The 72,089-nt window shown below is 40.2% G+C and overlaps 1 protein-coding gene across 1 annotated transcript; it reads left to right on the top strand.

The window, feature by feature from the left end:
* Positions 1-38,213: 38,213 nt before the first annotated feature.
* BMP2 (bone morphogenetic protein 2) lies at positions 38,214-50,740 on the top strand. The gene is made up of 3 exons (XM_040247893.1): positions 38,214-39,388; positions 40,572-40,921; positions 48,778-50,740. The coding sequence occupies exons 2-3, from the start codon at positions 40,579-40,581 to the stop codon at positions 49,620-49,622; spliced, it is 1,188 nt and encodes a 395-aa protein (XP_040103827.1). The 5' UTR covers positions 38,214-39,388; positions 40,572-40,578; the 3' UTR covers positions 49,623-50,740.
* The last annotated feature ends 21,349 nt before the right edge of the window (positions 50,741-72,089 follow it).

The raw sequence follows: 72,089 nt of genomic DNA, 5'->3' as shown, positions 1-72,089 counted from the left end.
GTCTGTATGAAAAGATCTTAGACAAGTCTTGAATCTTTTAAGCTTTAATAAATGTGTTGTTGCACTGAAAAATATTTTTTAAACAGTAACTTTTTTCATATGTGATAAGAACCTCAATTTTTCTAGCCATAGGGGATGTAAGCTAAAGCAGGCCAAAGGATTATCTTACATTGGGATCATAAATAATAGCATGCTGTATTAAATGTTCATGTGTACACATGTATGCTAAATCACTTCAGTCAAGCTAAAAAATGTGCAGATATACACAATTGTGCTAACAAACTGTTTGCTTTTCAGCATTGTATTAGTCAGTTCTTGTCATCATAAAGCTGTGTAACAAAATATTCCAAATCTCCTGAGCTTATAACAGCATTTAAATTTCTCACTCTTGGGTCCATAGATCATTTGAGACTGTTCTGCTTTAGGCTGGGGTTTAGCTTGGTTTGGCTTGGGCTTTGGGTTGGGTTCAAATCTATTGTATGTGTGACTTTTGAGGAACTCAGTTATATGAGGTTGTTGCTACCTGGATAATGTTTTTCTCATTGTGGTCACAGGACCAGAAGGGAATAAATGAAACCACCTTTTCTGTAGACAGCATGCAGTCATTTCCACCCAGATTTCACTGATTAAAGTTCATCAAATGGCCAGTTCTACTATCAAAGGATAAAGAAATCAATTCCACTCCCAATAAATAAAATGCAAAGTTACATGTCAAAGGATGTGAATATAAAATTCTAAAATAGGAAAGGTACGGGAACTGAGACAATGAACCAGTTTACAAAAATACAAAAAATTTAATCTAAAGTATCAAGTAGAAAATTATTATAGTGAGGCTAAAAAAAAATCAGCCTTTAAGGATCAGGAAGATATGAGTTTGGACCTTAATTCCATTTGTTTCTGTGTAACTTCAACAGGCAAGAATGCTGGACTAGAAAAGTGTCCATCAGCAAGATGTTGTAGAAATCCTTGTGTTCTGCCATGAATAGGACTTCATTTCTTTTTGCTTGTCTGTTTTTTTTTTTTTTTCACTTAACTGACTGCTTTCCATATTTGGAGTTCAAATTCCTCAACTATGGCATCAGTTTGACTCAGCCAAAAGACACTGTGCCAGTTAAGGCATATATTTTTACAATGGATCACATCTGGTGCCAGTGGTCAGTCTGTGACTAGGGCAGGTGCATGCCCTTGGTTCAGTCAGCCATGGCTTGTGGGAAGTCACACATAACATAACTTTCTCAAGGAGAAATGACTAATTGTCCACTAAGCCATACTTTTAGAGCAAAGGTGCTGTTAGGCTAGGAAGTGTATTCTTAGAAAGGAGCCACAACTTCCAGTCTCTCTTGAGTATCTCTTGAGCTGGGCCATGTGACTAATATCCCCCAATGGAATATAAGCAGAAATCACATGTATCACTTCCAAACAAAAGGGTTAAAATTTTGGTGCCTTTTCTATGATCTAATTTCCTGTCCAAGATTCCAAAAGTGGCAGTCACAAGATGGAAAGAGCCTAGGTCACACTGACTGATAATGTGGAAAGATTTCTGTAAGAAACAAATATTTAAGGATGAACACTTTTGGCTTGTTTTTATGTCAGTTAACAAAGACCATCCATTCTGCAGGTTGGAAGAGATCAATTGTCCCTAAAAACAGGCTGATGGCATGGAAGTCATTGAGATTAAGTTGTGGAGTGGAGCAAAGCATAAAATGTTAACAACTGAGCAGAGACTTCAGCTGGAGAGGTCTGAATGTTCAGGGTAGGATGGTCTGGGGTGGCTTCACTGATACACACTCAGCCTAGAAGATTGAGTTCAATAAGGAATCAACTGTAACCATCCAAGAGCATGGCCTTTAGGAAGGATGAGCTCCAAATCCAAAATGTCATTCACACTTAAACTCTCACACATTAAGAGAGCTTTTTTTGAACACAGAGAAGTGAAGATTTACTTTGTTAGCCTGTTCCTCCCCTGGATATGGTTTCTGAAATATCTTTCTTAAGGACTAAGTATCTCTCTCTTTCTTGTAGTGGCTCTTCTTACCCAAATCCACCAGATTTAACAAACTTTGAAAATCCATCACCTCTTTGGTGAAGACACACTTTCCTCTTAGGCTACATTAGTAAACAGTATTGGTACCAACCATACTTACTTAAACTCACTGATGGTGAGGAGAGGAAACTCTTCCCTCATTTCTCACTGTACCTTGACCACAGCCTCAAGATTGGGACTGTTGCGGGAGATGATGATGGCTTGAGTCAGATGACTCTGCTAAAGGAGGTCCATCTTGGACTGTAGGGTATTCCAAGGCCGAACAGAAGTTAGGAAGAAGAAAGCTTAATTCTATGCGGTTCTTTGTCTCTCTTCTTCCTGACATAAAATCCAGTTATCCAGTTGCTGTCTGCCTCCAGCTGGCACACGACCCATGCCAACTGATTTTACCCCATGCTCCCACATTTTCTCTGTGACTTGCACTACAATTGCTTCTGCTTCTCTGGTTAAAGAAGATTCCTGTCTACCTCCCTGGATCTACACTTCTCACCTCTCGTTAATAGAGTCCAACCTCAGTCTATATGTTGCCTCCACCCCACATATCCAGTTCCTCTCCTTTCCTCTGACAGAGTCACCTTTATCCTGTGGGACTGACTTCCTTTGAACCCCAATAGGCTGCTAGCTTTGTGGCTTCTGGTTCTGAGAACAAAATCAGACTCCCTTTTAGATCTCCAACAAGAACTCTGCAATACCAGTAATAGACTGGGGACCATTCAGCTTCAAAACAAAGGCTTTATTCTGAATCTTCCTTTCTCAACTGATAACCAGTCTGTCACCACAAGAGGGAAGGGTGGGGGTGGCAAGGCATTGAAGAAAGAGGAGGAGGGTGTAGAGCAGCAAGCTTATTAACCTTTCCAAGAGGCTTGTGATTCAAGCTTGTGGAGCTTAACATTTTTTTTTTTTCCTCTCCCAATTATTTTAATGATGCTGCAGAAAGTCCTAAATTCTGTGCTGACACTGTGTTGCTACCACAGTCTGGGCTGATCACATGGTAACATTCCGACCCAGGCTGGGTCACCCCGTAAGAAAAATCAGCTTGGGAAAACCACTCCTCCTGCTGCTTGCATCTCACTCTCTCTCTTAAGGGAGGGGGGAAAGCCTCCTTTTTAAGAGCTTTGAAGCTTAAGTCTCAGATGTGAGCTTTTGCTTCAGAGTTTATTAGTTACTTTTTATCCCTATACACCACCCTCCTCCAAAAAGTTTATGTTCACTCAGGATGGCAATTATTTGACTCTAATTCAAACCATTTTTGTGTCATTTAGATCCAGGCACATTGCTTGATCTCAATAATAAGGGAGCATACCAAATATTTTTGTTGCTAGAGGAGCTATAGTCATATAAGCCAGTTCATCAATCATGTGTTTTTTCCTTTCACAGCCTTAATGTATTCCTCATTTCATTTTGACCAAGAAAATTAAGCCTATAACATAAACTTAAAAGCCAACTACTGTAGTCTGTGCTTTGAACCCAGATACAAAAGAAAACATTGCTTCCTTTTAGGTTTAGATCAAGATGTATGGATTTAGGAGGTTAACTAATACTTAGCAGGAGGCTGATTAGAGGCTGGAAATGTGGGAGGCAGAAGGCAGGAAGAAGAAGAAGAAGAAATGGTTTTTCTTCTTACATATGCACACATGTACTTATCTGCAGGCATTGCTAGATTTTTCAGTAATCTACCATGAACATCATCTTGACTGTGGGATTATGAAGATGGAGAGCAGATTTCTGCAAGGCCAGCCTCCCTCCTCACTTAACAAGAGCAACAAAACACATTCCAGTCTGGACTGTCGCCTACACATATATGAATTTTTCAGTTTTATTGACATATCATCCACACTGAAGAACTGTAAATATTAAAGGTACATTTTGATGAGTTTTCACAAACTGAACACACTGTGTAATGAGGCCACATTATGAATGAAACATCAATAGCACCTAGAAGCCACTCACAAACATTGCCATCTAGTTGCTATCTCACCAGGGTATCCACTATTCTAAATCTAATACCATAGTTTAATCTCTTTCTTTCAGGTTTCTATAAATGGAATAATATAGAATGTATTCTTTTATGTCTCGGTCCACTCAATATTATGTTTGAGAAATTTATCTTTGTTACTATGTGCAGTTTCAGACTGTCCACTCTTTTTTTGCATTGATATTCATTGTGTGAATACACCAGAAAGTTTTCATCTATTCTACTGCTGATGGGTTTTAAGGAAGTGTCCATTTGGCTATTGTGAATAGTGCTGTTATAAATGTTCTAATACAAGTCTTTTGGTAAACATACAGTATGAAAAGTATGAAACCCATGAACAGTATGAAAAAGCAAAAAGATAGGACACTGAAAGATGAACTCCCCAGGTCAGTAGGTGCCCAATATGCCACTGGAGATCAGTGGAGAAATAAATCTGGAAAGAATGAAGGGGTGGAGCCAAAACAAAAACAACACCCAGTTGTGGATGGGACTGGTTATAGAAGCAAGGTACGATGCTGTAAAGAGTAATATTTCATAGGAACTTGGAATGTTAGGTCCATGAATCAAGGCAAATTGGAAGTGGTCAAATAGGAGATGGCAAGAGTGAACATCAACATGCTAGGAATCAGCGAACTAAAATGGACTGGAATGGGTGAATTTAACTCATATGACCATTATATCTACTACTGTGGACAAGAATCCCTTAGAAGAAATGGAGTTGTCATCATAGTCAACAAAAGAGTCCAAAATGCAGTACTTGGATGCAATCTCAAAACAACAGAATGATCTTTGTTTGTTTCCAAGGCAAATCATTCAATATCATGGTAATCCAAGTCTATGCCCCAGCCAGTAATGCTGAAGAAGCTGAAGTTGAACGGTTCTATGAAGACCTACAAGACCTTCTAGAACTAACACCCCCCAAAAGATGTCCTTTTAATTATAGGGAACTGAAATGCAAAAGTAGGAAGGCAAGAAACACCTGGAGTAACAGGTGTATTTGGCATTGCAGTACAGAATGAAGCAGGGCAAAGGCTAATAGTGTTCTGCCAAGAGAACACACTGATCATAGCAAACACCCTCCTCCAATATCAAAAGAGAAGACTCCACACATGGACATGACCAGATGGTCAACACTGAAATCAGGTTGATTATATTCTTGCAGCCAAAGATGGAGAAGCTCTATATAGTCAGCAAAAACAAGACCGGGAGCTGACTGTGGCTCAGATCATGAACTCCTTACTGCCAAATTCAGACTTAAATTGAAGAAAGTAGGGAAAAGCACAGGACCATTCAGGTATGACCTAAATTAAATCCCTTGTGACTATACAGTGGAAGTGACAAATAGATTTAAGGAACTAGATCTGATAGACAGAACGCCTGATGAACTATGGACAGAGGTTCGTGACTTTGTACAGGAGACAAGAATCAAGACATCTCCAAGAAAAATAAATATAAGAAAGCAAAATGGATGTCTGAGAAGGCCTTACAGGAGGCCTCTTCTGTGAGAAGAAGAGAAGTGGAAAGCAAAGGAGAAAAGGAAAGATACACAGATTTGAATGTAGAGTTCCAAAGAATAGCAAGAAGAGATAAGAAAGCCTTCCTCAGCCATCAATGCAAAGAAATAGAGGAAAACAATAGAATGGGAAAGACTAGAGATCTCTTCAAGAAAATCAGAGATACCAAAGGAACATTTCATGAAAAGAACAGCTCAATAAAAGACAGAAATGGTATGGACCTAACAGAAGCAGCAGATATTAAGAAGAGGTGGCAAGAATACACAGAAGAACTGTACAAAAAATATCTTCACGACCCAGATAATCATGATGGTGTGATCACTCACATTCACCTAGAGCCCAGACATCCTGGAGTGTGAAGTCAAGTGGGCCTTAGGAAGCATCACTATGAACAAAGCTAGTGGAGATGATGGAATTCCAATTGAGCTGTTTCAAATCCTGAAAGATGATGCTGTCAAAGTGCTGCACTCAATAGGCCAGAAAATTTGGAAAACTCAGCAGTGGCCACAGGACTGGAAAAGGTCAGTTTTCATTCCAATCTCAAAGAAAAGCAATGCCAAAGAATGCTCAAACTACCACACAATTGCACTCATCTCACATGCTAGTAAAGTAATGCTCAAAATTCTCCAAGCCAGGCTTCAGCAATATGTGAACTATGAATTTCCAGATGTTCAAGCTGGTTTTACAAAAGACGGAGGAACCAGAGATCAAATTGCCAACATCTGCTGGATCATCAAAAAAGGAAGAGAATTCAAAAAAAAAAATCTATTTCTGCTTTATTGACTATGCCAAAGCCTTTGACAGTGTGGATCACAATAAACTGTGGGAAATTCTGAAAGAGATGGGAATACCAGACCGCCTGACCTGCCTCTTGAGAAACCTGTATGCATGTCAGGGAGCAACAGTTAGAACTGGCCATTTAACAACAGACTGGATCCAAATAGGAAAAGGAGTACGTCAAGGCTGCATGCTGTCACCCTGCTTATTTAACTTTTTTGCATAGTATCTCATGAGAAACACTGGACTGGAGGAAGCACAAGCTGGAATCAAGATTGCTGGGAGAAATATCAATAACCTCAGATATGCAGATGACACCACCCTTATGGCAGAAAGTTAAGAAGAACTAAAGAACCTCTTGATGAAAGTGAAAGAGGAGAGCAAAAAAGTTGGCTTAAACCTCAACATTCAGAAAATTAAGATCACGGCATCTGGTCCCATCACTTCATGGCAAATAGATGGGGAAACAGTGGAAACAGTGGCTGACTTTATTTTTTTGGTCTCCAAAATCACTACAGATGGTGATTGCAGCCATGAAATTAAAATACACTTACTCCTTGGAAGGAAAATTATGACCAACCTAGAGAGCATATTAAAAAGCAGAGACATTGCTTTGTCGACAAGGTCTGTCTAGTCAATGCTATGATTTTTCCAGTAGGCATGTATGGATGTGAGAGTTGGATCAGCAAGAAAGCTGAGCACCAAAGAATTGATGCTTTTGAACTGTGGTGTTAGAGAAGACTCTTGAGAGTCCCTTGACCTGCAAGGAGATCCAACCAGTCCATCCTAAAGGAGATCAGTCCTGAGTGTTCTTTGGAAGGTCTAATGTTGAAAATGAAACTCCAATACTTTGGCCACCTGATGAAAAGAGCTGAGTCATTTGAAAAGACCCTGATCCTGGGGAAGATTGAGGGCAGGAGGAGAACAGGGTGAGAGAGGATGAATTGGTTGGATGACATCACTGACTCAATGGACTTGGGTTTGGGTAGACTCCAGCAGTTGGTGATGGATAGGGAGGCCAAGGTTGCTACGGTTCATGGGGTCGCAAAGAGTCAGACACGACTGACCAACTGAACTGAACTGATGGGTTTTAGGGAAGTTTCCATTTGGCTATTGTTAATATTACTGTTATGAATGTTCTAATACATGTCTTTTGGTAAATATATGTCCTTACTTTGCTTGTGCTTCCCTGGTGGCTCAGGTGGTAAAGAACCTGCCTGCAGTGCAGGAAACTTGGGTTCTATCCTTGCGTTGGGAAGATCCCCTGGAGAAGGAAATAGCAACCCACTCCAGTATTCTTGCCTGGAGATTTCCATGGACAGAGGAGCCTGGCTGGATACAGTCCATAGATTTGCAAAGAGTCAGACACGACTGGGTGACTTTAACTTTCTGCACTTGTCTTTCTGGGCTTATTCCTAGGGAAGGAATTGCTATATGTGCAATGTACATGGGATTAATTTTACTGGAAACCACCAACTGATAACTCTTGCTAGCAATATTTCAGAGTTCCAATTGCTCCATATCATTGCTAGCACTTGATGTGTTCAGTGTTACTTTTAGTTCTTCTGGAGAGCATTTAGTGATATTTCACTGTAATTTTACTTTGCATGTTCTATATCCATTAATTTCCATTTTTATGCTTCAGTTAATTTCCAATCATCCCTTATCCTTAGCAAGAGCTGATCTGACAATCCAGTCTCCCCTCTGCCAGGATTATCTTTGCTATAATGTTATATCTGCATCACCTCCTCCACCCACTAACATGGACTTTTCCTCCCACAAAGCTCTTACTGAATTTGTACATGGAGTCACCTCATGTATGCTTCATTAACCACTGGGTAGTGTTAGGCTCTAAATGTTTCTCCTGTATTATTCTGTCCTTCCAACTGGTGGCAGAATCCTTTAAGGGCAGTGTCCAATCCAGCAGGCTATGTGTACCCATACAAATCCACCGGGCTAAGTTCAGATGAATATGGGCTATGCCTTGACTGGACTGAACTTTGTACTTTTTGCCCAGTCATTATGCCCAAGAGCTTTAGCTCAGATGCCTGATATTGATAAAACCACTCAAAACTCAAGTCATCAAACAGGGCAGGAAGTTGAATAATATGATTTTTTTTTAATAGTTCTTGGAGTTAGAACTGTATTTGAAACTCACATGGACCAACTTGGTTCTTTGTAATCTTAAGAAGTTATTTTATGATTCTGAACCTCAGTTTCCACATATACAGATAGAGACTAGAAAGGGAAGAATAGTGAGGATTTAACAATAGGTAAGTGTCTGGCATGTTGTAGATGCTGGAAAAGTCCATTCTATGCTCCCCATGCTATTCTTTGTAAAGGTTTCAATCTCTCAGTCTTTTAAGAGGATAAAATAAAAGAACTATGTGGACCTTTAGTTTGATCTAGGATTCACCAAGCCTTCTTTGTCAGCATCTCTGAAATCAAGCAGTATCCTGAATTAGGTGGTAAATTTTGAGATAAATTTAATAACGTTTTCCAAAAAATAATTTTTTGAACTAAAATTAGGGAGAATATCTTTTCTGAAATATACTATATCCCTTAACAGCAAAATAGTTTTTGAGGCAAGGCTAGTTAACAGCTTTATATGTAATCTCCGTCTTTCCATTTGCTCAGTCTACTAGATAAAAGTACCTTAAATACAGATGATGCAATTGCCATCCATCTCTGCTCTTAAGCATGTTATTAAAGTTCCAACTTGTCTACTTTCAGAAGGGCTGTTAGAAAACTGAATAAGGAAAGGATTTGTCTTAGCACTTTCTTACTCTTCCATAAAGGTTTTTGGTTGCTTTTCTCAATGGGCAGGCAATTTTTGGAGTCACATACTGACTTTGTTCCTTAAAAATGACTTAGGACTTGGTCACTTTTCTTATAGAGAATTTAATACCTAGACCGTGTGCAGAAGAGTAAAGATAGTTGGATAGTCAAGGGAACAAATAAGGGATTTTAACGTACCCAGGGGCTTCCCAGGTGGCGCTAGCAGCAAAAAACCCACCTGCCAATGCAGGAGACATAAGAGACATGGCTGGATCCCTGGGTTGGGAAGATCCCTTGGAGGAGAGCATGGTAACCCACTCCAGTATTCTTGCCAGGAGAATCCCATGGACAGAGGAGCCTGGAAGGCTACAGTCTGTAGGGTCACAAAGAACTGGACACAACTGAAGCTACAAGCACACACACATACACACAAGTTACCCAGAGTCCACCAATGGGAAGGAATTTTTACCATCCTAACTCTGAAGGTGAAAGGAAAACTGCACAGAAGCTGTTTCATAACTAGGACCATACCCACTCTCAGAAATGAGGTCCAGAAGGGAGTCCAAGAACAAATGCTGTAATTTCTCTATCTCTCTCTTGCCCTTCAACCACCTGTCAGTACCTCTCAGACACCAGAAGTCCAAGGACACAAGGATGGGATGATTCTATCCACAGATATCACTTCGTAGGATATAAAGCAGGCTTGAACAAAGAGGAACATGGATTGGAGGTGGGGTAGGGTAGGTGACTGTGGGAACAAACATAATAACCAACAAGCATTTGAATTTTCAATCTTATATTCAATCTATAGAATCTACCTCTTTTTCCTGTATAAGGTCCAGAAAGAAATTGTATAAAAACAAAATAGTCAAGAGTGGGGAAAGTGTGTTTGGTTCCTGGGCTTACATTGTACTTTAAATTTGATGTGGTGCACTGGGAAAAAAAAGTATCTAGACCTGGGATTGGCAGAATGCCCATTATTATAGTGATTTTAGAGTTGCTTCAAATCCCACCCCCACCAGAGAGAAGGGTCCCATTTTACCTTATTGATGTATATAATCTCATTTAGAGTTTGGTCTTTTCCAGTGTGTGCCTTTATTTCTTTCTCTTCAAAAATGTATCTGGTAAATGCCAATGCTGATGTCTGTACATGTGTATGTTTCACATTTTAGGGGCTTCAATTGTTCCATTCTAATAGTGTTCCCCTCCCCTTTGAACTACCTCTGTAGTCTATTACAAAAATCTGCAGGACTTGAAATGTATTAAAGTCCTCAGATTTTCCCAGTACAGTGTTTCCATCTGTTTTTAAAAAAGAAACATTTTATAGCTCTGGGAGAGTCATTTAAGAATCCCAGGTACTGAGGCAGCACATGCCTCTGTGTGCTGAGAAGCCTTGACTGACAAGAACAGCTTCTCTCTCACCTGGCCTCACTAAACCTGTCTGATACTAAGGAGTCAATGACTCTTTTCTCAACTCATTCTTTATACAAAATTCTGCAGTTATTCATGCAATTCACTGCAGGTAGTATCATTTACCCTTTAAAAGCTGTTTCCAGAAATCATTGTGTTTTTTTTTTTTTGAACAAAAATAAAATCAGGGGCTTGATGGTTCAAATAAATCCTAATGATCTGAGGAGATAAATTCTTGAGACCAGTCACCTCATATAATTTGGTGTCTAGATTCACATGCTGTCTGCAGACAAGATGGAAGTGATGACATGCTCCACGAGACATCATATAAATACCACAGATCAACCACTGTCAAATTGTCATTTGCACCTTCTAGTATAAATAAGTATAATTCAGGCTCTCAAACTCAAATGCCTATGGGAGCTATGAGTGTAGTAAAACAGGTATAAGGAGACATTCCTCAACTTGCATAAAGGCTCTTGGTCTGTCCCTATTTCTTATAGTTGATAGAAATGTTCATACAAAACATATACTTTTATCTTATTCTGTATTTTAAAAAATATTGTGAAAGTGTTGATAAATGGCAACAGAAATCAAGGGCCATAGGGAAGTAGTGGGTTCTGTGGAAAACTGGGGAGTACATATATTTGGAGAGACACCTCACTGTGAGACTATGTGGAAATGAAGACCTGGTATTTTCAAATCTCTCTCTTAAAAAGCTGGAATTGTGAGTTTTTAAGGAAATTTTTCTAAATATTAGATATTGGCAACACATTTCCAAAAGTTAAAATATACTTCATAGGCCAAATCTAATACTTTTTGCTGCTGCTGCTGCTAAGTCACTTCAGTCGTGTCCAACTCTGTGCAACCCCATAGATGGCAGCCCACTAGGCTCCTCTGTCCCTGGGATTCTCCAGGTAAGAATACTGGAGTGGGTTGCCATTTCCTTCTCCAATGCATGAAAGTGAAAAGTGAAAGGGAAGTCACTCAGTTATGTCCCACTCTTCATGACCCCATGGACTGCAGCCCACCAGGCTCCTCCGTCCATGGGATTTTCCAGGCAAGAGTACTGGAGTGGTTTGCCATTGCCTTCTCCAACTTTCTAAGCTAGGCATCACCTATTAGCCACCAGTTAGCAGCTATTAGACTCAATGAGTTCTTGAATGAAAAGTCACTGGGCAGAGTTTTATATGGTATAAGTAGAAGGCTGGCTGCTCCAATTTCCTTCTACAAGATAAAAGTAAAGAAATCGTAGAATGTTCTAGAAGTCACTAAGAAGGCTGGTGCTGTTGTTCAGTCATAAGTCATGTCTAACTCTTTGTGACCCAATGGACTGCAACACACTAGGCTCCTCTGTCTTTCACTATTTCCTGGATATCGTTCAGATTCATGTCCATTGAGCCGGTGATGCTATCTAACCATCTCATCCTCTCCTGCCCCCTTCTCCTTTTTCATTTTGGAGCTTCAGTTTTAGCAACAATCCTTCCAAAGGATATTCAGGGTTGATTTCCTTTAGGATTGACTAATTTGATATTCTTGTAGTTCAAGGGACTCTCAAGAGACTTCCAGTACCACAATTCAAAAGCATCAATTCTTTGGCACTAAACATTCTTTATGGTCCAACTCTCACATCCATCCATAACTACTGGAAAAACCATAGCTTTGACTATATGGACCGTTGTTGGCAAAGTGATGTCTGTGCCTCTTAATAGGCTGTCTGGCTTGTCATAGCTTTCCTTCCAAGGAGCAAGCATCTTTAAGAAAATAAAATATGTATTGCTTCCACTTTTCCCTCTTCTATTTGCCATGAAGAGATGGGACCGCATGCCATGATCTTAGTTTTCTTTTAATATTTCCCATTGACAGCAACATAATGTGTGCTAAACATGAGAGAATCTTAGGATTTCACAATCCATTGATCTGGTAAAGAAAAAAAAAATCCATCTAAATTATTGCTTATCATTGTGCAGATAAAGGCTTTTCAAATGAGTGCTCAGTATAGGGGACTGGGTATGCCAGAAGATATTCTTCAGTACTTTTTAAGGCATTCTAGAGCAAGCCTGTGGCTCCTGCTCCTAACAGGACATTTAACAACCCTACAGCACCTAAGTCTTGCAAGGAAGCAAGGTAACTCTGAAAGTAGCCCATGTGCCAGTCGGCTACCTCTATTTCTCCTCCTACTCTCTCTGCACTGTATGATTGGGGCTGTTATGGCTCCATCATTGGCCTTCTGGCTGGAACTCACATACTCTGGCTTTCTGAGATGGTCTGCATCCTGTTTGCTGCATTTGCTTCCCTCAGGTTCTGCTGTCAGTTTTTCCAACCAAAGTGCATTAACTTTGAACCCTTGACTTCTTTTCTAAGAGGATACTGTGCCTGACAACATGAGGCCAATTTCCCACCCCCTCCAAGAGTATCTACCTCATGGAAGGATACACAAAATTTTTCCCCAGACAACAACCCTTCTTGCCAGACACCATGCCTTGGAAACCCTGCCTGAACATTGCCCAAGGTTTGCATTGAGTTACGTTGGCTGACTGCTTCTGCACAAGGGCATACCAGAGTCACAACATTGGAAATATTATTTTATGTCTTTCCTTTTGGTTTGAAAAAAAATTTAAACCAGTTCCCTAATGAACAGAAAGCATGACGTTATTGACCTGAAAATAAAAAAGGCGAATGCTTATTAAGGCATGTTGGTTACTATGTGTTAGAGGACAGGAATTCCCAGTGATGCAATCTGCCTCATCCAGAAAGTGAGCACAGAAAACCTTTTCATATGTGCTAAGTCTGCAGCTGCAATAAAGCCTCCGTGCAAACAGTCAGCTCTGCGTGGAGATAGTAACTTCTCTACTGAGGTTCAGATCCCTGGGTATGCAGTGGCATTTCCTGATGGAATCCAGCACACACGTTCTATATCCAGGTCCCCAAAATGATACCTTGCAAGGGAAAAAAAAAAAAAAAAAACAGTCTATGAGGAGGTACTGCTACAAAGTCTTGGTGGTCCTGAGGTCAATAAAAATATTATTTGAGGGAAAAAAGTCACCAATGTTAAAGATTAATTGTCTGTTAAATCATGGTGGTGAGAGTAGCTTTTTCTAATGGGTGATGAGTTTTTATGCATCACACATGAGGTGTGAGTTTGAAATACTGCACACTAGACAAAACTGAGAATGTACAGTGAAGAGCCCATAGAAAGGTAAATTAAAGAGAATTTGATTGCAACTGAGTATGTAACTTGGGCTTTACAAGTGGTTCTAGTGGTAAAGAGCATGCCTGCCAATGCAGGAGATATAAGAGACATGGGTTTGATCACTGGGTCAGGAAGATCCCCTGGACGAGGAAATGGCAGCCTACTGCAGTATTCTTGCCTGGAGAACCCTATGGACAGAGGAACCTGGAGGGCTACAATCCATAGCATTACAGAGAGTCAGACATGACTCATGCAGCTTAACATGCATATAACTCACTTTCTTAGACAACTCAACTCTCATGTCCTCTAAAGGAGCAACTAGAATTACATCCATGTGTACCAAAAACAGCAAATTCAACTCAGAAGAATATAAAAATTAGTGTAACTGAAATAACATCCTTCATATAGGCAAACAGCAGTCTGTCTATAAAATGTTAGGTCAATAAAACAACCTTATTCCTGCATGTTTCATATCAGAAACAATTTTCAAAAATCTGCTTATAGGTATCTTGGAGAATTCAGTCAGGAAAACTGGAACCACTCTAGGTGTTTCAAACAGAAGAGATTTAATAAAGGAACTTGATGACAGAGATGAGGAGGAGGTAAGCCCTACTGAGGATAGTGAGGCAAACCAGAGATTAATAGCAAGAAGCAGATACCATCCCTAAGGTTAACAGAAGAAAAAGTAGTTCCAGGACCAGAACCTAGGTGGACCTCTTGGAAGCTAGAATTCATGGTGAGGTCTTCCCAGTGAAAGCTGAAATCACAGCAGAGATGATGAAGTCTGAAGCAAAGGGAGTAGAGGAGAGATATTCTGGCTTCTGCCATCTTCCATCCCCCAGTCTTCCATCAAAGTATCTTTTTGGCTGAACATTATCAGGAAGCCAGGGTGCAAAAGAGCCTGGGAAGTGTAGTTTCCAGAACAGAGTATAGGAAACATTGATGACTAGCAAATGACTAGCAAATTTGGCATCTCTGAAAACATGCATATTTGTATATTTGCTTTAGCTAATTGACCTATATCTTAAATGGACTTTGATGAGCAAATTCTAGCTCCCTATTCACTCATTTTCTTTCTAAAAAATGAATGAAGGAAAACCACAGATGATCACACTGTGATGTGCTTGCCAGTAATTTACCCTGTGAGATATCTGGTGAGGTCTCTCTGTACACATATATCTTCATTTCTCCTTAAATGTTCTTTGCTGTCTCCCCAGTTCCTTTTTTATTTTAGCTTTGGGATTATCCAGTAAACAGGAATGATGATTTCATTCATTTTTATAACCTAAGCCCTCACAGGGTGAGGCAAGTTGCGGAGAGGGGGAGTACATGCTGGTAACTATTTTAGACTTGTAAATTTTATAAGTTCAAATATCTTACTCAGTGTTAGAACATGAGTAGGGAAATGCCTGGTTCAATGATGTAAACACAGCAAATATCAGCCTAGAATTTAGGAAGGGAAATACAAGCCAAAGAGTTTTTTCAGAAGCATCCTTGCTTTTCAGACATTAGCATTTTCTTTGGGCTGAATTACTCAAGTTCATTAGAGCTTTAAATAGCCCTTTTACTTGCCACCATGGGGATCTGTTCTCTGAAATTCAAAATGCAGAATTACTTGTTTTTGAAGTGTATTAAGTGCAATCTGCATCAAAAAGATGCGCATGTTTCATTTACCAAATAATTCCATTTTTGTCTATTATTTGCCAGCACTATTCTAAGCTATTAAGGCATTTGGTCCTTTAAACAACTGTATAAGATACAGATAATAGGACCCCAGTGTTGTACCCCAGACTATTACTTCTCATTTTATAAATGAGGATCCTGAGGCACAAAGAGATAAAGTAACTGTCCCGAGGTTAAACAGCAAAGTACAGCCAAGATTTTCAGAGTGACTTCTTGGCATTTCTGGGCTCCAGGAGTGAGTGTTTCAGTGAACAAGGTGGAAGCTACCTGGCCTTTTAGGATTTAGCCTCAGAAGTCACCTAGTGTAACTTCCCCTGTCTCTTGTTTGGAGCAATGACAAGTCTGATAAAATCCAGCAATGCAGGAAGGGTATCCAAGTGTCAGAGTGTTTGCAGCCATGCTTTGAAGCTTTCACCATGAGCAAAGTACCAGCAGCAATGACCACAATATATAATACCCAGATGGTGGGTTGGTTTTTATTTGCTGAAATGACCTTATGGTTTCCTATATTTGGTCCTCACTTATCTACAACAGGAAATGGAAGGTAATAGAGCCTTTCCTTAAGGCAGTTTTCTGTTCCAATCGGTATTCTTCTAACGCCTCCCTTTACTCTGACAACCTTCTAAATGGCATCGGACAAGACTTCCACTGACTCAAGTTTCATTGATGTAGTTGTACCCAAATAGAAAATGTTCTGTTGCCTATATTCAAAACACATTGCTAAGCCAATTTTCTTTAAATTCCCCTGAATTCCCTCCCCTGGGAGGATCATACAACTGCCAAGTTTGAATTTTAAACTTTCAGATACTTTTGAGAAATACTTAGTGTAGGGAAAAAAAAAAAGCATTTGGTAAGGTGATGTTGGTGTGTGTGTGGGTGTGTGTGGGTGTGTTGTACTCAGAGCAAAATGCAGGTTTTCTATTTTAACTGTAAAACACTGAACTAATTTAGCTCAAATCTTTTGAAAATAGGTTCAATTTATGGGGCCAGTGACTATCAAAAATTTTAAGCTGAAAAATATTGGAAAAATCACTCAAATCACCAGAAATTTGCTTTTGATTAAAATCTGAGTTTGTGACCAAGTATTGTTTTTTTAAAAATAGCTCTTGTGAATGCCACAATTAAAGTATTCAATGACATTTCTTTATGATATATCCCGAGGGAACAATTTGATTGGTATACAGAGAAAATTTTCAGAAAAAGAACATTTCCTTTGGTACCATAGTATTAGACAGGAATTGTGCACGCAAAGAGGAAAACACTGGATGATCTGACTGGGTCAGCTGTCACACCTTCAAGGCCAGTGTTAGTTCTAATTACATGGTTGGCTGCCAAATGTGGCTCACTGCAAATAACAGCTCACTGTTACATTTTCTTTGACAACCTCTAAATGTGCAGACAAAAATGTTAAAGGAGCTATCAGTAAAAAAGCTTTTATTGATTAAGGATGAGTCAATATGAAATCATCCAATAAATTCAACAAGAACTTCATAGTCACCAGGAGTATTATACATGGAACATCTAAATGAATGGATGGAATTGACAGAGTTGACTTAAGTAGGAAGCTAGCACAGTCTTCCTAGAATGATCAAATCTCTTTTAAGTTCACATGTGAAATATAGAAAACCTCATGTGACTTGGCAGTATAAAGAGAAAGTGAAAGCCATTTGGTCATGTCCGACTCTTTGAGACCCCTTGGAATATGGAATTCTCCAGGCCAGAATCCTGGAGTTGATAGCCTTTGCCTTCTCCAGGGGATCTTCCCTACCTAGGGACTGAATCCAGGTCTCCCCCACCACAGGCGGATTCTTTACCAGCTGAGCCACAAGGGAAGTCCACCAATAGTGGATTGGGTAGCATATTCCTTCTCCAGAGGATCTTCCTGACCCAGGAATTGAACCAGGGTTCCTGCATTGCAGGAGGATTCTTTACAAGTTAAGGATTAAAACCACCATTTCTGGAACTGTATCCCCAAGGTTTGAGTACTATTTTCACTAGGAACTGGGTAGCTTTGGACAAATCATTTTAACATCCTGTACTTTTTATTTTCTCTCTATAAAATAAAAGCAACTAAAGTTAATACTTTATAGTGTTACTGTGAGGATCAAATGAGTTCCTTCATGCTCAGTGCCCAGTAGATTATCTTGTATACTGTGTGCTTATTAAACGTGGCTATCATATATGCTATTGTCTGCTTCTGATATTCCTATCAATTTATTGACATACTTTCTCTAGGTACCACAACTGAGAAAGTAGGATAAGTCCTACCTTCAACATTATCATCTGGTGGCCATGGGGAAGTCATTTATTGTCACTGAACTTTGTGGGATTTTAAGGCTATTCTTACATAGTGGCATCTGCTTTTAAATCAAGCAAACTAAAACACATGAAATAGCACATGGTAAGTAAATAGATGACATGCAGTGTCCAAAGTAAAATGGCAGAGTGGTACAGAACAATAAGTTTAAAAAAAATAAAAAAAAATTCTGAAAAAAATAGAAAATAAATATACTGCATATAGGAATCAATCAAAGGAAAAGGCACACTACTTAAAAGAACACCTTTGAAATGTAACAGTCAAAATCAGAAAGAAATGAGAAATTCTGACTGCCCTCACCTCCCAAATGGCTCTATCACTTCTACTCAACCTTAAACAGTTGGAAGAAATACTGTTAGTGCACATCTATTTCCAATTTGTAGTAATGCACACTCAGAGGAAATGAAGGAAGTCCATAGAAAATGTGAATAAAACTTCTCATAAAGAAATCACAAGAGACTTCCCTGGTGGTCCAATGGTTAGGAATACACCTGCCAATGGAGGGTGGACATAGGTTCAATTCCTGATCAGGAAGATCCCACATGCCATACTGCAACTAAGCCCATGCACCACAACTACTCAGCCTGTGCTCTAGAGTCCATGCTCCACAACATGAGAAGCCACTGCAGTGAGAAACCTAGGCAACACAATGAAGAGTATCCTCCACTTGCTGCAACTAGAGACAGCCCACATGCAGCAACAAAGACCCAGAACAGCCAAAAATAAAAATAAATAAGTAAATTATTAAAAAAAAAAGTCATGGGGATGCAATGTCAGAATGTAGTACTGATTACAATTTAAAAGTTACTGAGACAGTAGATCTTATTAAAAGTCTTCATTGCAAGGAAAAAAAAATTTAAAACTATGTATGCTGACATATACTAACTAGACTTATTGTGGTGACCATTTTGTGATATATACAAATATTGAATCATTATGTGGTATACTTGAAACTAATATAATTTTATATCAATTATACCTCAATTTTAAAAAGTTAAAAATTTTAAAAAACCCAATAGTTAATTTTAATAGGTAGAAGAGAGAAGGGGATTAAAACATGCACAGGAGAAAATGTCACCAGAATGAAAATGATTTAAATTAACAAATCTATTAAACTGATTATAAAACCTATTCTAAGATAAACCAATAAATAATGGCAAGCACAGATACATCATGCTTAACTTTGAACATCAAGGATCAATATGATTTTCTTCAGGAATACAGATAGAAAAAGCAAGTTGAGTACAAAGGGTTAAAATCAAGCTGTATCTATTTTCTTCAAGTCATTTGGGATGAAGGAGTTGGTAAAAAATTCTAAACCAAGCCAGAAGGGCATACAAATCTAAACTCAAGTAAATTATATGCAAAAGTTCAGGAACTATACATTTTTATGAATAAGCTAATATTTGCAAAATACTTAGAATGGAGCCAGGCAGATGCTAATAGAAAGCACTATGTAAATGTTATTTAACTCATTAAACAAGAATACAATAATTCTCATTAAATCCATAAACTCTTTTCAATAAAACCTATTTCAGGAGAAGCCCTGATCAGACTACATATTGATGCATTGAACTTAGTTACACATAGAACTAAAATTGTCAAGTGGGAAATATGATTTCAGAAAGTCCATATTCTAATTATTGAAACTTAAAAGATAATAATAGAGCAACAGGAAATCCAGAGCTAAAAGGCAGAGCTGAGATGAGCCAGTGTACTAATCCCCTATTTTTATATGGACCATCAGTAGATTATATACAAAGCTGATGAATAAAGAACTAGAACTTTTTATTATTCATATGTTCAACTAGTATTTCTGAGAAACCACTATGTGTCAGGGACTGTTCTAAGTGGTGTGGATTTAACCACAAATAAGGCATGTAAGATCTCTATTCTTTCCTTCATACTTCATATTCTAATAGGAAACGATTATACCATGCAATTAGATAAGAAAAAAAGAAAAAGATGAAGAGATCAATGAAAGAGTCACAAATATAAATGAGCAATTACATGATAAAGATGTCATTTCAAACAAGTAACAATAGATGGATAATTCAATAAATGTCATGGGAAACTGACAAGCCAAAAAGGAATTCCAGATATATCCAAGATTTAAAGATAAATATTGAAAGCCATTAAAATATTACAAGAAATAATCAGTGAATTTATGATCTTGCAACATGTAAAGTCCCTTTGAAGTAAGACATAAAACAATGAAAGTCACAAAATTAAAGATGAATACATTTAGTTACAAAAATATTTGAAATTTCAATACAGGAAAAATGCATCGTAAAGTCAAAAGTCAATCAAAGGATGGAATAAATGTTCATATCAGAAAAGACTAATTTCTGACAAAGGACTATTTTCTTTAATATGCAAAGAACCTGTACCAATTAAAGTTTTTAAGTGTTATAATAGTATTATAATATTCTATTTGCTTGCTTTTTAAGTCAATAAGAAAGAGGCAAGCAGTCTAGAAAAACAGATAAAGAATCTGATGAATTGATGCTTTTGAACTGTGGTGCTGGAGAAGACTCTTGAGGATCCCTTGGACTGCAAGGAGATCAAACCAGTCAATTCTAAAGGAAATCAACCCTGAATATTCATTGGAAGTACTGATGCTGAAGCTGGAGCTCCAATATTTTTGCCAACTGATACAAAAAGCTGACTCTTTGGAAAAGACCCTGATGCTAGGAAAGATTGAGGGCAAGAGGAGAAGGTGACAGAGGATGAGGTGATTGGATGGCATCACTGACTCAATGAACATGAGTTTGAGCAAACTCAGGGAGATAGTAAAGGACAAGGAAGCCTGCCGTGCTACAGTTCATGATGTTGCAAAGAGTCAAACATAGTGACTGAACAACAACAACAAAGCATAAGGCAAAACTTTTCAACCATCAGTTCAGTTTAGTCGCTCAGTCATGTCTGACTCTTTGCAACCCCATGAACCACAGCACCCCAGGCCTTCCTGTCCATCACCAACTCCTGGAGTTCACCCAAATAGGAAATAGAAATGATAATATAATGTTTGTACCTAATCATTTTACCATCATTTGATGGTACATAAGGTTGCCAACAAAAGTCTGTCTAGTCAAGTTTATGGTTTTTCCAGTAGTCATGTATGGATGTGAGAGTTGGACTGTGAAGAAAGCTGAGTGCTGAAGAATTGATGCTTTTGAACTGTGGTGTTGGAGAAGATCCTTAAGAGTCCGTTGGACTGCAAGGAGATCCAACCAGTCCATTCTGAAGATCAGTCCTAGGTGTTCATTGGAAGGACTGATGCTAAAGCTGAAACCCCAACACCCTGACCACTTTATGCAAAGAGTTGACTCACTGGAAAAGACTCTGATGCTGCGAGGGATTGGGGGCAAGAGGAGAAGGGGACGAGAGAGGAGGAGATGGCTGGATGGCATTACCGACTTGATGGACATGAGTTTGAGTGAACTCCGGGAGTTGGTGATGGACAGCGACGCCTGGCATGCTGCGATTCATGGGGTCGCAAAAAGTCAGACACTACTGAGCGACTGAACTGAACTGAACTGAAGATTGATGAGGATTCTGTTGATTATAGAATAAATCAGTATATACTTTTTTGAGGGACAGTTCAAGTATATGTTTTCAATATTTTTTAAATAAACATATTCTGATCCAGAAAATTTATTGTTAGAAATGCACCCTCTGAATATTCTTGCAAACTTGTACTTGAATTTCTTATTAAAACATTCTTACAATAGCAAACAAAACAAAACCTGGAAAATAGCTAAATGTTTACCAGGAGAGGCAAACTAAAGAAATCATGGCAATAATACTAGTCTGATAGTAAGACAGATCTATGTGGTCTGTCATATAAATATATATATATATGCATATTTCTCCATGATATTTGGATTTTAAAAATCAAAAGTTGTGGATATCAGAGTGTGTGATATCAGTACTTTTTTGCACAAATACAAATACACGAATGTATGTGCAAATGCTAGAGTATATGTAATGTCTTGATTTCTATAAGATTACATTTGCATCCTCTAACTCTGGTTGCCTTTAGAAAAAGTCATTTGAGGTAGAAAAAAAAGAAGGAGAACTTTATTTTCATTTAATGCATTTTGGTAATGTTTATTTTTTTTAATAAGCATGTGGATCATTTTTTTAAGTTAACAGGAGTTATCTGGGCAACAGAATCATGAATCATCATAAATTTTTCTTTACTTTTCTCTGTTAAAAATGCTTTAAAATATTATTTAAAATAAAATGTGATTTCATCATTATTAAATTTTTAGTAGTTTATAAACATGTTAAAAAGAAAGTGAATCCCCTAAGGTATCCAGATATTTTGTAAACTGGGAGCAAGGTTTTCAATTTATAATGTGAAGGGTGGCCTGGTGGCTAAACAAGGCTATCATTTGTTACTAGCATTCTCTTTGTCCCCTAACGGTTTCCTGGTCCATATGACAAGTAATGGCTTCATCCCCTAGTTCTCCTTCCCCAACCCCGGAACCTTGCCTTCTCCAAAGCGAAACCTTTAAGTTCCATTAAAAACAGTTATCACTGGAGGGTTTCCCATTACGTGAAATTGGAACAGAGACCACAGAGCTCAGAAAAAAGTATGAAGTAAAAAAGAAAATGTAACTTAGAAGACACTTCTGAAAGTGTTCATTAAAGCAGGATTTCATGGAAGAATAAGTCATTCATTTTTTATTTACTTTTTTTTTTTAATTGAAGGATAATTGCTTTACAATGTTGTGTTCGTTTCTGTCATTCAACAACATGAATCAGCCATAAATGTACATATGTCCCCTCCCTCTAAAGCCTCCCTCTCACCCACCCTCCATCTCACCCCTCTGGGTCATCATAGAGCACCAGTCTGAGCTCCCTGTGTAATACACTAACTTCCCACTAGATACCTATTTTACACATGGTAATGTATATATGTCACTGCTACTCTCTCAATTCATTCCACCCTCTCCTTCCTTAGGAGTCAGTCATTTTTAAGATCCATTCACCTTATTCAAGTTATCTCAAAAAGAGAAAGACAGCCAAAGAAGAGCTGGTACCATTTAACTTCCACTGTGGCTTAATTGAAGGTAGAAGCCAAATGAACAAAATAGGAAAAGCATTTTGATTTTTAATTATTGACATAGGGCATGAAGCAAGAGTTAGCTGATCTGAAAGTTTGTTCCTATCTAAAAGTGCTCCATTTGTTTATTGTTGAAAATGAAGGAAGACATATGGGGTGCAATTCAGACATTTCTTGATAGTATCATGATGAAAATCACTTAGCATACGTAAATGAATTAAATCACCACAAATGCACTTAAACTGAAATTAGCCAAATAGTTCTGGTTCTGTCAGATTCTATGTTTGGCACTTTGGGATACTGTATCAACTCTCTAGCTAAAATCAATAAGACTTAAACTTACTCTGAATTCAAATACTATTAACAAGAACACTCAAACAACCAGAGATATTTACCCCCTATATTAGTTTCATGACAAATGAGTGAAAAGCAGATAGAACTAATTTCTTCTACCTTCCCTTCCTTCCTTCCTCCCTCCCTTTTCTTCTTTCTTTGAAATACCCATGCCATAGAGTCTCAAATGGTCAGGACAAATATGTCTCAAATGGTCAGAACAAATATGATGTAATTTCTATGTATTATTTTTTATTAATAGCTGATACAAAGATAATACTTGGTCATTATCAAGTATTGTGGTGCTGAGGTTTTCATTATAGAAACCAAAGCAAACAAAATTTTCAAAAATAGATTGTGCTAAGTGACATTTTCTTATAATTACATGTAATGTATAAATAAGTAAAATGTAAAATTGCAATTTGGTTTCACTTTTGTAATGTTCCATATGATAAGTCCATTTATCTGCATATTAAAATAACTAACTCTACTTAGTCTCAATCTTTTCTGTATACAATTTTTGTTTACTTGTCAAATAAGATACTTAAACAGTACTTTACTGAGCTGGCAAAAATTAATTGTTAGAAAAGAAGGGCTATAATTTTCAAGGCATGGAATGTAATGACTGTTTTCCTTAATTTTCTCATGACATTTTCTGCCCTGGATTAGACCACATATTGCACATCTATTACCTACTTCATGTATGCAAATTGATTTTTATTAATTATTCACACACGAAATGGCACCCTAATAGTTTAAAATGACTTCATTTCATATTGCAAGTAGACAGTTTACTGTGAAGTAAGGATGTATACTTACTGACATGAATGACCTTGAGAGAATAATCTTAAGGGCATAATCAGCAATAGTCACTGGTATGTCAAGAACATAATCATTGATAGTTTGGAATTGAAATTTTGGATTCTGGAAGTCACATTGGTTTTTTAAGAATTTTCTCAATCTCTACTGTACCTTTTTAATCGAGCTTTTCTTCTCTTCCTTTTTCATTCATGTTGAGCAATTAAGGGTCATCCGATTTTATCTTTTCAGTCTCCTATAGCCTTCTCTTTCATCCTATGCTTCTGCTGAGTTCAAGGATGCCTGGTTTCTTGCTTAAATAATTAAAACAGCCTTTTAATTTGTTCAGAAGAACAAGTAGCACCTTCAATCTGGAGCTACTCCAAGCCATTCAGGCTCGTGTCTACCAAAGAGATTTTTCTCAAAGTAGGTCTTATGGCGAGAAGTCCAAATTCCTTTGCCCAATAAAGTGCAAGCACCCTTCTCTCCTATTCTGTTCAGACACAGTCAATTACCAACCATTGCTTTAATGCATGTTGATATTTCATGCTTTCCTGCCTTTACCCCTGCTGTTCCTCCTGCTTGGAATTCCCTTCCCCCTTTCCTATCTTCTCAACACCTGCTCAGTTTCCATGATTCAACTCAAGTATTATGTTTTCCCAGGAAACCTCTTACCTATAAGGGAAGGTGGTAATTCTATTCTTGGTTCACATTTTGGACCATATGTAAACTTCTATTTGATCAATTTGTGTATTTCTCTGTATTCATCCTTGCAGCCTCAGAAACTTAGCAGTGTCTGGAAAAGTGAAAGTCACTGAATGAATAAAAGTAAAAGTCACTGAACCAAGTGCAGGAGGCAGGTTGTTAAAGCCAACCATTTTACTTCATTCTTGGCAAAGTGCAATTTGAATGTGAGGTGTTATCTTAGATGGGTAGAAAATCCAGGGCTTATTTGAAGCTCCTCTAGAAGCTGACACTAAGACAAGGGTTTTAGTCTAGGCAGACTACAGGAAGGTAGAGAAAACATAACTAGGGAAATGGGGAAGTGAGATGGGAAGGAGAGGGCCAGTAATGTGTGCAATGTACCCCAGTTACCTCTGGGGGTGACAGGGGCCATGGGAGGTTGTATCACGCACCTCAGAGTCATCCCATTCAGTGATGTGAGAGAGGTGAGGTGCTCACTCACGAAGGCCAATTGGTCATTGGTTAAGGACTGCTCCTGGGAGGTTCAGTTCCCTAGCACACCTGGCTAGTAGCACATGTAGGCAAAGCAAACTCCACCAGATGGTGGAATTTGGCAATCAGGGGTATACTAGTGTGGTCAGGGTTAAGTGGCTGTGGTGAACATTGGGCTGGATCCAGTCTTTGGTGACAGAGAGTGGTCATTGCAAACATGAGAGGATAAAATACAATATTTCCCAAAATGTCTTAGGCCACATAGACCTCACATTATTTTCTCAGCAAACAAATTCTACATTGATTAGGGCAAGAAACAAAATCTTTTGTGTCTAATTAAGACAATTTGTGAAGTATGCCCAGGATGAGAATATCCCTTAAGAATCACCAGTCAGAGTGATTCTCTTGGATTCTTATTGTTCGTAGCAATATGAACTTTATCATTATTCTACAGTTACTGCCCTCAAACCCCTTTTGCCTTTGAAAAACTTTCTTACTGAACTTGTAGGTAACGGTTTGCAATTGGGCCTGTGAGAACCCTGTGGAGAGATGAACGTGACTAACAGTTCAGGAATAACTATGCCAGGCTTCCCAGGTTTCATGCGCTATCAGAAACTGTGAAAGGTACAGAAACATGCAAATAAAGTTTTAAGTGATGAAGAATCTCTAGGTATTAATTATATTGTTAGAATATACTATTCCCCTGGGAGATTTATTTTAGTAAAAAGCAAATGACCACACAGAACTTCTCCAATGAAGCCAATTATAAAAACATGGTATTGATTTTATTAAGACTCCCAGACAACTCCAACTATTTCATGAACTATTTGGAGATACTTTTCACCTATTGATAATTTCTTCTCTTTCACTCATTTACTCTATCTCCTCAGTTGACTTCTACTCCAGTTCCATACAGCCCCCTCCCTACTTCAGTTCAGTTCAGTTGCTCAGTTGTGTTCGACTCTTTGCCACCCCATGGACTGCAGCATGCCAGGCCTCCCTGTCCATCACCAACTCCCGGAGTTCACTCAAACTCATGTCCATTGAGTCAGCGATGCCATCCAACCATTTCATCCTTCATCGTCCCCTTCTCTTCCCATCCTCAATCTTTCTCAGCAAAAGGGTCTTTTCAAATAAGTCAGTTCTTTGCATCAGGTGGCCAAAGTATTGGAGCTTCAGCTTCAACATCAGTCTTTCCAATGAACATTCAGGACTGATTTCCTTTAGGATGTACTGGTTGGATCTCCTTGCAGTCCAAAGGACTCTCAATAGTATTCTCCAACACCACAGTTTAAAAGCATCAATTTTTGGCACTCAGCTTTCTTTATACTCCAACTCTCACTTCCATATATGACTACTGGAAAAACCATAGCCTTCACTAGACGGACCTTTGTTGGCAAAGTAATGTCTTTGCTTTTTAATATGCTGTCTAGGTTGGTCATAACTTTTCTCCCAAGGAGCAAGCATCTTTTAATTTCATGGCTGCAGTCACCATCTGTAGTGATTTTGGAGCCCCTCAAAATAAAGTCAGCCACTGTTTCCCCATCTATTTGCCATGATGTGATGGGAGCAGTGGCCATGATCTTAGTTTTCTGAATGTTGAGTTTTAAGCCAAACTTTTCACTCTCCTCTTTCACTTTCATCAAGAGGCTCTTTAGTTCTTCGCTTTCTGCCATAAAGGTGGTGTCATCTGCACATCTGAGGTTATTGTTGTTTCTCCCAGCAATCTTGATTCCAGCTTGTGATTCATCCAGCCCAGCATTTCTCATGATATATTCTGCATATAAGTTAAATAAGCAGGTGACAATATACAGCCTTGACATATTCCTTTCCTGATTTGGAACCAGTCTGTTGTTCCATGTCCAGTTCTAACTGTTGCTTCCTGATCTGCATACAGATTTCTCAAGAAGCAGGTCAGGTGGTCTGGTATGCTCATCTCTTTAAGAATTTTCCATAGTTTGTGGTGATCCACACAGTCAAATGGTTTAGCATAGTCCCAAAGAAAGGCAATGCCAAAGAATGCTCAAACTACTGCACAGTTGCACTCATCTCACACACTAAAGTAAAGTAATGCTCAAAATTCTCCAATCCAGGCTTCAACAGTACATGAACTGTGAATTTCCAGATGTTCAAGCTGGTTTTAGAAAAGACAGAGGCACTAGAGATCAAATATCCAACATCCTTTGGATTATCAAAAAAGCAAGAGAGTTCCAGAAAAACATCTATTTCTGCTCCCTACTTCACTTTTCTTTTGTATCTGTTATCTAAAAATATGTCCAGGGAGCTCTTGTTAATTCCTAATCTCTGAATCAGTCTCTAGTTCTTATCAGCATTAAGACTGTGGACATGACTCCTCTTCTGAAAGTTCCCTTTGTATGAATTTTATGACAAATTACTACTGTCTGTTTTTCACTTCTCTGAACCTTTTAATGAAATATCTATCCCCTTACTTGGCAATCTTCTCCCAAATGTTTCTGTGTGTTCAGATGCTCAAGTTGTGTCTGACCCTTTGCAACTCCATAAACTGTTATCTTCCAGGCCCCTCTGTCCATGGGATTTCCCAGGCAAGACTACCAGATTGGGTTGACATTTCCTTCTCCAGATGACCTTCCAAACCCAGGGATTGAACCTGTATCTCCTGCATGGCAGGTGGATTCTTTACCACTGCACCACCTGGGAAGACTCCATATGGCTAAGCCTTAGCTAAGAAATCCACAACACACTAATTCTCTTTCTGAACTGTAGGCCCAGCCCATGCCTAAATATCTGCTCTAAGCTTTTATGAGAATATTAAACCAGAGCCTCATAGGTAATTCCAAAAAGAACCACCCTTGTACCATTCAGCTTCTGCACACACTCCTTTCTGTTAAGGGTATCACTAGTTTTTGTCACCTGGACTCCAAACCCAACAGATATCACTGATTCTTCCCCTACCCAATGACATTGTCTTGTTCTTCACATGGATTTCAAGCTCCTATTACTATCCGGTCCCTTCACCTTTGATTTTTTCTATATTCCTTACTCGTTCCCTGACACTCCACCAAAAACGACACTGGTCTTCCTAACATGCATCTCTAATCAGAGCATTCCTCTGGTAAAATTCTTTCACAGTGATCCACAGTGACTAGTACTCAGGAGCCCCAAGATCCTGAAGTTTGCTTATGTTTCAAAGTATACTATGTTTGCTATTCTCTGTTTGTATCCCAGATCCACTCTTCACCTTGTTCTATGCCTGAGAGGCAGATCTCTATGGCTTCATGGACTGAGATTCCCAGCCTCTACAGAATCCCCTCCTTTGAGTATGACCTGGGTCTATGGATATGATGGAGGGCTATCACTCCCTTTATTGGGTTATGGCAATGATTGATGGGAATTTTGCAGATTTAATTAATATTTAAGATTTAATTAAAGTCCTTCATCAGTTTAATTTGAGTTATGCAATGGTGAAATTATGCTGGGTAGCCCTAGGATAATCAGGTAAGTCTTTCAGAAGAGTGTCTAGTAGTCAGAGATTCTCCTGCTGGCATTGATGATCATGAGTGAGTTCTCCAGCTATAAGGACATGAATTCTGCCAACAACCCCATAAGCTGAGTACCCTCAGCCCAAATGAGACTGCACTTCTGGCTACCATTGTGACTGTAGCCTTGGGAGATCCTTGGTAAGGAACCAGCTAAACTGCTCCTGGATTTCTGACCCATGGGAGATAAGAAATGAGTGTGAAGCTACTAAGTTTTGTGGTAATTTGTTACATAGCAATAACTAACTAATATACTTATCCTTCTGGGCAAATTTGGGCAATAGGAGAAATCAAAGATTGTTCAGAGAGTAGGATGGAGGAGAGCTTGAGATACTTATTCTCCCTGCCAGTTCCTTCCCAGCTGACTCTCTACCAGAACTCCTGCTGCCTGCCAACTTCTGCCAGCAGCTTCTCTTTAGCTGCAGCCAAAGTTCCTCCCATGTCCCTGTAGACCTAAGGTTGGTAAAGTCTCTGGTTTGGATTCCTAATGTAAAATCGGAGTACTTCACTGTCCCTAGTTATTTTTCTTCAACTTTGCCCACATCTTGAGGGAATGTCCCTTTGTTAATCAATTTTTTTTTTAAAGAATGTGCTATTGCCTTCCTGCTGGGACCCTACCTGAAGAATAAATTTATCTCCTAGTATCCTATTCAAACCCACCTCCAAATCTGAACTACCAGCCATGCTGCACAGAACACAGTCCAACACCTTGCCACATAATGTCTTGTCATTGGATTTCTCCTACTGTCTGGAATCTAGAGACCATTGGCATGGTGGGGGAAGAAAACCCAAACAAACAAAAAATATGAATATCAGAACAGACTACTGACAGATAGCTCCTTGCTACCTGTGTAACCTTAGGAAGCTGTCTTAACCTCTCTAGGTTAAGACATCTGTAAGGTTAATTTCATCTGTAAGATGGGAATAATAATACCCACTGAGTAAGGGTCTTAAATGAAAAAAATGAAATTAAATGAAAAAAAAAAGTGGAAAACATCTAGTACGTGAAACTCAGTAACTAAAGGTGTTGGTGTAAATACTGCTTCTGTTAACACATACATTCATAAAGACACTTACTAATTCTACTGAAATTTTACTACCCCTGAATTTTTCTCTCAAGTATTCTCACTTCTATGAATTTAATGAGTCCACATTTCAGAAGTGAGATCACTTTCCACTGAAACTACAGCACTTGTTTCTCACTTCTCTTGAAGTTCTTATTTTGAATGCCTTATATGTATTATATTTACCTGAAAACACTCCCCATCTCTTCAGCTGAATTGTAAATGCATTATGGGAAGAGACTTCATGACTTTGCATTTCCTGGCCCTACGTGGATAGAGCCATGGTTATCTCAAGAAATATCTGGAGACTAGATACATAAAGAGAAATATTATCATTGACTCTTCACAATATAATTAACATGGATCCAAGCATTTTAATATCATTGCCAAGACATATAAATATATTGATGTGAATATAATGAAACAATACTTAATAGACATCTAAAACCACCTATTAATCTCCATAATATACAAGCAGCTCATGCAACTCAATACCTGAAATATAAACAACCCAATCAAAAAGTAGGCAGAAGACCTAAATAGACATTTATTCAAAGAAGATACAAATGACTAACAAACTCATGAAAAGATGCTCAGCATTGTTCATTATTCAGTTCAGTTCAGTTCAATTCAGTTGCTCAGTAGTGTCCAACTCTTTGGGACCCCATGAACTGCAGCATGCCATGCCTCCCCATCCATCACCAACTCCCAGAGCCTACCCAAACTCATGTCCATTGAGTCGGTGATGCCATCCAACCATCGCGTCCTCTGTCATCCCCTTCTCCTCCTGCTTTTAATCTTTCCCAGAATCAGGGTCATTTCAAATGAGTCAGCTCTTTGCATCAGGTGGCCAAAGTATTGGAGTTTCAGCTTCAACATCAGTCCTTCCAGTGAACACCCAGGACTAATCTCCTTTAGGATGAATTGGCTATTCATAGGGTCTCAAAGAGTCGGACATGACTGAGTGACTGAACTGAACTGGTTCATTATTAGAGAAATACAAATCAAAACTACAGTGAAGTATCACCTCACACCAGCCAGAATGGTCATCATCAAAAATCTATAAACAATAAATGCTGGAGAGGATGTGGATAAAAGGGAGCCCACTTACACTGTTGGTGGAAATGTAAATTGATACCACTATGGAGAAGTCTCAGTTGGTAAAGAATCTGCCTATAATGCAGAAGATTCAGGTTCCATCCCTGGGTCAGGAAGGTCCCCTAGAGAAGGGAATGATGACCCACTCCAGAATTCTTGCCTGGAGAATTCCATGGACAGAGGAGCCTGTCAGGCTATAGTCCATGAAGTTGCATAGAGTTGGACATGACTAAGTGACTGCCCTTTCACTGTCATGGAGAACAGTATGGAGATTCCTTAAAAAACTAGGAAATAAAACTACCATATGACCCAACAATCCCACTACTGGGCATATACCCTGAAGAAACCAAAATTGAAAAAGGCACATATACTACAGTGTTCGTGGCAGCACTATTTACTATAGCTAGGATATGGAAGCAAACTAGATGTCCATCAATAGATGAATGGCTAAAGAAATTGTGGTTCATATACACAATGGAACATTACTCAGCCATAAAAAGGGACAAAAATCAGTTCTAATGAAGTAGATGAACCTAGAGCATATTATACAGAATGAAGTAAGTTAGAGAGAGAAAAACAAATATTGTATATTAATGAATATATAGGGAATCTAGAAAGCTGGCAGTGATGAACCTATTTTAGGACATCAATGGAGATGTAGATATAGAGAACAAACTAGTGGACACAGTGAGGAAAGGAGAGGATGGGATGAATAAAGAAAGTAGCAATGAAACATATACATTACGATATGTAAAATAGATAACTGGTGGGAATTTGCTATGATGCAGGGAGCTCAAAGCCAATGCTCTGTGACAGAGGGGTGGGATGGGGTGGCAGGTTGGAGGGAAGTTCAAGAGGGAGGGGCCGTATGTATGCCTATGGCTGATTCATGTTGATGTATGGCAGAAACCAACACAATTTTGTAAAGCAATTATCCTCCAATTAAAAATATATTAATAAAACAACCTATTAGAAAGCTTATTTGTCAGAAGTGTGGGTTCATTTAACATTGACTTCTGGTATCTACCAAGTACAATAGAAAATAACATGAAACAAAATCAATCATCCAAAAACTAATGACCTTAATTTTCATGTGTGTCAGTTCAGTTCAGTTCAGTCACTCAGTCATAGCCAACTCTTTGTGACTCATGAACCGCAGCACTCCAGGCCTCCCTAACCATCACCAACTGCTGGAGTCTATGCAAACTCATGTCCATTGAGTCAGTGATGTCATCCAACCATCTCATCCTCTGTCATCCCCTTCTCCTCCTGCCTTCAATCTTCCCCAGCATCAGGGTCTTTTCAGATGAGTCAGCTCTTTGCATTAGATGGCCAAGTATTGGAGTTTCAGCTTCAATATCAGTCTTTCCAATGAACACGCATGACTGATCTCCTTTAGAATGTACTGGTTGGATCTCCTTGCAGTCCAAGGGACTCTTAACAATCTTCTCCAACATCACAGTTTAAAAGCATCAGTTCTTCAGTGCTCAGCTTTCTTGATAGTCCAACTCTCACATCCATACATGACCAATGGAAAAATCATAGCCTTGACCGGAAGGACCTTTGTTGGCAAAGTAATGTCTCTGTTTTTTAATATGCTGTCTAAGTTGGTCATAACTTTCCTTCCAAGAAGTAAGCATCTTTTAATTTCATGGCTACAATCACAATCTGCAGTGATTTTGGAGCCCCCCAAAAATAAAGTCAGCCACTGTTTCCACTGTTTCCCCATCTATTTGCCATGGAGTGATAGGACCGGATGCCATGATATTAGTTTACTGAATGTTGAGCTTTAAGCCAACTTTTTCCCTCTCCTCTTTCACTTTCATCAAGAGGCTTTTTAGTTTTTCTTCACTTTCTGCCATAAGGGTGGTGTCATCTGCATATCTGAGGTTATTGATATTTCTCCCAGCAATCTTGATTCCAGCTTTTGCTTCCTCCAGCCCAGAGTTTCTCATGATGTACTCTGCATAAGAGTTAAATAAGCAGGGAGACAACATACAGCCTTGACATACTCCTTTTCCTATTTGGAACCAGTCTGTTGTTCCATATCCAGTTGTAACTGTTGCTTCCTGACCTGCATATAGGTTTCTCAAGAGGCAGATCACGTGGTCTGGTATTCCCATCTCCTTCAGAATTTTCCAGTTTATTGTGATCCACACAGTCAAAGGCTTTGGCGTAGTCAATAAAGCAGAAATAGATGTTTTTCTGGAACTCTCTTGCTTTTTCCATGATCCAGTGGATGTGGGCAATTTGATCTCTGGTTTCTCTGCCTTTTCTAAAACCAGCTTGAACATCTGGAAGTTCACGGTTCACATTTTGCTGAAGCCTGGCTTGGAGAATTTTGAGCATTACTTTACTAGCGTGTGAGATGAGTGCAATTGTGCGGTAGTTTGAACAGTCTTTGTCATTGCCTTTCTTTGAGACTGGAATGAAAACTGACCTTTTCCAGTCCTGTGGCCACTGATGAGTTTTCCAAATTTGCTGGCATATTGAGTGCAGCACTTTCTCAGCATCATCTTTCAGGATTTGAAATAGCTCAGCTGGAATTCCATTACCTCCACTAGCTTTGTTTGTAGTGATGCTTTCTAAGGCCCACTTGACTTCACATTCCAGGATGTCTGGCTCTAGGTGAGTGTGAGTGATCACATAATTCTGTGTATTCTTGCCACCTCTTCTTAATATCTTCTGCTTCTGTAAAGTCCAGACAATTTCTGTCCTTTAATGAGCCCCATATTTGCATGAAATGTTCCCTTGGTATCTTTAATTTTCTTGAAGAGATCTCTAGTCTTTCCCAGTTTATCATTTTCCTCTATTTATTTCATTGATGGCTGAGGAAGGCTTTCTTATTTCTCCTTGTTATACTTTGGAACTCTGCATTCAAATGGGTATATCTTTCCTTTTCTCCTTTGCTTTTTGCTTGTCTTCTTTTCACAGCTATTTGTAAGGCCTCCTCGGGCAACCATTTTGCCTTTTTGCATTTCTTTTTCTTGGGAATGGTCTTGAATTCTGTCTCCTGTACAATCTCATGAACTTCCATCTATAGTTCGTTTTGCACTCCCTCTATCAGATCTAGTCCCTTGTAATAACTCAAATTTGGCAACATTTTTGTTGTCTTGACACATATCCTCCCATTTTTGTATTGGCAATGGCACCCCACTCCAGTACTCTTGCCTGGAAAATCCCATGGATGGAGGAGCCTGGTGGGCTGCAGTCCATGGGGTTGCTAGGAGTCAGATACGACTGAGCGAATTCACTTTCACTTTTCACTTTCCTGCATTGGAGAAGGAAATGGCAACCCACTCCAGTGTTCTTGCCTGGAGAATCCCAGGGACTGGGGAGCCTGGTTGGCTGCCGTCTACGGGGTCGCACAGAGTTGGACACGACTGAAGCGACTTAGCAGCAGCAGCAGCAGCACAGCTCTGTGAGGAGATCAGCTGTTAATCTCTCTACATATTATTCATGAAAGAGCTAAGACTGTCACAATTTGTTATTGGCTTAATCAACCTAAGTGGTAACCTTTCTGAATAAAATACCCATTGTTAGGCAACCTGATAAAAACTCTTAGAAAAAAAAAAAAAAGAAGAAGAAGAAAGGCATGAAAAGTCCTATCTTTCAAAATCAGGCCATAATATTTCAGGCAGAAGGCCAAGAAATACATTTAAAGATACATAGAGTAAGTAGCAATCAGAACCTTGTGTTTGTATGCCATTTTTTACTTCAAGTTCACACAGGCTAAGCATCTGACCTTTATCATGCTATCTGAGGCAGGTAGAACATATTTATTTACCCTGATTAACAAATGAGGCCAAAAGATGACCATTTTAAAATCAGCCACCCATAGCCAAACCAGAAGTAGAATGTAAGTCACCCAACTATGTCTTGGGCTATAAGCAACATGTGCATACAGCATCTACCGTGCGTAACCTACAATATGATACAATCTGGTTAGATACGTACAATTCATTGTCTCTTAATTTTTAAGACGTCAGTATTTACCTGAAAAGAATAACCCAAACTCCTGATACTAGGCCTTCTAGTGGGTAAATCCCTTTACCCCATCCATCCTTCCACCATATCTAAACATGTGAAAGTGGCTCAGTTGTGTCCGACTCCTTAGATCCCACCGACTATACAGTCCATGGGATTCTCAAGGCCAGAATACTGGAGTGGGTATCCTTCTCCTTCTTCAGGGGATTTTCCCAACTCAGAGATCAAACCCAGGTCTCCTGCATTGCAGGGTATTCTTTACCAACTGAGCTATCAGGGAAGCCCCCACCATATCTAATTATACATCAAATAGGTAGAAGTTTGATTGACCAGATTCTGTGCTTTTCTGTGGCTCCTGGTTCCCGTGAAAGCACATCATCCAGGTGATGTAAGTAGAACTGCTATTAGGTGTCACTCTAGTAACAAGCTGATAGGTGTGCTGCCAAGCCTAGAGGTTTCTCTGAGGAGTTGCTGTAGGTTTCAGCGGAATGACAATTACAAGGTAGATGGATCATTTCATGCCTGCTGTGACCTTTACAATATGTGAGGTTCATGATTTTAATGTTAATTTGCATAATGGTAGGCCTGCAAGAACAATGGTGAATGCTAATAGCTGCAGGATGCAATAAAACCAAACATCATCTGGGCTGAACTGCTAAAGGAAAAGTTGCCAAAGTATGATTCTTTAAGCACTTAATTTCATCCCAGGTCATGTCCACATACAATTAAATGAGATTTCTGTTATCTCTTGAAAAACTGGCAAGAAGTGACTGGCAGTGAATAGCAGCAACCTCCTTCATATAGAGGGATGAGATGGGGATAGAATGGGGGAGGGAGGTGGGAGGAGGGTTCAGGATGGGGAACACATGTACACCTGTGGTGGATTCAGGTCAATGTATGGCGAAACCAATACAATATTGTAAAGTAATTAGCCTCCAATTAAAATAAATAAATTTATATTAAAAAAGAGAGAACCCTAACCTGATAGGCTTTACTTTTTCACGTAACTTCCATGTCCCCTTTGAGGAAGTTGACTTTGCAATTACCATCATCTTGCCCGAAAAGAACCCCCTGATCTCACCACACCTACATCTGGCAGATAAACTAAATTTAATACACTCAGAAAGAAAGAATCTCACTTTATGGGCTAAAAAATTTGTTATGAACCTTTGAAAAAGGTAGCATTGGCCATAGCTAGCGGCAAGCAATATTTTCAAGGGAAACAGATATTGTCAGCTCAAACTAGTAATCCTGCATTTTGAGTTGCAGGTAGGAAGGTAACTGTTCACAAAGAGATTAAAAAGAAGTTGCCTCCATTTAGATTTATTGTTTTAAACTATTCCTGTTGCCTGGAAAATGGGGAGGTATGATCATTCTGAACTTTGCACCCCAAATCAGTCTCTGGAGATTATTTATTAATATTTACTTATGTATTTACTTACTTACTGGCTTCTTTCTCCCAAGTGTTCAAACTCATTTTCACCACAAGAGGGCAGCCATCTCTAAAAAACAACCAGAGAGCCTGGCTCTTAGGGGAAACAGGGCCAACATTTAGGAAGTTGTGCTTGGGAAAGGCAGCCCCATGTAATCAGGTATCACACATATAAGAGATTCTGTGATGGGCAACACTGAATGGGATAGAGTATCCAGAAGTGCCAATTTCCCTGTTTTTCTTGATGATCAAAGATTATTTCACAAACTGACAAAGCTCCCAAGTTATGAAGGGCTACAGCTGTGAGACATCCTTGATGTCAACACCAGAGATTTATTTTTCATCCTCACTTGAGGCATGTTCAATAGCTGTCAACTTTCTCCTCCTCTTTAGAAGCTACACACTGATTTAGGTTTCATATAAGTTTTGTTTTGTTTTTTAAATCTCACTGATGACAGAAACAATTGTTAACTCCTCAAACTTGATAGGGAAGGAAATAGTTTCAAAAGCACAATAAACATTTGTGACTTAAAGTGCCTGTGAATAGAATATGTTCTCTTGCCAGCTTGTTTGGTGTCCAAAGATTCAGAGTGGCAATCAGCTTTCAGAGTTTCATTTTCAGGGGAAAATAAAAAAGCACCATGTTCCTGAATATTTTGTACCCCCCCCCCTCGTTTATTTTCCTGGTAGGCAGGCTTCCTCAGAAATACCTTATTTGACCTTTATACTTTCAGAAACAGCTAGGGCCTAATTCCCCCTCTGTGGGTTGCTAATCCGATTTACGTGAGCGGAACCTACAATTATTTTAGCTTCCCAACTGAAAAAATAATACACATGGATAATAGATTGCTATGAGCTCTTGCTTCAGACTTTTTCTGCTCTACAGGCTGAAGGTTCTGTGCAGGCGAGCTTGATTTTGTCCATCTGGCCTTTTCCAAAATTTTCTGCTTTTGGCTTCTGGGATTGTTTGGGTAAACTGGTTGAGCTGTGCATGGGCGATCCTGGGATACTGGAAAGGACAGAAAGCCTTGGCTTTGGGGCTTGTGGTACAGCAGATTTGGGGACTGTCTCAGCTGAGGAAAACAAGTCACTTGACCACATGTCACAGACCTGCCGCTGGGATCTGGTGGAAGTGGGTGGGGCAGAAGGTTCTAAGGTCTCAGACCAGAGCTGTTCCGTCCTCTCAGCTCACACTGTGCCATTATTTTACCTTCCTCTGCAGTTGCTAACGGCCTGCCCCTGAGCTAGGAGAGATAAATATAAGGCATGAAGTGATTTCTACCATAAAAAGAAAAAATCCCTCTCATCCTCTCTTCACACACACACACACACACACACTCGATGTTGCTCATGTCACGAATAGCAGAAGGAAATCCATTTCACACAAAGTTACAGAAAGTGTGCTTTGGTAGCACAAATTTACGTATACGGATATATTTATAGACACACACGTGTATGTTTGTGTATTACACATATATTTATTGGAATAAAAGAGCGCATTTATATAAATAAATTTACATATGTGAATGCATATGCCTGTCAATGTTAAAGTTACACGCAAATCCAATCTCTAGTTTTCTTTTAATTCTCCTCTCACCTCAGTTAAACACAGAAGAGTGTACCCCACGCCTATGCCAAGATGCTTTGTAACTTGGTTGAGTTCTTCTTTAATCGTCTATCACGGACTATCTTCAAACTGAAAGCTAAATAACGGGCCAGGAGGGGAAATAAGGCCCGACCCGGCATTCGTCGGGATTTCGTCCTGGGAGTCCCAGCCAGGGCCAGGCGCTCCGACGGATCTCCCCTTTGAGGGCAGGGGCTGGAGGCACGAGCGCCCCCACGGCGGCCGCGGGTCCCCGCCCTCGGCCCCACCCCACCGCGGCTGCCCCGGCTGCCCGGCTAGCCGTCCACACCCCTGCACACTGCTCCCGCCCGCTCGGGGATCCCCGGCGAGCCGCGCCACCGAGGGGGAGGGTGTTCGGCCTGGGCCGGGAGGGAGACGGCAGGCGGCGTCCCCTTTAAAAGCCGCGAGCGCCGCGCCACGGCGCCGCCACCGCCGCCGTCGCCGCCAGAGTCCTCGCCCCGCCGCGCCGCGCTGCGCCCGGCTCGCGCTGCGCCCGCCGCTCTTCTTCCCACACCCTACCCGAGATTGGCAGCTGCCGCCAGACATCAGCCGCCGCAGGCTCCGCCGCCCACCGAACTACCTCGGGGCGAGCGCCTCGCGGATTACTGGGGACTCAGAGGCACCCGAGCCCGCAGACCCCGCGCCGGTTAGAGCGCCCGGCAGTGCGCGCCGCTGCGCCGTGGCCTCGGCTGACCGGGCCGCGCCGGAGCCGAAGACCGGCGCGCTGAGCCCGAGCGCCGCGATGCCGATCACCTCCCACCGGAGCTCGGGGACCTGGAACGCGCCGACCGAGGTGTGATCGGACCCCAGGCTGGCCACAAAGGGTACAGTGGCTTGGCCTGGGGGCGAAGAGACCGAAGGGAGAGTGCGGCCACCCGCCTCGGCGGCCCGATACTCGGCTCGACTCGCCGGAGAATGTGCCCGAGGACGCCGGAGCGCCGGAGCCGCGGTGGTTTCAACTGGCTAGAGCTAATGGGGGTGCGCTGGAGGAAGGCAGAGTGATGCGGGGGGGCAACTCGCCTGGCACGGAGATCGCCGCTGCGCCCTTCCCCGGACCCGGCGTCGCCCAGGATGGCTGGCCCGAGCCATGGGCCGCGGCGGAGTTAGCGCCGAGCGCCCAACCCTCGTCCCCAGAGTCCCGGAGCCGGCCCGGCGCGGAGCCACGCGTCCCGCGGGCGCTGGTTCCTAAGGACGACGACAGCACCAGCTTTTCCTTTCTCCTTTCCCTTCCCTGCTCTGCACTCCTCCCCCTGCCCGCTGTTGTTGTGTGTCAGCACTTGGCTGGAGACTTCTTGAACTTGCAGGGAAAATAACTTGCGCTCTCCACTTCGCCCCGGTGCCTCTGCCCCGGCGGACCAGCCTCACCGCCTGCGAACCCCGCCGCCCCTGCCACTTCTCCGCCGGGCCCGACCCGAGACGCCGTTCCCTGCGTGCTGGGAGGGACTGCCTGGCCGGCACCCGGGAGAAGGAAGAGGCGAAGGAAGGGAACCGGGTCCCCGCACCAGGTCCTTCAGCCAGAGCTTTTTCCATGTGGAGACTCTTTCAATGGACGTGTCCCCGCGTGCTTCTTAGACGGTCTGCGGTCTCCTAAAGGTGACAACGTGGGCCGGGGCTGGGGGTGGGCGCGGGTCTCCCGCGGCTGCAGCAGCTGAGCCCCTCCCGGGGCCAGGCCTGGCGGGACGTAAACAGAACAGGTCCACGTGCACCGAGCCGCTGAGGGGATACCCACATCCTACCGCCCCTGGCGACCTTAGGCTTTGCCCTCCTGGCTCGCACTCTTCCACCCCTCCTCCCTCTCCCTCTTCGGGATTTTATTAGGGCTGTTAACACATGGATGATTTTTTTTTTTTTTAAGTTAAAGAAGTCCCTTCTAGAGGGTGGCCCGTGGATTTCACCCGTTAGCTGCCAACCTGTACGTCCTGCCGTTTTAACTTCAAGTTTCTCCCGGAGAACTGCTCTCTCTACTCAGAGCCGCGTCCCATTTAGGAAAATATTATACGTTGGGATTCTCCCTGTTTTTTTTTTTTTTTGGTTGTTGTTTTGTTTTCTTTTTACCAGGAATGCAAGAGGGGCAGTTATTTCGTGCCACCTTGAACTGACACGTGAATTAATAGATATTAGCCATCTACCTAATAGGAAGATACTTGTGTATATTTACTGCATAGGAGGGGGCGAGGGGAGGGGGGATGGAGTGGCCTGCCCTGACATTTCTGAGGTTAGGTTCGGGTCACAGGTTGCGAGTGATTTCGGAAGCTGTGCCCTTGAATTTACTGGCTCTGGAAGTTACAGACCCTGTGTGAATCAGGAAGTTCTATACAGTGCCTGTAAGGAAGTCACATGCACCATTTGTGCGGGTTTATATGCAAGTGAGCGCTGTGTGTTTGGGTTAGGTTAGGGTACGGAGGAATGTGAGACTAAGCGGTGGTTTTCCCAGGTTCCCTATACAGTTGTCAGCGTGAGTGTCACAGGAAAAAAAAGTGACAGTCACTGACGCAGCGTGGGGTGGGGTGGGGTGGGGTGGAGTGGGGTGGGGGGCAAATCTTGACGGGTTGAGAATGGGATGGGAGCGGGGAAAAGCCATCTGGCTCAGGAACTAGGTGCTGTTCCATTCTCCCAAACGTTTGAGCTTCAGCTCCTCTTAATTATCCCCGCGAGTGTTGTCAGCCAGGTGGGCACCCTGGAGGAGGAGGCAAATGGACGGAGCGGGAGCCCGCGGGGGCGGAAGGGGTGAGGGCTGGGCGGGAAACTCCGTGACTAATGTCGGCCCTGTCCGCAGGTCGACCATGGTGGCTGGGACCCGCTGTCTTCTAGCGTTGCTGCTTCCCCAGGTCCTCCTGGGCGGCGCGGCCGGCCTCATTCCCGAGCTGGGCCGGAGGAAGTTCGCGGCGTCTGCTGGCCGCTCCTCATCCCAGCCTTCGGACGACGTCCTGAGCGAGTTCGAGTTGCGGCTGCTTAGCATGTTCGGCCTGAAGCAGAGACCCACCCCCAGCAGGGACGCCGTGGTGCCCCCCTACATGCTGGACTTGTACCGCCAGCACTCGGGCCAACCCGGTGCGCCCGCCCCGGATCACCGGCTGGAGAGGGCAGCCAGCCTCGCCAACACCGTGCGCAGCTTCCACCACGAAGGTGAGGCGCGGGGCCGGAGCTTGGGGGCGGAGACGGGGGCGGGGAGTCGTCCGGCAAAGCGCCCCGCCGTGGGCAGACTGCAGGCATCCCTGGCAGGGCAGCTTGGCCCGGGCGCTGCAGACATTTCCCTGTTTGTAAGAACCTTTCCGAACCTGGCTTTCACGCACTGCCTGTGTGGCGGGAGAGCCAGGGATTCCCTTTCGGTAAATCCGCACTCTTTTCCTGGCTTGGAGCCAGAAGAGCGACTCCTCCTCCAGGAACTGGAGAGAAATCAAATGATGGGGAAGATGAGGGCAAAAGGCATGCCCCTAGACTGCGAAACGTGTAAGAATTCCTTAGGAGAAGAATGAGAAGGAGGGGGGCAGATTGGGATCTCTTCATGTCTGTTTGGAAGCCTTTGCTCTATAAATCTGCTTCTCTTGCTTAAGCCAGGGTTTTAGGCATGACAGCGCCAAGGGCAAAATTTTCAGAGATAGTATTGAAAAATCAAAGCCCAGGGCCCCAAAGTCTTTCTAATTTACAGTAGATCTGGGCCTGGTTTGGAAGATTTCAAATCCCTATCTAATCCTCGTGGGAGATCAATTCCCCAATCAATCTTACTGTTTCCACAATGACTTTCTTGTCTTCTGCTTAAATCTGAGATGAACTTCCTAACAGAGACAAGGCTAGCCTTCAGATGAAAGCTTTTGCAGCAGCTAGCTGCTTGTTTTCCTTTTAGTGCATTGAAATGTGATTTTTTTTTTTTTTCTTTTATGATACTGGATGTGGTTTTTCTAAGGTAGGGTATTTCTGCTTGTTTCATCAGAAAGGCATCTAGTGGATTTGAAATGTCTTAGAGCAACTTTTGAGATCTGTTATACCAAGTTCTTGGGGCAATTACTCAAAAATATGTTCCACTGCAATTCTTTTTTTACACTTTTAAATGCTCCTTTGGCTTAACACATTCTAAACAGAGCCCAGGTTCCTTCAAGTTCTAGAGGAGGATCCAAAGTTGTATATCACAGAGCAGCCACTTGTAGAATATTGGAGAACTAGGATATAGTTCCCTTTTTCTTACCTTGCCCTGCCGAGGTGGTTGGTTTCAAGTGGAAATCTGTGCTCTGATATAAGCAAATCAGTAGTGTCACAGCCAGGCATTTCCTCCCAGTGTGGAAGACTTACACTGTGAGAACAGCCGTTGATAGTGGGAAGGGGTTGTAAAGGCAGGTTACATTACTTCATCAAGGCAGCTATACCTAATGAAGGGGACATTGAATTGATAATCAGTTCGTTTCTAAGTGAGACGCTCTCTGCTAGCAGACATTAGGTTTGGAAGAAAGAAAGGTCTCATATTACTCCTTCATGTTTCATCTACTGAAAGCACAAGTTGTCTGTTGTCATGTAGAAATGTTTTTGTTCATGTCCATTCTATCATCACCACCTTGGAGTGATTATAGGTCCAGCTTATCATTCCCAACTGATGCTGATTAGATTTGTTTTTCTGGATAGAAAAGTAATACAAATTGCTATTTTGGCTACCTCTCCTGGAGATGTAGCAAGGAAATCATTCTTTATTTTTAAGGCCAAGAAGGTACTGTGCGTCTCTTGGAACTTAAAAAGAAGATAGAGCATTTAAAACATTTGACACCTAAAAATACTCAGTTGCATGACGATCCCATCAGTGAAGTCTCCATATTTCTCCTTCCTCTTGAAGTGCCTTGACCAAATCTAAACAGGCAAACTTAATATAGTGCATTATTTTAACTTAAATAGCATACTTGAGCTTATAAGTCAGAATTTATGTCTTTAAACATGTTAAGTGTTATGTGCCAAATAGTACAGAAGTTACCAACTTGCTTAAAATCAATTTGTAATAACTTCAGATTTTAATGCAATTAGATGATAGAAAAAAGCTATGTAATGTTTATCCCAAATTTTAACAAACCCATTTCTTTTCTTGTTATGACTAGCATATAATCAGTATGCACAAATTGCCCTTCTTTTGAAGACCAGTTCATTTTTGTATAACGCAGAATTTGGTTTTTGTAAATATTCTTGTTTATAAAACATCCATGCGTGACACTAAAAAGTCTTTTAATAAATCATGTGATTAAGGCTTAGGGTTTAAGAGCAGAATTTGGTTCCTAGAGTCTTCATAGGTGTTTGTTTATTAAAGGACCAAAGGATCTGATTACAAGAATTACCTGTTGGTTTTATTTGTGGGCAGGATCTGGGTGATTTGCTGAAATACAAGACAAGAAATATCATGGTGGCATTCTTTCAACCAGTGTGAGAAGATAATGGATCCACATCATAGGTGCTCAGACACAGAAATGATCAGTTATCGTTTCTCCTATTAAACTTTCTCTAGTATTTTCTACAGTGGCTTTTATTTGGGAGAGCCCACGTACTGCAAAACATTTTCTTTTTTTCAAAGTTGTTAAAAAGTACTTCAGTCTCATAGGCCTTTCAGAACTGCCACTGAGGATAAAAAATCACTTCTTTTAACTGGAAAATATTCTATGCTTTGCTTATAGTTAAAAGCACATTGAAACTGGTTGACTTCATTGGCCCTGCAAAAAATCTTTATTCTTTCCTGTCGGATTGGAATATGGAAGGACCACATGCTTGCTCTCCAGACTCTGAAGGACACAGTTTTCTTTTTGCTTGAAATAACTGAATTATTTGCCTCTATGACTAAAGCTTTGAATTAAAGATTAACCTTCTTTCTACAAATGTAATTTTCCTGAAAGTACCCAATTAAAAGGAAAGTTCAGGAAACAACTACTGCCTTGTGAAGGAACACTGATTCCCAGTTTGAACACAAATTCCCAGTACAACCAAAGGATTTGGGCACATATACCCACCAAACCAGTGTTCACCTGAAGATGCTTCCCAGGTGTCCCCAGGTATTTCAGTGTCAATAGGAAAGGCCCCCTTTATGTGGAACGGGCATTCTGTTGGGAAATGCTCATAGATGGAGCCTTTGGTGCCCAGAGAGTTCTTGCACTAATATTTTACATGCTGCTTCTTTTGAGTGGTTCTTCTCTGTTCCCTGTTGATCCCTCCTCATTGAGCTATTTTGTCTTTTTTTTTAAAGACTTGACCTTTTGTATATTTCACCAGGTAGGCAACTTATAATAAGAGGACCCTGGATCATTCCACAGGTGTTGGAGTTAAGAGGTGTGCAGAGGCCAAATCAGAGTTAGTGAATGTGACCATGTTCTCTCTTTTAGCTGCCATCTCCTTTGTTGTCTTTAATTTTTAACTGATTCATTTGAACCTTTTGTATTTAATCTTTTTTTCTCCTTGACGCATTAATTCTCTCTCTCTCTCTCTATACATATATATATATATATATATTCTCTAATCATTATTTTATATTTTGGACATGATTTTTTAAATTCTCCACTACTTTGATTTTATTTCAGGGCAATAACTTCCAACCTTACTGACTAGCTAGAACATTTGCAGGTTTTCATTGTTGCTTTCTTAACGGACATTTTTTATTCAAAGATTGTTGCAAAATTCTCAAAACGTAATGACAACTGACTTTTTGCTAAAACTCATCATACTGTAGGAGAAAAAGACAGCCACAGAATATCAGTGGTTCCAAACAAGATCTGCATGTCCCAGTGCCTGCCACTTTACTTTACTGCTTATTTAGTCCTGTCTGCTTCCTTCATCATTTCTATTCCTTGAACTGGGACAGAACTCATCCTGTGGATATATTTGTGTTAAATATAAATCTGCCTGTTGGTTTTGACTTTTGCTTGAGTTTTTGACTCCTCCTCCATGTTAGATGGTGCCATCTAGCGGCCAGAAACCTGGGGCCTACAGTAGGCTCAACTGTATAGCTATGCCCTGTGACCATAGGAAAGTCACATAACCTCTCTGAGCTCCCCTTATTTCATTTACAAAATGGAGCTAGTAACAGTTTCTCTCTAATTGATCTGTCATAAGGTAATTCATATTACCCTGGTAATTCATATTCTTCCCTGGTCTAGGGCAGAGGAAGTCAAAATGAGCCTAGGCTAGCTGTGGGAATTCAGTCTTATCTTTGGGTTATTTTGATATAGATGAATAATTGACAGTGTAGATGATTAAGTTAGAACTTTGCTTTTGGGAGAGAGGTTGAATGTTATTTTTACCTTATTTTCCCTTACTTTCCCACATTTTTGCAGCCATAGCTCCATTGATTTGATTAAGAATTTAGAAGTTCAGGGACCCACATGTAAAATAGTCTGGAATCCTCAGATCCCTTGGCAAGTGCAGCTTATTCAATAAAGATTATTTACATATACCTCAGAGAAATGTACATTGCCTTCTTAGGTAAGTGCTCCGTTATTTTCAGAATCTCCAGGCTTCATGTGATCATTTGTAACTTCTTTACTTCATTTCCAAAAGTTCAGATATTTTTCTACCTTCTAGAAAAAAATCATGTTCCCTTGCAGATCAAAAGAAGAGGGTACCCTAACTTTGGTCAGTTTTCCTGGGTTTGGGAATTCCTGTGACCTTCTGACGTATCTCTGTGACCAGAGTCTGTAGTCAGGGGCCTTGTTGTAGAGGCCTTTGAATTAAGAAGGGATAGTGGTCCGGTTGGAGAAGGAAATGGCAACCCACTCCAGTGTTCTTGCCTGGAGAATCCCAGGGATGAGGGAGCCTGGTGGGCTGCCGTCTATGGGGTCGCACAGAGTCAGACACGACCGAAGTGACTTAGCAGCAGCAGCAGTGGTCCAGTAGGGATTAGGTTGACTGAGATGAAGCTGCAAAATTGGAGAAAGATCTTCATATTACTAGATAATATTTAATAGTATAAGTTTTTTCCTTTGCTAAGTGAGTCTTTTGCCACTTATTAATACCTCCAATGAGATTTTGGAGCACCTGATATTGCCTTTTAATAGGTTAAATCCAGTTGAATTGTGGGAGTTTTATATAATTCAGTAATACATTGGTCTTTCGGAGGGTTATTGTTCTATTTGGGCTTCCCAGGTAGCTCAAGGTAAAGAATCTGCCTGCCAATGCAGGAGACACCAGTTGGATCCCTTGGTTGGCAAGGTCCCCTGGAGGAGGAAATGACAATCCACTCCAGTATTCTCATCTGGGGAATCCCATGGGCAGAGGAGCCTGGTGGACTACAGTTCATGGGGATGCAGAGTTGGATATGACTGAGCATACATTCATTACTGTTCTATTTAATGCCTCTTTTATACCCATCCTCCTTGCTTCATTTACTTGTTTCTCATGCTTACCTGAGAGATTGTTCATCTTCTTCCTGGCTGTGTGTGATATTTCTCTGGGCTTGTTTGTCAATACAGCTGTTCCACAAAGGCCCCGGATAATGTGCCTTTCTTTCCTCTCTTTAAGAAGAGCAAGAAACTCTTATGTGTTCTGAGATCAGCGAAGTCAGTTGCTTAGGGCCAGGTCTGGCTTTGGGTCATTGTGTCTAGAGGACGCTGCTGATTTTTACATCACTCCTGTTTTCTCTGGTAGCTTCTCTGCCAAAAGTGGAAACATCAGAGGGCTCCTGAATTGCAGGGGGATAAACACAATCCTTGATATTGGAGGAGGGCTCTGGTTGATTGGTGGGAGGGTTATTTTAAAATAGTGCCTGGTCTGAAGTACCATTAGCCAGGCAGCAGAGTTTAGAGCTCTCCCAAAGGTAGCCCTACAGGTGTGGGTTCAGTTCAGTTCAGTTCAGTTCAGTCGCTCAGTCGTGTCTGACTCTTTGCGACCCCATGAATCGCAGCATGCCAGGCCTCCCTGTCCATCACCAACTCCCGGAGTTCACTCAGACTCACGTCCATCGAGTCAGTGATGCCATCCAGCCATCTCATCCTCTGTTGTCCCCTTCTCCTCCTGCCCCCAATCCCTCCCAGCATCAGAGTCTTTTCCAATGGGTCAACTCTTCGCATGAGGTGGCCAAAGTACTGGAGTTTCAGCTTTAGCATCATTCCTTCCAAAGAACACCCAGGGCTGATCTCCTTCAGAATGGACTGGTTGGATCTCCTTGCAGTCCAACGGACTCTCAAGAGTCTTTTCCAACACCACAGTTCAAAAACAGGTGTGGGTTAGTCTATGTCTAAGGAGAGGAGCTTTAGATCTACTCATCCATGGCTTCAACTCTTACTCCTTGGCCAACACTAATGGTTCTTCTGTTCATCTTTATACTATTTAACAAAAAAGGCACTTTGTTCCTGGCAACTTATACTTGAACATGAAAAGCATTCTTTAAAACCTTTAGGCTCAAAGGGCAGTTCCCCAGCTTTCAGCATTCCCTGGGAGCTGCTGGAAATACTGAATCTCAGGCCCCACCCCAGACTCACCAGTTGAATCAGAATCTGCATTTGAAGAGTTAAGGTGTCCTAGGTGATTTGCAAGGTTAAAGTTTCCAAGCATACCATTAAAACATTCCTCCATAATTTAGTGTAAACCACCCCTGTTGACCTTAGCTTGCAGTAATGACTGTTGCTTTGATGATGAAGGTTTATAAGGTAGAACCTTTGAGAGAATGATCTGATTATCCTTTGCTAAGATATCTAGATTTTGTGAACAATGGATAGCTATTTGGTTTAGGAGAAATACAACCATAAAATTAATGAAAAATGATTTCCTCTTATGGTGATGACATGGAACTGTGGCTAAATTGATTTTGCTGGCACTCAGGTTGGATCCTGAATGAAGCAGGTAAAATTTGAAGCAGGTAACAGTGAAATGACAGGATGTGGTAAAGCTAGAAGAAAGTAAACCCAAATATCTCAAAATTCCAGTGCTATTCACTATTAATTTAATAATAATGTGTACTTTTATGAATTGCAGACTAAACATTCAAGGTGCTATGTTACATTGTTTGTTCAAAAAGCAGTACTTAAAATTGAAATTCTAGAATTTTAAATCAGGAAGAATTTTCTACATATAGCCCACTTAAATGACTATTTTAAAATAATGATAATAGATACAAAATGGTTATTCTGTATTTAGATTATCTCTTACATCATGAATATCATAATGACATTTCTGTAGATTTTCATAAATTTAGCAGGGGGTTTGTCTGTATCCTGTAGCCTATTATTGGGTGTTGGTTTGTTTTGTTTTGTTTTAAGATAAATGAATTATAAATAGAAGAGAATCATTTTTTCCCCAAAAACATCTGAAGTGAGATTTTTATTTTTGAGGTCATAAGGAGGTTAGAGAACAGACAAAGTTGGGAAGTTAACTTCTTTTGAAATTGTCCAGCCTTAATTACTACAGTGTCCTAGTTCCACCCTTACGTTTCCAAAGAAGCAGATATGCCTTTGTTTCTTGACTTTTCAGTAAAATAGTAGGGTGTACTTTGCAAAATGTCATCGTTGATGTTGAGTTTCAAAGTCTTTAATTAGGAAACTTAAATCTGTATATCGAGATTTGTAAATCATCTAAATTGCAGAGTAATGTTTTAGAATACCGCTTAAGGGATTGACATTAAAGCCTTTTTCTTTTTAAGAAATGCAATAATTTCCTCAAATCCTCACTCATTAGGCTTCTACTAACTACAGTGCTGACTTTTTTTTTTTGCCCTAAAGTCTGTGAATTCCAAAGAAATGCTTCACCATTCTCCCCATTATTATAGCCACCTGGAAGCAGTATTCACATATTAGATTTTTTAAAAAATGACAATGAATTGTGAAATTTTGTTTCTTGGTGTGTATATTGACATAAATGTATGGAAAAGGTCATTTCTTTATCTAAAGGGGAAATTGTAATTTTCTGGTTGCAGACGTTACATGGGTTGAATCAAACCCTGAAGTGATGTTTATAAATCCTTATATACAATCAGACTGTCTTACTTGCCTTACTGAACACTTTTTCTTTTTTTCCACTTTTTCATATCAAATTAGAATCTTTGGAAGAACTGCCGGAAATGAGTGGGAAAACAACCCGGCGATTCTTCTTTAATTTAACTTCTATCCCCACTGAGGAGTTTATCACCTCAGCAGAACTTCAGGTCTTTCGGAAACATATGCCCGAAGCTTTGGAAAACAATAGCAGTTTCCATCACCGAATTAATATTTATGAAATTATAAAACCTGCCACAGCTAACTCCAAGTTCCCTGTGACCAGACTTTTGGACACCAGGTTGGTGACTCAGAATGCCAGTAGGTGGGAGAGCTTCGATGTCACCCCCGCCGTGATGAGGTGGACCGCCCAGGGGCTCACCAACCATGGGTTCGTGGTGGAGGTAGCCCACCCAGAGGACAGCCATGGGGCCTCCAAGAGGCATGTGCGGATTAGCAGGTCTTTGCACCAAGATGAGCACAGCTGGTCACAGATAAGGCCCTTGCTTGTCACTTTTGGCCACGATGGGAAAGGACACCCTCTCCACAGAAGAGAAAAGCGGCAAGCAAAACACAAACAGCGGAAACGCCTCAAGTCCAGCTGTAAGAGACACCCTTTATATGTGGACTTCAGTGATGTGGGGTGGAATGACTGGATCGTTGCGCCGCCTGGGTATCATGCCTTTTACTGCCATGGGGAGTGCCCTTTTCCCCTGGCTGATCACCTGAACTCCACGAATCATGCCATTGTCCAAACTTTGGTCAACTCAGTTAACTCTAAGATTCCCAAGGCATGCTGTGTCCCAACAGAGCTCAGCGCCATCTCCATGCTGTACCTTGATGAGAATGAGAAGGTGGTATTAAAGAACTATCAGGACATGGTTGTCGAGGGTTGTGGGTGTCGTTAGCACAGCAAAATAAAATATAAATATATATATATATTAGAAAAACAGCAAAAAAATCAAGTTGACACTTTAATATTTCCCAATGAAGACTTTATTTATGGAATGGAATGGAGAAAAAAAACACAGCTATTTTGAAAATATATTTATATCTACAAAAAGAAGTTGGGAAAACAAATATTTTAATCAGAGAATTATTCCTTAAAGATTTTAAAATGTATTTAGTTGTACATTTTATATGGGTTCAGCCCCAGCACATGAAGTATAATGGTCAGATTTATTTTGTATTTATTTACTATTATAACCACTTTTTAGGAAAAATAGCTAATTTGTATTTATATGTAATCAAAGGAAGTATTGGGTTTGTACATAATTTTCCAAAAATTGTAGTTGTTTTTCATTTGTGTGTATTTAAGATGAAAAGTCTACATGGAAGGTTACTCTGGCAAAGTGCTTAGCACATTTGCTTTTTTTTGCAGTGCTACTGTTAAGGTCACAAGTTCAAGTCCAGGAAAAAAAAAAAGTGGATAATCCACTCTGCTGACTTTCAAGATTATTATATTATTCAGTTCTCAGGAATGTTGCAGAGTGGTTGTCCAGTCTGTGAGAATTTACATCCTTATTAGGTGGAATATTTGGATAAGAACCAGACATTACTGATCTAATATAGAAACCCTTCCCCTAACCCTTAATTTGCAGAAAGAGTAAAGCAAGACCAATAGAAATAATTAGGAAAACGATGAACCTACAGGAAAGTGAATGATGGTTTGTTGTTCTTTCCTAAACTAGTGACCCCTTCAAAGGAGCTGGACTGGCCAAAGTATTAAATAAAATATAAGATTTCTTCATTATTGATATTGTGATCATGTATATTTAAAATTGATATCTAGTGGCCCTCGTGAAGAGTTGGAAATCAATTTGTATTTCACTTTTACCTCACCTGGGAGCTCTTTATGCTCAGAAGGACTCAATTTTCTAACTTTGCCCCACACACAGCAAAATTGTTTTCTGCCTACCCCAGTTCTCTGTTCCATCAGCTTGTTTTTCTTTCTAAGGTTATGTGTTTAAACACATTTCTCCAAATGTTAAACCTATTTCCGACAATAAATATCAAAGTTCTTTCATTTCATTCTATAAAGACCAACCTGCAAGAAAAAACGGTGCATGTGTACAGTGTTCACAAAGTTACCTACCATTTGCTCACATTTTTGTTTCTGAGGCTACTCATTTTGGAGGGAGGTAGGAAGAGGCAAGGAGCTGTTGGAAATTTGCAAGCAAGTCATGGGCTAATTCTTAGGAATTGATCAGTGCTTTAGTATTGTACATGCACTTCTTTGGAGCAGGATGATTTAAGAGAAAACCAACGCTACAAAATAGGCAAAACCTGGGAAACCCAAGATAAAGTTTCAGAGGTGATATCCCATGCAACTGAGGCAATGGTGCCAAAAAATTAGAAAGGGAAAGTGTCTAAGATCAGCTTCTACAAGGTCATCTGCCAACTGGACTGAAGCCCAAGCAGAATGAAGTCAAATTAGGCCACTCAGAATGAACATTTACAAAGGACAGGGGTTCTGTGTTCTGGGTTGAAATCAGACCCCAGGAAGGGTTGGGTGGGTATGCTTATATGGCCAAGGGTCCCACCACACCTCATAATTTTACTTGAAGTATTTTAAGGTCAATTTCTAGGACTTTGTGTCACCTCTGGTCCTACTGTGATTGATAAGGTCTTGTTCTAATTTCCTTTCATAGCCCTGCCTTGGGATTGGCCAAACAAAAGAGTATGTTAGTAAAGGAACACTGTCATCATCATATTCTTCTCAGGAATTAACCTGTGATGAGCATGTTACATTTTGGATTATGTTTTGGGTATGATAGGTTTGACCCTGTGTTTTGAGATTATATAGGCAGATTTTTTTTTTTCTTAAGAAAAGTAGTATTTTTGTTGTTGTTGTTTAGCCCCTAAGTCATGTCCTACTCTTTTGCAACCCCATGGATTGTAGCCTATCAGGCTCCTCTGTTCATGGGATCTCCCAGGCAAGAATACTGGAAGGGGTTGCCATTTCCTTCTTCAGGGGATCTTCTCAACTCATGGATCAAACCCTCATCATCTGTGTCTACTTCATTGACAGGTGAATTCTTTACCACTGAGCCACCTGGGAAACAAGCTTTGAGATTATATAGATCATGTTTTTTTTAGAAAAATTACTACAAGTTATCTTTTACTCCTTCCACTTTTAAAATCTTTTAGTTTTTATCCCTATCTTATTGCTCTTGCACTCAATAGAAGGCAAGATCATCTCTGTCCCTCACACTCTTCTTCCTCTCTTGCCATGGATGTGAGGGGCAGGCTGCACAGTCTTAACATCTTGAAAAATAGTAATCCATGTTTGTCATTTCCAAATACTCCAGATGACAGTGCAAAAGTATATAGCCCAAGAATTTCCATACATTTGGCAGTTTCATCCCTTTTTATACCTCTGCTTAATTGGTTCTGAATTTCATAGTGAAAATGATTCTCAAGTGTGTTCTCTTGCATAATATATATGTGTAAATATATATAGACATATATATGTGCAATATATGTAAATATGTATATGTGTGTGAATATATATGCAAATGTGTAAATACATATGAATATATACACAAATATATGTGTAAATATAGACATATATGTAATATATAAATATACACACAAAGATATATGTGATAAGTATTACATATAGGTAGATGATGGTATTTTCAGTTTAGTTCCTGAGATTTTGTAATAGTTGAGGACTCTGACCCTCTTGGCAGTTCAGTAGAGAAACAGAATATTCTTACATATATTCTACCTTCCTACAGACATTTTGGCTCACATTCTTCATTCTGAGAAAAAAGAAATGTCATAACTAACCCCATGACACTGAATGTTTTCCGTTTTCAGTCTCTGTTCTGTAGGAACCTTTGAATCCTTTTAGAATTCGCTTTCAAAAAATGTAAGTTTCTGAATTTGGGGAGATTACCTTTCAAAATTGATTAAGTTGTGTCATCTGGTTTTGTGCTTGTCTGGGCTGTTGTCTGCTTCCCTGGCATGGTTTTAACTTGTATGGCAGGTCCAGATAGCTGTGTTCATGTTTTGCCTTCAAAACTGGGGAGGAAGATGAGTGGTTTACAGAGTTCTCTCTGCTTCCATGTTTTTCATAACTTCTACTCCATTTCCTGCTTTATATTGTATCTCAAGAGGTGAAGAATTGAGAGATTATCTATCAGTCTGGTCTGTGTAACAGGCTACATCATTATGGATAATCTAAATGTTCCATTTTTTCTCCTTAGTTTTTTATCAGAAGTGGAATAATCATTTGTGAAAATCAAAGCACTTTTTAAAATAGTGTATTTCTATTCTTAAAATCATATTAATGTTAAGATATCAATTCACTGAATGTTAGATGCTACAGCCCCCCAATCTATAATAAGGCAAAAAGAATACAACCTTGCAGTAAAGAACAATTTAAATGTAGAAATCAGTGTGACATAGATGGGCAATCACAAAGAAGTAGGACTGCTCTGGAACTCTTCTGTTCATTTTCTGCTTATTTTTTTGTAGGGGGCAGATAGGGTGAGGTGAGATGAGATGGAGAATAAATGCAGGTCTACTTCACTCGGTAAATTGCTTTTCCTCTTGCCTCCACCCCACTGGCATAAATTATACCCTTATGGTATTCTCCAGGGCAGAATTTTCTGACTATCTCCCTGCCCTGCAAACTTCAAAGTGAACTTCTACCTAACAAATGATACTCTAAATAAAACTTCTTAGATTTTATTGTGCATGGGAATCACCAGTATCACTTCCAGGAGAATACAGCCTTGATGCATCTACAGACCCCTTGGGATCATGTTACATCAGTTTTGTTTCCATCAGCCTGGGGTAGGGCCTGAGATTCTACATTTCCAACATGTTCCCAGGTATAGGTTCTAAGAATTCTCTGTCACAAGAGCAGAAAGACCAAGTTTAGGCCCCTCATTAAGAAGCAGCACTTAAAAGAAAAACAAAACAACCAAACCTATATACAGGAAGGCATTTAGATACGTTTTATCTGAAATGATGCCCTATGTATTTTTTTCAAAGGCATTCTTTTCCCCCACAAGATGACTGGCAATTTTGTGTTCTAGCCACCCTCAGACATGAAAACACTTGGTTACTTATCTTGTAAAATCTGCTCAGCTTGCTTGCTTGGGCATGTAGGTAGTCAGTTTAGTCAAATACGTGTCAGTACATCTATGTGGATGGGGGAGCAGGTGCAAGCCTTTAGCGTACTTTTAAAAAGTCTAACACTTAAGTCAGTCCATGGAGTTGATCCCGTGTGATCTTATTGCCAAGTATCTGAATTAAAAGTTTTCCCTTTGAAGGCAGCAAATAGATGTCATACATTTGAACCACTTGTTTATACTAAAAATGATGCTTGATTTTTTTTTTTTTTAAAGTTCTAAGATAGTTCACTGTACAACACCACTGAGCTTAGAGGGTGATACAAAGCTTCCCAAGCTGGTATTTGACATTTGATTTAATGGATATTGGAATTTGTAATGCTGTGGTTGGCTTCAAATAAGGTGCTGAAGTGAATGGACTCTGGCTAGAAAAAGCAAAAGGAATTGAGTTTCCTCAGCAAAGAAGGAACTTTGTCTTGACCCCTTTTTTGTAGCAGGATGTCTTGGGAAGGTCATCTGTTTAGTAAGCTCATTTTATTTTTTGGGAGAGAACTTTGAAGGTTTCTTGCAAGCAATTCAGTTTGGAATATTTGTGGAAGTAATACTGAAATGAATGAATCCTAATCTCAGATATGCTCTTTATATATATAATGTTGACATACACACAGATGTAGATACATACACACAGACATAGACATACACATATTTTTTTCTCTTGCAGATATTTATAACCCAGGAGGATGATCTTGGTTTGTTCCTGTCTGGGGACCAAATGCTGAGTGTAGGGTGCCTAATTTTGTATCTGTTGGGTCTGTTATTTCTTTTAGGTCTCCACACTTTGGACTGAGTCTCTCTGAGGTGCATAAGCAGTACTCCAGACAGCCAGACACTGGCTTGAATGCCACTTCCAGCCTGTGTTTGCCCCAAGCCCTGGGCCCCACTCCAAGTCGTGCCAGGACTGCATTCATGCTGCAGTGTGTCTTGATGTGCAGCTTTCTCTGCAAACTGCCCATTGCTGAAAGCTCCCCTCTTGAGGAGCAGACTCTCATCTGGTCTGCATTTACACTGGAACTGCTTGGCCACAACACGATGAGAGAATAATTATTGAACTATTTTACTGGACAACTATTTCCAAATTGTTGATTTTTTATTGATTTCAGGAGGCAAGCTAATTGCCCCATGGCAACTTGATGTGAACATTTAATGAAGATCAGGAAACAGAGTTTATGAAAAGCTGTTGTATAGTCACTGCAAAGTTTCAAGAACTGTTTTATACTTCCTGACAGTGCTGGGCCGAGCTTAATGGTTTGTTTTTATTACTTAAGAGTGTAAACCTTGCTTTAGCCCGGTGTGTGGAAACTATACCCTCATCCTACATTACGCATTTTCGAGTTGCTTTTTCCTCACTCCCGACTTCCTTTCCTGCTATCTACAGTCAGAACTTTTTCTGTTTTAATTGTCTGAAAGCGAGTTTCTATCTTTGCTCCCTGAGAATCTTAATACACACACGCACACACTCCTGAAGCTAAGTGTCTGCATTGTTTCACTTTGTTTTGGGTGGAGTTTCTTTTCGGCACTTGGTTGCTAGACAACCAAGCAGACGAAAGTTAAAGATTGAAAAGGCATTTTTAAAGATGTCGAATCTTGGCTGCTTGAACTGTTTTATCTTTGTCTTTATATGGAAGGCTTAGTTCTCTTACCAGACTACCCTGGTCTTTTGTTGCCGAGATGGCTGGTAGAAGATCTGTTGAAGTAGAACTCTTAAAGCATTATCTGTTTGAGAACTTTCTTAAGTGTTGTTCCCATTTGCTGGATCATGCCTCCCACCTGGATGGGCAAAAAAAAAAAAAAAAAGAAAAACCAGCTTAGTTTCCAAGGGTGTATTTTAAATCACTAATAAAGTGTGTGCCAGCCCCCAGCTGCTTCAATTTTTGCAAGGCAAAGAGGTGGAGAAAAGATTGCTTTTTTTTGTTTAAGATTACTTTTTGAGGTAACATTCAGAAATACAAGACTTCAGTTGGTGCAGAACACAGTCACCAAGAAGCTGCATTTGGTTTTCAGTAGATAGTATTGGAAATGTTTAAAAAATTCTTAAAAAGTCTAATTTTAAATCAAAGTCACTTAAATCATCATTTCAGTAAGATGTTTCAGGAACACATTATTAATATCCAATCTTTATACATCTGCCAAGTTGGACGTGTGTTCACAAGTTCATGTTGCATGTGTACACAATTTGTAGCTGACATGCTTTGCTCACTTCAGGTCTGCCCTTTTCCCTCCTCCATCCTCTGAGATGCTGTCTTTCCTCTTCACAGGGTTCCCGGTGCTGCAATTCAGTCAAATCCATGGAAAACTTTACCAGCTTTACTGAATCATTTATAGGCAGGATTTCCTGGCATGAAGATCAAACAGGGAGCCCTGAAGTTTGTTCATCGTAGACTGTTTTGGACATTAGAATCTTCTGAAGCCCATCTGGCCCTACACATAAATTTGATAAAATGTTCTCAGCTGAAGAAATCTTGTGTGTGCATGCTTGGTTGCTAAGTTGACCCCATGGACTGTAGCCCACCAGGATCTTCTGTCCATGGGATTTCCCAGGCAAGAATACTGAAGTGGGATGCAATTTCCTTCTCCAGGGGATCTTCCCAACCCAGGGATCAAACTCACATCATTTGCATCTCCTGCACTGGCAGGCAGATTCTTTACCACTGAGCAAGTTAATAATGGCAACCCACTCCAGTATTCATGCCTGGAAAATTCCATTGACAGAGGAGCCTGGCAGGCTACAGTCCATGGGGTTGCAAGAGTCAGACACAACTTTAGCGACTAAACCACCACCACAAGTTAATACTGACTTAAACATTGCTCCAGTGTTTTTGCCTGGAGAATCCCAGGGATGGAGGAGCCTAGAGGGCTGCCGTCTATGGGGTCGCAAAGAGTCGGACACGACTGAAGCGACTTAGCAGCAGCAGCAGCAAACATTGCTCAGTCACTTGACATCACCAGTAAACCTATTGTCCTCACCAGTACTTTTGTCTTGACAATATTAGGAGGCACAGCAATAATGATGCTTAAACATCAAGGCCCAGAAATGAATCTGACCGCAAATCTCATGGCAATCAATGGGCGAGCTAAACAGAAATTAGGAAATAGGCCCAGGGAAATTCCAGTATTTTCTAATCTCAAAAGACTTGCTGTTTGCTGTGTGTTTATTACCTGAAGATCACTTGGCTGAATAAAAGAAAATGGGGAAAACTGGAAAAGTTAAGGGTTGTTGTAGTTAGAAAATTAACGTATGTGAGTGAGATCCTTGCCGCTTTTATCAGCAGAGAGATGAATTTTTAATACACTATGGAACAGTAACTCCTTCCATGATGATGCTATAGAGGATTTGACCTGTATTGAAAAGGCACAGAAGTGATTTTGATAGCTCCCTTTATATTGATCTGTGCAGAAACAAGAACAGTTGTTAACTGAAAAAGAGCTGAAGGCTAAGAATTCTAAAATCCTCTTACCAACATCAGCAAACCAAAGGAAAAATTATTTCTGCCTTGTTGGGGAATAACGTCTAAGTGAGCTCTAGATCCTCTTTCTCTTTTGTGAGTATCTTTTATGCTTGAATATCATTTTCCATGGACTGGGTCAGGTTGAGGCCTGGATGTCCCTTTGTTTCTCCATGTACTCATGAGTTTGCTAAAGTAATTTTTTATTTTTTTATTTTTATTTTTTTTATTTATTTTTTTAATTAATTTATTTTTTATTTTACTTTACAATTCTGTATTGGTTTTGCCATACATTGACATGAATCTAAAGTAATTTTTTAAATTAATTTTTAGTACGAGGAAAATTGCTTTAAGATTTGTGTTGGCTTCTGCTGTACAACATGAATCAGCCATAACTCTCTTTCTCTCTCTCTCTCTCTCTCTCTCTATATATATATATATATATATATGTTTGTATGTATATCCCTTTGCTCATTAGCCTCCCTCCCCTCTCCCTTTTGCAATCCTGTAGGTCATCACAGAGTGCCAGGCTGGCTCCTAGTGTTATACGGCAACTTCCCCCAGCTATCCATTTTACACATAATAGTGCATATATGTCATTGCTATTCTCTCAATTCATCCTACCCTCTTCTTCCCCACCTAAGACCACCTAAGTCCATTCCTCATTTGTACTTATCTCCACTGTTGTGTTTATTCAGTCACTAAGTCATGTCTGACTCCTTGCAACCCCATGAATTGCAGCATGCCAGGCTTCCCTGTCCTTCACCATCTCCTGGAGCTTGCTCAGACTCATGTCCATTGAGTTGGTGATGCCATCCAACCATCTCACCCTCTGTTGTTCCCTTTGCCTACTGCCCTCAATCTTTCCCAGCATCAGGGACTTTTCCAATGAGTTGGCTCTTCATATCAGGTAGCCAAAGTATTGGAGTTTCAGTTTCAGCATCAGTCCTTCCAATTGAGGGTTGATTTACTTTAGGACTGACTGGTTTGATCTCCTTGCATCCAAGGGACTCTTGCATCACAATTTGAAAGCATCAGTTCTTTGGCACTCAGCCTTCTTTATGATCCAACTCTCATACCTGTACATGACTACTAGAAAAACCATAGCTTTGACTATACGGACCTCTGTAGGCTAAGTGATGTTTTTGCTTTTTAATATGCTTTCTAGAATATATTGCTGCAGTCACAATCCACAGTGATTTTGGAGCCCAAGAAAGTAAAATTCATCACTGCTTCTACTTTTTCAGCATCTATTTGCCATGAAGTGATGGGACCAAACGCCGTGATATTAGTCTTTTGAATGTTGAGTTTTAAGCCAGCTTTTTCACTCTCCTCTTTCACCTTCATCAAGAGGCTTTTTAGTTCCTCTTTGCTTTCTACCATAAGGATGGTGTTATCTGCATCTCTGAGGTTATTGATATTTCTCCCGGCAATATTGATTCCAGCTTGTTAGTCATCCAGCTCGGCATTTCACATCATGTACTCTACATATAAGTTAAACAAGTGACAATATACAACCTTGTCAAACTCTTTTTTCAGTTTTGAAGCAGTCAGTTGTTCCATGTAAGGTTTTAATTGTTGCCTCTTGTCTTGCACACAGGTTTCTCAGGGTACATGTAAAGTGGTCTGGTATTTCCATCTCTTTAAGAATTTTCCAGTTTGTTGTGGTTCATAGAGTCAAAAGCATTAGCATGTTCAATGAAACAGAAGTAGGGTTTTCTTTGAATTCCCTGTGTCTCCATTCCTTCCCTGCAAATAGGTACATCAGTATCATTTATCTAGATTCCATATATATGTGTTAATATATATTTTTCTCTTTCTGACTTACTTCACTCTGTATAACAGGCTCTAAGTTCATCCTCCTCACTACAACTGAGTTAAATCTGTTCCTTTTTAAGGCTGAGTAATATTCCATTGCATATACGTACCACAATTTCTTTATCCATTCATTTGTCAATGGACATCTAAGTTGCTTCCATGTCTTTGCTATTGTAAATATTGCTGAAGTGAACATTGGGGTACATATGTCTTTTAGAATCATGGTATTATCAGGGTATAGGCCCAGGAGTGCTGTTGCTGGTCATATGGTAATTTTGCTTCCCAGGTGGTGCTAGTGTTAAAGAATCCACCTACCAGTGCTGGAGATATAAGAGACTAGGGTTCGATCCCTCTATGGGGAAGATACCCTAGAGGAGGGTATGGCAACCCCCTCCAGTATTTTTGCCTGGAGAATCCCATGGGCAGGGGAGCCTGGTGGGCTACAGTCAACTCTATCTGGGCTACAGAGTTGGACACAACTGAAGAGACTTAGCATGCATGCATGCAAACACATGGTAGTTTTATTCCTAGTTTTTTAAGGAATCTCCAGACTATTCTCCATAATGTCTGTATCAGTTTACTTTCCCACCAGCAGTGCAGGAGAGTTCCCTTTTCTCCACATCCTCTCCAGCATTTATTGTTTGTTGATTTTTTTGATGATGACCATTCTGATTGGTGTAAGGTGATACCTTTTTATAGTTTTGATTTGCATTTCTCTAATATTGATGTTCACATCTTTTCATGTTTGTTGGCCATCTGCATGTCTTCTTTGGTGAAATGTCTGTTTAGATCATCTCCTCAATTTTGATTAGGCTGTTTGTTTTTCTGATATTAAGCTGTTTGAGCTGCTTATATATTTTGGGGACTAATCCTTTGTCAGTTGCCTTATTTGCAATTTTTTTTCCCTTTCTGAGACTTGTCTTTTAAGCTTATTTATTGCTTCCTTTGTTGTGCAAAAACTTTTAAGTTTAATTAGGTCCCATTTGTTTATTTTTGTTTTTATTTCCATTATTCTAGGAGGTGGGTCAGAGAGGATCTTGCTGTGATTTATGTCAGAGTATACTTCCCATGTTTTCCTCTAAGAGCTTTATAGATTCTGGCCCAAGGACATGACATGAAGGAGCAGACAGGGTCTTGCTAGATATTCCTAGTATACAGGTGCAGTCTCATAGCATGGGGGATAGTCTCAAAGATCCTCTTTCCCAGAACCATTAAAGTTAGGACATTAAAACTATAACACTGCTGTTAATCTTAAGGAAATTTATTAAGGAAACTTGTGGGATGGGAACACTTCCATGTATTACTATGTACTGTTTCTAGGAAGTTCAGGGAGATGCTGGTGTTTCAGCCCCAGTGGTGTAAAAATAAGAGCCTTCCTCCATAGCAGCTGTTGCCAAAACACAGCTCTTTGGAAAGCTCCTGCCAAGGGATCTGTGGTGGGGGGTGGGGTTTGACTTCTAAGTCCCAAACAACATTGCAGGCTGTCTAGTTATGGGGTAAGTTAAGAGGTGGTCCTTGCTTAGCAGAAGTGGAAATCAGTATCTTTGTCCCATCACTTACCTAATCTTCAAAAAACCAATTAGAACTTTCCTATACTTCTATTTACATTCCACTCTCTCTGTCTCTCTTTCTCTTCTCTTTGTGTCTCTTTCTCCCTTCTTCTGGGTACCAGGGAAGTCTGAGGAAATGCATTTGGGAAAGAGGAGCTAGAAAACCTAAGCTTATCTGATACTAAAGGAGAGGGAATTGGTCCTATGTTGTCACCAATATGAGAGTTTGCTGAACTAAAATGTCACAGTGCCAGAGATCTCTTCTGAGATGCCAGCTTGAACAGGGAACAAGATCCTCTTGTGATTTACTTTTTCCATGGTCATGGGACTGAATTTGGGGAAAGGAGTAACTCCATGACCTTTCCTGGTGGAAAATTCTCATGGTGGAAGAGGAACTGCCCTGCTTTCTCCTCTGTAACCCAGCCTGTGGGATGCTGGGGGGAAAGGCCAGTCCAGCAGGTGGGGGTGGGTTGAGGTGGAAGGGATCTGGCAGCCCATTGGCCTTCAGCAGAGCATGGCCCAGAGCAAAGGCTTATGCTTTGCAACCAGAAGCCATAATTCATTTGACTTTAATTTTTACATTAGTACTTTTCTCATGACTCTGATAATTTCACATGAAATTTCAAAAGCTGAAACAGTTATTTACTCTTTAGGAACTTAAACATTCACTGGGTGAAATATACTTTCCTCCCTCTGAAACAGAAGTTGGACGAATGCTTCAATTAAGAAAACAAAGACAAGGGGGAATTTCTGGGGCTAATCACCTCCTGGCTCCCACTCACTCCTCTTCCCCAGGTCATCTTCTCACTAAGTTGACCAACTGTCAGACAGCCTATCTCATCTTGGTGTTTCTCTTATCTTGAATTCCTTTCACCACTATATGGAATGTTACTGTAGGTATTTTTGAAAAGACATTTCTTTATCAAGTTGAAGAAACCTTATATTCCTGTGTTTTTAAAGTTTTAAACATGCACAAAAGATGCATTTGCTGCTTCCATTGCTATGATTACATGATTTTTCTCCTTTCCTTTGTGAATGTGGTAGATTACATTGATTGATTTTCAAATATTCTGCCAGCATCACTGGAATAATCCCACTTGGTCATGGTATTAAATATAATTAAATATAATGTGTTTTACATAGTGTTGAATTATGTCTGCTAATATATTTTTAAGGAAGTATGAATCCATATTCATGAGGGATATTGTTTTGCATTTTTTCTGGTACTATCAATATTTTTCTCTGGTTTTGTTATGAGGGTAATAATGGCTTCACAGGATGAATTAAGAAGTGTTCTGTCCTCTTGAATTTTCTGGAAAAAAATTGTATAAAATTAACATTAATTCTTTTTTGAGCATTTGATAGAATTCTGTGAAACCATATGGGTTAAACATTTCTTTTCTGGGGACGATTTACATAATGAATTCAATTTCATTTTTAAAACAATAATAGGGCTATTCATATTATCTACTACATATTGAGTGACTTATTCTTGCTCATACTTCAAAGGAATTGGTCCACTTAAATATTCCTTTATTATCCTTTTATAATATTTTGTAATATTCCTTTATTATCCTTTTGATGTCTACAGAGTCTGCAGTGGTATCTTCTGTTTCATTTCAGATAGTAGTATGTCTTCTCGCTTTTATTTTCTGTCATTCTTGCTAGAGATTTATAAGGTTTATTGGTCTTTTCAAAGAACCAAAGTTTTGTTCATTGATTCTCTGTGTTTTTAATTTCATTAATATCTGTCTTTTGTTATTTCCTTCCTTTTCTTATTTGCATTTATTTTGCTCTTTGTTTTCTAATCTCTTGTGATGAGAGCTTAGTTTATTGATTTGAGACTTTTCTTCATTCTTCATCTAGTGCTACAAATTTCTCTTTCAACATTCCTTTATCTCACTCACAAATTTTAATACTTTATTCTATTTTTTTTCCATAAGACTTTGACCTGTGGATTATGTAGAAGTATGTTGTCTAGTTTCCAAGTGTTTGAATGTTTTCACTTTGCCTTTCTGCTATTGATTTCTAGTTTGATTGCACTGTGGTCATAGAACATACTCTATTTGATTTCAAACATTTTAAATTTGTTGCCATTTGTTCTATTGCCAAGATTTGGTCTGTCTTGGGATATGCTATGTGGGTGCTTGAAGAAACTGTGAATTCTGCTTTATTGACTATGCCAAAGCCTTTGACTGTATGGATCACAATAAACTGTGGAAAATTCTGAAAGAGGTGGGAATACTAGACCACCTGACCTGCCTCTTGAGAAACCTGTGTGCAGGTCAGGAAGCAACAGTTAGAACTGGACATGGAACAACAGAGTGGATTCAAATAGGAAAAGGAGTACATCAGGGCTGCATGTTGTCACTCTGCTTATTTTACTTATATGCAGAGTACATCATGAGAAATGCTGGGCTGGAATAAGCACAAGCTGGAATCAAGATAGCCAGGAGAAATATCAGTCACCTCAGATATGCAGATGACACCACCCTTATGGCAGAAAGTGAAGAACTAAAGAGCCTCTTGATGAAGTAAAAGAGGAGAGTGAACAAGTTGGCGTAAAGCTCAACATTCAGAAAACTAAGATCATGGCATCTGGTCCCATCACTTCATAGGAAGTAGATGGGGAAACAGTAGAAACAGTGTCAGACTTTATATTTGGGGGCTCCAAAATCACTACAGATGGTGATTGTAGCCATGAAATTAAGACACCTACTCCTTGGAAGGAAAGTTATGACCAACCTTGACAGCATATTAAAAAGCAGAGACATTACTTTGCCAACAAAGATCCATCTAGTCAAGACTATGATTTTCCCAGTAGTCATGTATGGATGTGAGAGTTGGACTGTAAAGAAGACAGAGTGCCGAAGAATTGATGCTTTTGAACTATGGTGTTGGAGAAGACTCTTGAGAGTCCCTTGGACTGCAAGGAGATCCAACCAGTCCATCCCAAAGGAGATCAGACCTGCATGTTCATTGGAAGGACTGATTTAGAAGCTGAAACTCCAATACTTTGGCCACCTCATGCAAAGAGTTGACTCATTGGAAAAGACTCTGATGCTGGGAGGGATTGGGGGCAGGAGGAGAAGGGGACGACAGAGGATGAGATAGCTGGATGGCATCACTGACTCGATGGGCATGAGTTTGGGTAAACTCTGGGAGTTGGTGATGGACAGGGAGCCCTGGCGTGCTGTGATTCATGGGGTTGCAAAGAGCCAGACACGACTGAGCAACTGAACTGAACTGAATGTCCTTTCGCTCATCCCTATTTGTAATATAGATGTCTTAAATAGTTCTTCTATATTCATTAACAATCACATTAGACAATATTATAATTTTTACTTGAATTATCAAATATAATTCAGAAAAATCAAGGAGAAGGAAAGTCCTAGGCTTAACTGATTTATTTTCTCTTTTCTGCAGACTTTCTTCCTTACTGATATTTCAAGAATTCTTTGATTATTTTCATTCTGTTTTTAGTGCTGTCTGGGGAGGGGTCTGGATACATCCTTACCTTAGGTCTGCTGCTTCCTACGGGGAAGGAGGTGGGAGAAGAGGAGCTCCATGTTGGCTTTGGCAATGACTGTATCTCTGCCAGAATGCAGGCAGTCTGCACTCTTCCTTAGCTATCCTTCTCAGGTAGATCTGCTGGCAATATACTCTGAATTATTTTTCATCTGAGAATGTCTAAAGTTTCCTTTCATTCTTAAAGGATATTTCTCTGGGTATAAGATTTAGAGTTGATAGTTCTTTTTTTTTTTTTTCTTTCACCACCTAAATCTTCTGCCCCTTCCTCTGGCTTCCATAGCTCTGGTGAGAAACACACTACTGCCATTTGCACTCTAGTTTTCTCCTCTAAGTGATACATCGTTTCCCTGGCAACTTTTAAGATTTTGTCTTTAGTTGTCATAAGTTTAACTGTGATGTCTCTTGGAATCAATTTCTTTGGCTTTTTTTTTTTGTGGTTGAGTTTCACTCAGCTTCTTGAACCTGTTGGACCTCACAAACCTCCCATTTTTTGCCAGATTTAGGAAACTTTTTGCCATTTTTTGTATGGGTAATTTTGTTAGCTTCATCTGCTTAAAAATATCATTGTCTAAAAATGTGATATCAGGGTCATTTGATATAGTTCCACATATCCCTGAGTCTGTTCATTTCTTCAAGTCTATTTCCTCTCTATAATTTCTATTGTTTTATTCAAGTTCATTGACTCTTTCCTCTGCCTTGTTTCTTCTGATGTTGAACTCATTACTGAGTTTATAAATCAGTTATTTTATTTCTTTTAGTTCTAAAATTTCCATTTGATTTTTCTTCATGTCTTCTATTGCTTTGCTAAGATTTCCTATTAATCATTTATTTCAGGTATGTTTATTTGTTGTTGTTGTTCAGTGGATAATTTGTGTCTGATTCTTTGCGACCCAATGTAATGCAGCACACCAGTCTTCCCTGTCCTTCTCTATGTCCCTGAGTTTGCTCAAATTCATGTCCATTGTGTCAGTGATGTCATCCAAACATCTCATCCTGTGTCACCCCATTCTCCTCCTGCCCTCAATCTTTTCCAGAATCAGGGACTTTTCCAATGAGTCAGCTCTTTGCATCAAGTGGCCAAAGTATTACAGCTTCAGCAAAAGTCCTTCCAATGAATATTCAGGGTTGATTTCCTTTAGGATGGACTGGTTTGATCTCCTTGACCTCCAAAGGACTCTCAAGAGTCTTCTCCAACACCACAGTTCAAAAGCATCGATTCTTTGGCATTCAGCCTTCTTTATGGTCCAACTCTCACATCCATACTACATGACTTCTGGACAAACCATAGCTTTGACTATGCAGATTTTTGTTTGCAAAGTAATGTCTCTGCTTTTTAATATGCTGTCTAGGTTTGTCATAGCTTTCTTTTCAAGAAGCAGGCATCTTTTTATTTCATGGCTGTAGTCACCATCTGCAATGATTTTGGAGCCCAAGAAAGTAAAATCTAACACTGTTTCTGCTTTTTTCCCATCTATTTGTCATGAAGTGATGGGACCAGATGCCATGGTTTTAGTTTTTTGAAAGCATTTAAAAAAGCGTTAAGCCAGCGTTTTCCATTCTCCTCTTTCACCCTCATCAAGAGGCTCTTTAGTTCCTCTTCACTTTCTGCCGCTAGAGTGGTATCATCTGCATATCTGAGGTTGTTGACATTTATCCTGCCAATTTTGATTCCATTTTGTGAGTCACCCAGCCTGGCACTTTGCATGATGTACTCTACATAAAAGTTAAATAAGCAGGGTGACAATATACAGCCTTGATGTACTTCCCAATTTGGAACCAGTCCAATGTTCCATGTCTGGTTCTAACTGTTGCTTCTTGATTTGCATACATGTTTCTCAGAGGACAGGTACGGTGGTCTGCTAGTCCCATCTCTTTAAGAATTTCCCACAGTTTGTTATGGTGCACACAATCAAAGACTTTCACATAGTCAATGAAACAGAAGTAGAAGTTTTTCTGGAATTCCATTGTTTTCTCTATGATCCAGCGAACATTGGCAATTTGATCTCTGATGCCTCTGGCTTTTCTAAATCCAGCTTCTACATTTATAAATTCTCAGTTCACAGACTGCTGAAGCCTAGCTTGAAGGATTTTGAGCATTACCTTGCTAGCATGTGAAATGATTGCAATTGCACAATAGTTTGAACAGCCTTTGGCATTGCTTTTCTTTGGGTTTGGAATGAATACTGACTTTTTTCCACCCTGTATCCATTGCTGAGTTTTCCAAATTTGCTGATCTATTGAGTGCAGGGCTTTCACAGCATCATCTTTTAGGATTTGAAATAACTCAGCTGGGATTCCATCACCTCCACTAGGTTTGTTCATAGTAATGCTTCCCTCTGGAAGCATTACTTGTGAAGGCCCTCTTGACTTCACACTCCAGGATGTCTGGCTCTAAGTGAGTGTCCACACCATTGTGGTTATCTGAGTCATTAAGAGCTTTTTTGTACACTTCTTCTGCATGTTCTTGCCACCTCTTCTTAATCTCTTCTATTAGGTCCTTGCCATTTCTGTCCTTTATTGTGCCCATCTTTACATGAAATATTGCCTTAGTAGCTCCAGTTTTCTTGAAGAGATCTCTAGTCTTTCCCACTCTGTTGTTTTAGTCTATTTCTTTACATTGTTCACATAAGGCGTTCTTATCTCTCCCTGCTATTATCTGGAACTCTGCATTCAGTTGGGTATATCTTTCCTTTTTTTCTTTGCCCTTCACTTCTTTTCTTTTCTCTGCTATTTGAAGGCCTTCTCAAACAACCACTTTGATTTCTTGCATTTCTTTTTTGGGGAAATGGTTGTGGTCACCACCTCCTGAACAATTTACAAACCTCCATCCGTAGTTTTGTAGGCACTCTATCTACCAGATCTAATCCTTTGAATCTATTAATCACTTCTACTGCATAATCTACTGTATAATCATAAGGAATTTGATTTAGATCATACCTGAATGGCCTAATTGTTTTCCCTACTTTCTTCAATTGAAAGCCACCACAATATTATAAAGTAATTAGCCTCCAATTAAAATAAATACATTAATTTAAAAAATTGAAACCCAGACAGTTTAGTGTGTTATAAGATTCCAGATCTTATATAAGTCTCATGTTGCATCAGGCATCTTCTGACAGTGCTCTGGTGTATGAAGGTGGGGGGTACCAACACCTTATTGCTGAGTGAAGTTGGAGTCCAGGTTCTTCCCTCTGCCTCTGCTGATACTCCAGGGGAGAGACGCTCCTTGCTACTGATGGAAAGGGTGGGATTTCAGGATCCCCATATGCTTTCCACTGACACTGTAGACTGTGGTGTTCCTGTTACTAATGAATGTTGATGAAAATCCTGACTCTCCATTAGGCTTCCTCTGATAAACCCTGAGAGAGAAAGGATTGGAGCCCCTCATTTCAAGCTGCCAAATTGTGGGTGTATAGGTTCTCCACTTGGCCTTTCCTGGTAGAGGTAGTGATTGGGCTGCTGTTTTATTCTGTGTTGCTTGACTGGAGTAGACTGGTTGTTATCTGAGGTTTTTTGTTTTTGTTTATCACCTTGTAGACTATCCCTTTCCTTATCCTTTGGCCACAGGGAGCAGGCTTTCTGTCACGCTTTTTTTTTTTTTTTTCCTTTTCCATCTATGTTGTTGGTAGGGTATTACTTCTCCAGTATTCAATCTGGAATAAATGAGTTGCAGAGAAACTTCAGAGAACTCATTACCTATGTTCTTCAGGTGCCAAGGCCTCTAGCTGGTCTTCCCTCCTCTTATCGCCTTTAAGATCTTTTAATATTTGTTTTCAGTTTAGTTGTTTTTAGTTCAACTTAACAGGAGGAATAAGTAAAAGGATTTCTACTCCATCTGTCTGGAAACAGAAATCTCAGCAGGTAGGCTTCATTCAATCTCTAAATGCCCTTACAAATTTGCAGATCCATTATTTCAATTTTCTAGAGGAAAAATTGAGACACTTAGGGGTAATTTGCCTGATCAAAGTTGCTTAGAAATGTGGCCTTGGCTTGAAGTAAAACCTTGGAATTTTAACAGTTATTATTTTGTTTTTCCTTTTTCTTTCTCTGTTTGTTAGAAAAGCACTGGGAGTAGGGATGGTGGGGGTGCGGTAACAAGGAAGGTACCAAAGAGAAGGCTAAAGAATTACTTTTTGGAGTGGAAGCAGCAACTGATTAGAATTGCAAAGCTAGGACTTCTCAGGGGGATTTAACTGAAATTTGAAATGTTGTTAATTTCTACAAATTGATTATATGATCTTCATAGTTACTCATTAATGCCTTATCTTATAAAAGAATGACTTCAATTATTCACTCTGTATCCTGAAGCTTGAGAGACATTTAGTAATCACTAACATTTCCTAGATTAAAGATTTGCATAGAAATGAAAAGGATGGGGAAAATCATCACTTTGCAGTGATGACTTTGTAATACTTTTAAGTTATCTATATTGCTTAGTATTTTAAAAATGATTTTGTACTACTCTCTTAAAACCCATTATCTAGAGTTCTTGAAAGATTTTCAGTATTGCAAAGGTCATGATAAGCTCAGAGAATTACCTTTCCTAAGCAAAATTTCCTAATTCTAGTATATTTCCTAACGGAACATTTAGAAACCTTCTTTCTCTACTTTAGTTTTGACTACTACCACCATTCTTCGAAATTTCCTGAGTCTAAAATCAAGAGGGGATAAGAGATGGGAAGGGCCTTTTAGGAACAGTGAAGGGCTCTCTGCTTGATCCCTTTGTGGCCATTTTGGTTCATTCAGATCTTATGGGTTCAGACTGACATACATTGCAGGAAGAACAAATACGCTTCTTTTTTTTTTTTTCCCCCAGCTGTGCTGCTTGGCATGCAGGATCTTAGTTCTCTGACTAGGGACTGAACCAGTTCCCCCTTCAGTAGAAGCATGGAGTGTTAACCACTGGAACCACCAGGGAAGTCCAAAAATGCAAAAGTTCTTAAAAAGAATATAGGGGCACAGGGCTGGCTGGCAGGGAAGAATGAGGTGTGTGTATATATATAGTCATTCGTATGGAAAATTCTCTTTGCTTCCAAGGATAGGCAAGAGTTATAACAGTTCTGGTTTCACCTAGGGATTTGGGGTTCTATTCGGGGTACTTACTGCTTATGACTATCTTCAAGTCTGTCCCCTGGTCTTCCCACAAAAACTTGACAGGAAAAATATCTCTTTGAAGGCAACAATTTCTGGACTTTTGTAGACAGTTTAGCTACTAAGATTTTTTTTTTAATTTCTTTATTGTAAGATATTTTATAATATTGTGCTGGTTTCTGCCTTACAACCACATGAATCAGCCACAGGTATACTTATGTCCCCTCTCTCTTGAACCTACCTCCCTGCCATCTCACATCCCATCCTACCCCTTTAGGTTGTCACAGGGCACTGGGATGAGCTATCTGTGTCACACAGCAAATTCCCACTGGCTAACTATCTTACATGGAAAGATCCCCTGGAGAAGGGAATGGCAACCCCTTCCAGTATCCTTGCCTGGAGAATCCCATGGACAGAGGAACCTGGTGGTCTATGGTCCATAGCGTCACACAGAGTCAAACACGACTGAAGCAATTTAGCACAGCACAACACATCTGTTTTACATATAGAAATTTATATTTTTCTGTGCTTCTGTCTCCACTCATTTCACCCTCTCCCTCCCCCACTGTGTCCACAAGTCTGTTCTCTCTGTCTGCATCTCCATTGCTGCCCTGCAAATAGATTCAAGGGTACCATCTATCTAGATTCTGTACACATGCATTAATATACAATATCTGTCTTTCTCCTTCTGACTTACTTCAGTCTGTAGAATAGGCTTTTGGTTCATCCACCTCAATAGGACTGACTCAAATGTGTTCTTTTTCAAAGTTGAGTAATAGCATTGTATATATATATATGTACCACAAGTTCTGTTTCCATTCATCTGTCGATGGGCATCTAGGCTGCTTCTATGCCCTAGCCACACAAGAATTCTGATGTTCATTTCAGTACTTTTTACAATAGCTACTGAGATTCTTTTTTTCTAAGTTGTTCATAGTATGTTCCAGTCCCTCAGCTATAGAACTGGCTATGTTGATGCTTTCAAAATTGTCCAAAGTGGTACAACATGCTCTTTTCCCCTTTCATTGCCAGGGAAAACAATAAGTCTTGTGCCCTACACTTCCTTTAGGTGAAGTACTGAACATTTTCTGCTGGGAGAAGGGAAGAATGTATGATAATATCTGTGCCCTGCTTTCTCTTTTCTTATTCTATATACCCCTCTCCCATGAAAAAAGACAGTCATGCATAAACTTTCTTGCCAGAGAGGAACCTTCTATCCTATGAACTTGGCAGGAGGTAGGATTGGAGTTTAGGGGCAACTGAGAAAACACAGTTTGCATTTGTCACCTCTGGAAGTCGGTCTCCAGAAGGAATAAGTGCATTTCCCCCTGATAAGAGAAGGGGGATAAGAAAATGAGGTTTGGGGATTAGTCCTTTCCCAGAAACTGACTGAGCCTCTGACAGTCACCTGAGATCTACTAGCAAGAGGTAAATGGGATGGAGGTCACAGAGGCCTTACATCGGTGTTGACTGATGTGAGGATGGCTGTTATCCCCTCTAACTTCAGAAAAGTTGTTTCATTAGGGAATAGAGCTGAGAAATGCCAGGGGTCATAAGTCTGAGTGTGGCTTTTTGTTTGTTTTTATGTTCTACAGTCTTCCATCTGAAGTTTTTCATTTGGAGATAATGTTTTCTCTCAAGAGCCATCAACTCAGGCGAATGCATGGAATTCAGGAAGGCATCTATCCAAGTGTCTTCACTCCTACAGAATGCAGAGCTACTGCTGAGGACTGCAAACAGGAAGAAACAGTTGGGAAGACGTGGAACTATTTCAGAAAAACTTCTTAGAAAGAACTATAAGTCCTTTCAAATCTAAATCACCTGCTCTTATATTTTCTAATGAATCAGAACGTATTGTATTAACAAAAGGATATCTCATTTCAATATTTCAATCTGAATTTGGATAATTTGTGTCATTTTCACATGCCACTTATCCTTATCCTATATGAGAAAGCATGTTGGAAAGTTTGCAAAAAGATAGCTGAGATGGCAGAGTGAAAAGACCCTGAGCTTTCCTTCTCTCATGAGCATACCAAAATCACAACTATCTGCAGATGACCATGAAGAAAAAGATGTAAAGCTAAAGACATAAAGAAGGAACCACAACAAGATGGATACATGGGGCAGACTCAAGATAGAATCAAGACCCATACCTCCAGGTGGGCAAACTACAAACTAGAGAATAATTGCAGAGGTTCTCCCACAGGAGTGAGAGTTCTGAGCTCTGAGTTGGCCTCCTCAGCCCAGGGTTCTGCACTGGGAAGACAAACCCCCAGAGAATTTGGCTTTGAAGGCCTGGCAGGGCTTACTTTTAGAAGTCCCAAAGGACTGGGGGAAATAAAGACTTCACTTTTAAAAGATGCACACAAAATCTCATGCCCACTAGGACCCAGGAGAAAAGCAGTAATCTGGTAGGACCAAAAGCAGTAGTTTGGTCTTGGAGAGTCTCCAGGAGGGACTGGGTGTAGGGTGTGTGTGTTGCAGGGGGCGGGGAGTAGTACGGCTGAGTTTCACCCTGGGGACATAGACATTTTGATGTTGTTTAGTCACCAAGTTGTGTCCGACACATTGTGAACCCATGAACTGCAGCAGCACATCAGGTTTCCCTGTCCTTCACCATCTTCCAGAGTTTGCTGAAACACATGTCCATTATTGAGTTGGTGATGGTGTGTGGAGTGGGGGGTGGCTGAGGCTCACCCTGGGAACATAGATATTGGTGTCAGCCATATTTTGGAGCTTTCTATTGCATGAACAAGGGTGCAGACAGACACCATCATGCAATCTACCCTCTAGCT

This window comes from Oryx dammah, unplaced genomic scaffold, assembly GCF_014754425.2.
Source record: "Oryx dammah isolate SB20612 unplaced genomic scaffold, SCBI_Odam_1.1 HiC_scaffold_10, whole genome shotgun sequence".
NCBI lineage: Eukaryota > Metazoa > Chordata > Mammalia > Artiodactyla > Bovidae > Oryx > Oryx dammah.
The sequence above is the reverse complement of the archived record's forward strand: the minus strand, read 5'-3'. Positions and strand labels throughout refer to the sequence as shown.

Excerpts from the sequence above, each read along its gene's own strand:
- BMP2 (XM_040247893.1), top strand. The coding sequence starts at position 40,579 with ATGGTGGCTGGGACCCGCTGTCTTCTAGCGTTGCTGCTTCCCCAGGTC. Across the intron at positions 40,922-48,777 it reads GCGCAGCTTCCACCACGAAG|AATCTTTGGAAGAACTGCCG; the intron begins GTGAGGCGCGGG and ends ATATCAAATTAG.